A 69,573-nucleotide genomic window follows, 5' to 3' on the forward strand; every position below is an offset into this window, starting at 1 on the left:
ACCAATTCATGGTACAAACAGAACTTGAGATAAATGGATTAATGATCTCCTCCTCAAGCATCTGATGAAGAAGTATCTGCATTCATCAAAAGCCTATGTTATTATACATTACTGAAGGGGAATTGGGATTTACTATCTCTCTGGTGTGCAAACTTGCTAGCGTTTTCCCTGATGGAGGCTACACACATACAAGGGGCAGAGAAGATTACACTCCATGCTGAAGGACACAATGCCTTCAAGAACTGCCTCCTGGTGCTTTGCATGCTGCGTAAGACCTGCTCATGAGCTACTCAAGAATGACTTAGCAAGTCTGCCCCCTATACTTTTAAAATGCTTTTTACAACCCCATGCAAAGAGGGATGAGTGGTTGGAAAGCTCCATGGTGGAGAAGAACCTGGCAGTGCTGGTTGACAGCCAACTTCACATGAGCCAGGGATGTGCCCAGGTGGCCAAGAAGGCCACAGGCATCCTGGCCTGCATCAGGAATGGAGTGGCCAGCAGGAGTAGAGAGGCGATCGTGCCCCTGTACTGGGCACTTGTGAGGCCACAACTTGAGTACTGGAGGCAGTTCTGGGCCCCTCACTACAGGAAGGATGTTGAGTTGTTGGGTCCAGAGGAGCTACCAAGCTGGTGAAAGGTCTGGAGAATAAGCCGTATGAGGAGAGGCTGAGGGAACTGGGATTGTTTTGTTTGAAGAAGAGGAGGCTGAGGGGAGACCTCATTGCTCTCTACAACTACCTGAAAGGAGGTTGCAGGGAGGTGGGAGTTGGGCTTTTCTCCCAAGTGAATAATGACAGGACCAGAGTAAATGGCCTGAAGTTGCACCAGGGAAGGTTTAGACTGGATATTAGAAAGAATTTATTTACCCAAAGAGTGGTTGGACACTGGAACAGGCTGCCCAGGGAGGTGGTGGAGTCACCATCCCTGGAAATGTTTAAAAGAATTAGAGATGTGGTATTTAGTGACATGATTTAAGCATTGAAGGGGTAGATTAGGTTATGGTTGGACTTGATGATCTTCAAGGTCTCTTCCAACCAGGATGATTCTGTGATTCTGTAATTTGGACTGTGAAAAATTGTAAAGCAGCTCTTCTACAGTGACAATCCTATTAGTTTTGAAATATGTTGCTTGGCTGACAGTAAATCAGGGTAACACTTCTAGCACAAAACAAATATCTCAACTGGGATTGTGGCTTTCACTCTACCAAGCATAACAGCGGGGAATGTTCCAGTGAAAGTAAGTTGTGAAGAGGCTGCACCTTCAAGCCTGTGTTTTCAGCTCCATGAATCTATGAAGGACACAAATGGCATGCTATTACGTTATCCAGGGACAGCTTGGCCTTATGAGTAACATGCCATAAATCAAGGGGAATTTGGGGAAACTGAGAGCTGAAAGAAGGGCTAAACAGAGACCAAAGACAGGCACACAAGGAATTTGTGCCATGCTTTTTGACTAAAGGCTAGAGGTCTAGATTCTGACATATCCTTCAGGCTCCAAATCAAAGCCTTCTCATTGCACTAACTCCTGTCAGTTTTGGATTGAAACAGACACTAAGATTGAGGCCACAAAACCCTTCTCCTTGGGGAATAAATCTAAATTTAGACTCTAATCTTCAAATTAACATATGATGCGGATCCACCTTGCTGCATTACTCATGTTCTTTCCAAATATACATCTTCAAGGCATTTCATTTCCTTCAGAGTCAGATGAAGAGGACGGATTCTGCTAGAAATACCCATCATTATACAGAGGTCTGATGGTCCACGGGGTCTGCAAGGCGGGGTCTGACCGTGGATAGGTGGGCTCAAGCAGTGAGCCCTGCCTAGATCTTAGGTTCCCCCTGAGTTTTTGTGGACTGGCAAATAACACCAGTTGTGATTCACTGGAATCTCCCCCCATGGGTGAGCATGCACATTCGTGCAAAATGAGCACTGACACCTGGATATGTTTTATGTGCTTTTTACTTAAGAACTTTAGTGGAACAAGTGGGCAAAATAAAAGCAGGCGTGCACAGGTGTGTGTGTGGTGTAATCTTGGAGAGAACATAAAGATAGAAAGAAGAAGAAGAACTATGATAGATGGAGAGAATTCTATTCAGGGCATCATAGTTTTCCCCTCTGTGGGATCACCGTTGTGTGTGCAAGTGAGGGCCACATACTGTTTTTCTGGGGGAGACTTATTTTGCCAAGACGTAGGATAGAGAGAACAGAAAGTTTTCTCGGTTCTTACAATCCCAGCATGGCAGAGGCAGGCAGCAGACGACAAGCAGTGGGCGGCAGGCAACGGAGAGTGGCTGCGAAACAGCTGCGGGAACTGTGGTAGCTGTATCCCTGGAGGGAGCTCAGGGAATACTAGCTTTTTATATTCCCGTTCTTGGGATCTTGATCAGTGACTGCATCACTATTATCAAGTCCTGATGCCTTTTCTCTCCTCTTTTTCATCTTTCCTCTTCTTCTTTTCTTCTTCTAGCCACAACAGACTTCCAGCAACAGCAACCAACCACGAGCAGCCCCCAGGAACAACCACCACCCAGCGAGCGAGCAGGCAGTCCCTTTATGTTCTTAGGAGCCTGCTCCATGGTCCCTGATTGGTGTGTTTTAAGCTCCTCTTTGTCCCCACCAAGCAATTAAGAGCTGTTGCCCGCCTTACTGTCCAGTGTCTGGGCAGCCTTTGCAGCTGGCACCAATGTCACAGGTTTCTGCCTAGGTGCTTGTCAGCCTCTGGTAGGCTGGTGTCCTTGCTGCTGCTGCCCTTGAGAGGATGACTGGCAGCTCAGGGATGCCATTTTGTCTCTATAGATACAGATCAATTTTAATGAGAGATGTATTTATTTTTATTGTAAGGGCTGGTCCCTTACAAGAGCAAACACAATGAATAAGGAATCAGTTCACCCATCTTTTAAAAAAAACTTTCTACAAAAACGTCAGAATGTGCAAGCAAAAGAGAAGCTGAAGAGAAGGGGATACTAAAGCATCAAGAAATACCTGTATTATACATCAGTGTGTGAGAAACGTCTGTAGTGCCAATGAGCAGGCCCACACAAATCCTCCAGCGAAGCACAGTTTATTTACATTCTTGCAAGAATGGGTAACCTAAGCAAGCAGGCACACCCACAGTCAGGTGAATAACGGTTTGTATTCCCTATTCCCGATGCAAAGTTCTCTCCCCTGTTTCCCCACTGGCTGGGCACTCCAGGCTTTACAGCCCATCTGACGCTTCAAATTATCCTATAAATTTCCTGCCCCTGTTTACACATTCCATTCTAGCAGGTTACTTTTTACCTTTTAAGGTAAAATTTTGACCTTTCTTGCCCCCTTGGCTGCCTTCCTAATTAACAAATCTACTGGTGTCATCCTGCCCTGAGGAGCAACATAGAAGTGGCTTTGTTCGGCCTTATCTTGGGCCATAAATCCTTCTCCATGTTCAGATCCCCCAGATGGAGCCCAATTAAGTCCCTCAGTTTCTTGGGCCATAAACCACTCTTGGTGTAATTGGAATGTGCAGATATCTCGCTTATCTCAAGCAAACTATTATATTCCTAACACTAAAATATATATATGTGATATATTCCTAACACTAAAGTATATATATATATATGTGAACCAAACCCAACACTACATTTCTAACACTAGAGTGCAAAATCAACACTACATTTCATTTCTAACAAGTGTGAAGACTCTGTTGGTGTGTATGCCCAGGGGCTGGGCCAGGCTGAACCTGCTGGCAGCAACAGCAAATTAAAGCTTCTTTGGGTATCATCAATCGGTCTGCTGCAAGTCAGGAGCTGCATTTACGGACCTGAAGCTTTTGAGCCCATGGGCTTAGAAGAAGTTACCTAAAAATGATATAGTCAAGTGATGAGGCTGCAAAAAAGACAAAGCATATTCACAGCCAGCTGCTAAGCCATCCTCCCACGGAGGTCAGACCTCTCTCATGAGGAACCTTCTGTGGATGAGGTACTTTCCATTGGCATCAGATGAAAAAGCTGGGCAGAGAATCTATATGAATCTACAGTTTTAAACTGCTCCTGTAGAGTTGTCTGTGTAGTCCAGGAGTGGCCCTTCAAACCTGTTTGAATTAAGAAAGGAAATCAATCCCATCTCTCTGGTATCTCAGGAGGCTGGGTTTGCATGAAACATTAACTCTGAAACCTAAATGCTAATTTAAATGCAATGTTTTTAAGGGTGTCATTCCTAATGAGCTTTGCAGAAATAGCAAACTGTTTGGTGGGGACAGTCAGAGCAAACTGTGGTGATGCCATTACATCCTCAACTAATTACTCAGAAGGAAACTGCACACAAGGGAAAATTTAAAAGCAGAGGAACAATCTGCAATAACAAATACAGCCTCATACAGGGAAACAAAATGAGCCATGTTTATTAGGAGCAGGAGTGATGTGTCTGTTTTGCAGTGCTTGTGATGGGCTGACCTCAGCCAGCAGCCAAACACCCAGGACGGGGAGACAACAGGTGGAAGGTGAAAAGACTCATGGGCCAAGTTGAAGAAGGAAAGCAAAAAGAGGACTTCAGTCACTACCTCCCATCAGCAGGCAGGTGTCCAGACACTGCCTAGGAAGTGGGCTCTTAGCACACATAACCATTGCTTGAGAAGACAAATTCCATGACCATGAAAGTACTCCTTTCCACCTCCTTTCCCTGAGCCTGTAGTGCTCAGTATAACCTGGCATGGAACATGGCTTTGGTCAGCTGCTCTAGCTGTGTCCCTTCCCCATCTCCTGCCCACCCCCAGCCTGCTCTCTGGAGGAAGGAGCAGACAAAGCCTTGCCACTGAGCCAGACTATTTAGCCATAGCCAAAACACCAGCACATTATCAACGCTGTTTTAGCCACAAATGCCAGGCAGAGCATGATACAGGCTTTTAGGAAGAAAGTTAATTCCATCCTAGCCAGACTCAGTACAATGCTCTGCAATAAAATTATTCCTAATGGTTAAAGCCAAAGTAGGCTTGAATGCAAAGGATCTTCTAAACAACCTATTGAAATTTTAAGAAATTAAAATTTCAAGCTTTGACTCGTGTTTCACATCATTAGCAGGTCAGATTTGCCAATCATCTGTGTTGTCACCCTTTGTGAGAAAGGGGCAACAAACTGTGCACCAAGAATTTCCCATGTGCTTCATAGACTAAGAGACTTGTTTGGGTTGGAAGGGACCTTAAAGATCATCTAGTCCAACCCCCCTGCCATGGGCAGGGACACCTCCCACTAGATCAGGTTGCTCCAAGCCCCATCCAACCTGCCCTTCAACACTTCCAGGGATGGGGCAGCCACAGCTTCTCTGGGCAACCTGTTCCAGTGGCTCACTACCCCTCACAGTGAAGAGGGACAATAGATGCACCTCTGCCAGTAACATATGAAAGAACTGAGAGAAGGGCTGAGCAGAGCAAGAAAAGAGCTGAGCTGGAGAGGTGAAAGGCAGTGCTGGGGTGAAGATCCTGGTGGTTTATGAGGAAGAAGGGGAAGAAGGTGCCCAAACAGAAGTTTCCCTGCAGCCCATGGCAAGATGGCAGCTGTGCCCCTGCATCCATGGAAGAATGTGGTGGAACATTCCCTGAAGGTGCCAGGACGGGTGAGCTTGGATTTGCTGCCAGTGTACTTGGATTTTGTGGCCAGTGGATTTGCTGCCCATGGCCTGGGATGGTGCAGCCGTGGAAGCCCCCGGGCAGGGGAGGTGCCTGTTCCCAAAGCCCCGTGACTCTGCGGGCAGCGCTGGAGCAGCTCCGGGGCTGGTGGGAAGGGCTGATGGAGCAGAGGTTGGTGGAGGACTCTGCCATGGAGGGACCCGTGGGGAGCAGGGCAGGACTGTGAGGAATCTTCTTCCTGAGGAGGAAGGAGCAGAAGGAACCACCAGCCTGTGAACTGACTCCAAACCCCATCCCCCTGTGCTGCTGGGGGAAGGAGGGAGAGAAACTGGGAACAAAGGGATTTGGGAAGAAGGGAGGGGTGGGGTAACGTGTGTGAGCCCTGCTCTGGGGGTGTCTGTGTCCTGTGGGCATTGATTAGTGTGAAATTAAATTATTATTTTTCCCCAAGTTGAATCTGTATTGCCTGGGACCTTAATCGGTGAAGAACCCTCCTTGTCCTTTTTTTTGACCCATGAGCTTCTAGTTGGGTTTGTCCTCCCCATCCCAGGCTGTGTGGCTGACTGAACAGCCACGGTGCTGGTTCTCTGTTGTCACGTTCGGCCCAGACCATGACAGGATCTTTTCCTATTCTAGCACGCCACAAAAACATGGGACAGCCTGACACACAATCCAGAAATAAAAAAGCAGCATCCAAGAGGCAATCAGGCTTAAGGTATCCAGAGATTCTGCTGGCCAACGACCGCAAGACATAGGCCAAAATGAGCATTCACACTCTGCCAAAGATTATCAGGATATAAAGAGAAAAATGTTAAAAATATCTGTAGTCAGATATAGTTTCTTGTTTGGCTCCAAAAGACAAAGAATAATCTTTTCTTTACAGGGGTAAAATTTGCAAATTTGAGCTTGCTTTTACTGGAAATGTCCTGGATAGCTCAGAAGAAGAAGCCCTACATGATTTAGAAAGTGAAGCTCATATAACACCTCACCTCCCTGTCTTCCTTTTAAACAGATCATCAGTTTCTAGTTTTTATGTAATTTCTTAAAAATAAATAAATAAATAAACAAACAAATAAATAATAAAAAGAGCAGCTTTCTCCTGTGCACAAAGATTGATTCATTAGATGTTTCTTTTCTCTGGGCATTGAGTAGCCTTTTGCTGAACAGAGTTGGAGTGCATGCAACTTCATTAGAAGAGCATCATTGTCAACATCTCCCTAGGATATTTTCTGTGAATTGTGAGGCTTAAGGAAAAGCAAATTCCTGGTGTTGAATGTTTTCTATCATGGAAAGGATTCACTGTTTTGCTCAGCAGCCTGAGTGCTTTACAGGTAGGAAAGAGTCTCTATCTCAAAAATAAACACAGTACTTTGCTTTCATCCATGCCAAATGAATGGATGTGAATAAAATAAAAATATGCAAGTTTTCCATTCACATCATCACCCTCAAGTTTGACAAACCTCACCCCTTTGGAACTTACTGCAGATACACAATTCTGTCCAGTAATTGGCAAGTTTCTTAATTTTTTGCTGAAGGCAGTTATCACAATTACCATTTTTCAAAGCTGCAGAATGGTTAAAAATGCCTTGGAAATTGCTGAATCAACTCCTACATAGGAACAGAATGGATTCATACAGTGAATGATGGCTGGGATAAAAATACTAAAGAGTTCTAGATGGGCTTTAATTTTCACTTAGGTTGTCAAAATGGTTTGCTGATGACACCAAGCCGGGAGGATTGGCTGATGCACCTGAAGGCTGTGCAACCATTCAGCCAGATTTGTACAGGCTGGAGAGCTGGGCAAAGAGGAACCTCATGAGGTTAAACAAGAGCAAGTGTGGTGTCGTGCACCTGGGAAGGAACGATAAAATGCACCAGTACTGGTTAGGAGGCGATCTGCTAGAGAGCAGCTCCATGGAGAAGGACCTTGGAGTCCTAGCGGAATGAGTTATCCATGGGACAACAATGTGCCCTTGTGGCCAAGAAGGCCAGTGGAATCTTGGGGTGCATGAGGAGTGTGTCCAACAGGTCTAGGGAGGTTCTCCTCCCCCTCCACTCAGCCCTGGTGAGACCTCACTTGGAGTATTGTGTCCAGTTCTGGGCTCCCCAGTTCAAGAGGGACAGGGATCTACTGGAGAGAGTCCAACAGAGGCTCTGAGGATGATGAAGGGACTGGAACACCTGCCCTATGAGGAGAGGCTGAGAGACCTGGGGCTGTTCAGTCTGGAGAGGAGAAGACTGAGGGGGGATCTAATGAATGTCTATCAATACATGAGGGCAGCAAGAAGGCAGGGACAAGCTCTTGTCACTTGTGCCCTGTGATAGGACAAGGGGCAATGGATTCACACTTGAGCCCAGGAAGTTCCACCTGAACATGAGGAAGAACTTCTTTCCTGTGAGGATGACAGAGCCCTGGGACAGGCTGCCCAGAGAGGTGGTGGAATCTCCTTCTCTGGAGACTTTCAAGACCTGTCTGGATGCCTTTCTGAGTGACCTGCCCTAGTTTTGGTCCTGCTCTGGCAGGAGGGTTGACCTGTTGATCTTCGGAGGTCCCTTCCAACTCCTGACATTCTGTGATTCTGTGATACTGCCATGGAACCTAAGGGATGCATAAGGGAGGGAAGAAGATCATCCTAAGGTCTCATCCTCCACTGCTTGAGCATTATTTTCCTTATTATGAAATAAAATACGGCAAGATGTAAAGAACTAGTGCAAATTTGATTATTTTCGCATGAGTTTGACTTTGATCAAGATATTTAAGTACCAGCATGCTAATTAATGAAGACAAAACAGTATAAAATCACAATGGATCCAGCTTGAGCAAACAGCAGCATGAGGAATGCTGAGGTCATAAGAATTAAAAGATAATTGAAGAGGCATTTACTTATGCCTTCATCATGGACTGAAAATGTCATTAAACAAATCATCAACCCCCTATAAATAACTCTGTCATTAGTTTTCAGGAATGTTGCCAGGTCTTTGAGACTCAACTCTGCTCAACTGTTTGCTTTTCTTACTTAGCAGAACAAAGACCAAAATATTTGTTATATTATTTATTTTAGAGACTGCTGTATTATGAAAGAATAATATTTTCAGCATGGACAGCTTAGAGAATATCAATAAAACTTTAATACAATGAAAAATTAACTAATTTTGAAAAAATAAAATGAACACAAACAATAAACAATGAGAAAAAAAGCACACAGGGTCAGGTTCTAATATGGAGTAAAACTCAGGTGAACATGGGGAGAACCACTGGCTTGTACAATTAAACCCAGAGCTTGGTACAGACTTTGATTCTGCCTTCAAAATGTTACTTCATTACTTACTTTATAGCACTAAAACAGTTTACTCTGGGATGTAGCCTCTCTTTGAAAGCCATGGTACATGTAGCTCAGTTAATACTGACTTCTGCCTATACAGCACAGCCATATCTGTCTTGACTGATCTTGATCTTGACTCTGCAAGAGTCCATGTCCTTAATTGGTGTCAGCAACACCAAAGCTGTGTGGTGTGGTCAACATGCTGGAGGGAAGGGAGGCCATCCAGAAGGACCTTGACAGGCTTGAGAGGTGAGCTCCTGTCACCCTCAAGGACAAGTTTAAAGTTCTGCACCTGGGTCAGGGCAACCGCAAGCACAATTCCAGGCTGGGCAACAAATACGTTGAGAACAGCTCTGAGGAGAAGGACCTGGGGCTGCTGGGTGATGAAAAGCAGAACATGAGCTGGCAACGTGTGCTTGCAGCCCAGAAACCAACTGTGTCTTGGGACACATCACCAGCACCGTGACCAGCAGATCAATGGAGAGGATTGTCTCCCTATGCTCTGCTGAGAACTGCCTGCAGTGCTGGGCCTAGTTCTGAGGTCCCAACACAAGAAGGACATGGAGCTTCTGGAGAGAGTCGAGGAGGTGACAGAAATTATCCTCTGCTCTAGAGAGGCTGAGAGTTGGGGTGTTCAGCCTGGAGAAGTGAAGGCTCTGAGACCTTAGAGCATCTTCTAGTGCCTGAAGGGGCTCCAGGAAAGCTGGGGAGGGGCTTTTGACAGAGGCATGTAGTGACAGAACAAGGGGGAATGGCTTAAAACTGGAAGAGGGGAGATTTGGGTTGGACATTAGGAGGAAATTCTTTGCTGTGAGGGTGGTGAGACCCTGGCCCAGGTTGCCCAGGGAAGCTGTGGCTGCCCCATCCCTGGCAGTGTTGAAGGGCAGGTTGGATGGGGCTTGGAGCAACCTGGGCTGGTGGGAGGTGTCCCTGCCCATGCAGGGGGTTTGGATCTGGATGATCTTTGAGGTCCCTTCCAAGCCAAACCAGTCTGGGATTCGATGAGTCTAGGAATTGTGAAAAAGAAACACGGGGATAACGAACCTCAGGAGCAGGATTCGCTTGGCTGTTCCTACAGCTAACGGGTATTCGGCTGAATGTATTTAAGTTGCAGGGCAATCCCTCCCCATGCAGAACAGCTGCTGAGGAGCCAGACGCGGTAGCGGGTCCTTCCTGCTGCTTCTCTCCGCACGGGCTCCGCCAGCCGGCAGCGCTGCCCGGGAGCTCCGGGGCACATTCGGCCCGCTCTGCGGGGCCCTCCGGGCAAGGCCAGGGGGTGGTGGCTGCCAGGGCCGGGGCCGGGGCCGCTGCCAGCCCGTGCCATGGAGCCCGCGAGCAGCGGGCGGGCAGGACGAGGCCGCGCCCGGCCCCGCCCGGCCCCGCCCGGCCCCGCCCGGCCCCGCCCGGCCCCGCCCGGCCCCGCCCGGCCCCGCCCGGCCCCGCCCGGCCCCTCGGCGGGCCTGGGGCGGAGCTGCCGCGGGGCCCCAGGGCGCATGCGCGGAGGCCCCGCCCAGCGCCGGGGGGAGGGGTTGGAGCGGGAGGCGGGCGGCGCCGCGGGGGCCGCTCCGGAGCCCGCCCCGCCATGTCCGAGGCGTATTTCCCTGTGGGCCCTGGGCTGGGCCTGGAGGAGAACTTTCTGTCGCTGGATGACATCTTGATGTCGCAGGAGAAGCTGCCGGGACGCGCCGAGAGCGCCCTGCCCCGCCTGGCGTTCGCGCTGGGCCAGGGGGCCGGCACTGCCGACACCATCCCGGAGGTAACAGGCGGTGGGGGCGGAGGGGCGCTGGACTACAACTCCCAGGAGCCCCCGCGCGGAGCTGCGCGGCAGGGCCGCTGAGGCCTGGCGCGGGGGGCGCTGGGGGCTGTAGGCGCAGGCCCCCGCCCTAGGCCCGGCCGAGCGGAGCGCGGCGGCGGGGACTGGCCTCGCTGCCCTGCAGACCTCTTTTGTGGGTCACTACGAGGAAATCTGTGCTTCTAGCTACATTTTTCTAAGTTTTTTTTTACTTACGTTGTCTACACTTTGCATGCTTTTTTTTTTTTTCCTTCCCGTGTTAAATAATCTGACCAGTATTAGATTAGACAACATCAGTGAAAAAAGTGTGTTTTATATTACAATTATAGGAGACTTTTCGTCTCCTATACGAAATTGACTTTTCGTAATACTGTATTTTTATTAATATAGTTCACTGTCTTGTCTTTGGGGTTGCTTTATGTGCATTTTCATGGTGAGGACAACTTATGTTTTTCCTCATTCTTGCAGGGATCAAAGCTGGAAATACCTCTGTGGCTTGCTAAAGGTCTACATGACAGCAAGAGAAGAATCATTTCTGTGGAACTGCCAAAGATTTACAAGGAAGCCTGGAGGACGGTGTTCAGTGCTGATGCCAATGTGGTTGATCTGCATAAAATGGGGCCATACTACTATGGATTTGGCTCCCAGCTCCTGAATTTTGATAATTCAGAAAATCCTGAGATAGCTCAGACTATCCTGCAGGCAAGTATCTGAACTAAGTCTTTAAATTTGGTTTTATGTTTTTCCATCTCCCTCTTGTTCCTGGCAGCTCAGTGATCTTCAGGAAAAATACACTGTTTTAGTCCAAATGACTTCTGGATTGAATATTGATTTCTAGATCAAGCTATAGGATGACCCTTCTGGCAGCTGCACAGTCAGGAAGTGGAAGCCTCAAGGATCCAGGAGTCTAATTTTAGCTTGAAGCTTCCACACTGTAAATATGGTGTTTCATAAAATCTTGTAGAATAGGACTAGAGGAGACATAAGATTATTTAATTTGGCCTGTGCTGCAAGGCAGAAATAATTCCCCTCTGTTATTTCTATTTTCTGTTTTTAAAGCTCTGTAATGATGAGACTTCACACTGCTCTGGGCAGTCTGTTCTTTGCTGTAGAAGGTTTCCTGTAATGTCTAAGATAAAGCTCCTTCACAGCAGTACAAGCTCTGATCTGTTAGTGTCATAAAAAGTAAACACTGAGAACAGATTATTCTCTTCCTTCCTGCAGTATCCAAGTTAATTTGGGATCTCTTTGTGGGTTGTGCTTTCTAGCCTTGCTGTGTAAGACTGGAAAGGCTGGTGTCTTTCCATTTGATCTGGGAATGCGCAGTGCCCCAGCAGCATGCAGTCTGCTCAGGGCTTGTGCTGATGGAAGCAGGATACCTGGTGAATTTTGGAGGCTGTGGTGCTCTTTGCTCATCATGTGCAGCATCGCTTCTCATGATAGAGCGACACGGGTGCTGTTTGGTTTGCAGTCCATGGGGAGATGGTGCAGGCTGTGTACACAGACAGTCCTTCCTCATCCTGTGCCTGGATGGTTCCCGATTTCTGCCTTCACATAAAACCTTACCTTAGGCCCAGCTGAATGACATCCTGTTCTTTTCCACTGTCTTTCTAATTTCTAATCATTATTAATTAAGAGTTCTGTTCCCCAATGTGCTTGCAGTCATCCCTCCTTCTCTTGCGTGTCGTTTGCTAATTTAATAAGCATAATTTCTGTGCCTTCAGTAAGCTTATTAATTAATATATCAAACAGTCCTCTGTTCTGGATACACCACTGTTGAACTCCACTCAATATTAATTGAATAAATGTATTCTAAATTAATAGCTCTCTTTTTGGCTTTGTCACCAAATTATAGTTTGCATTTATAGTTCTCCCCTCCTGGCAGGAGCTACTGTCATTACCAACCACCTATTGGCAGTTCAGCTGAATTTGCCAAGATGCCCCCATGAGAGATATCTCTCTGCTGCTTCTCCTCCTGTTGTGGGGCTCTGTCATCCTGCCCCAGCAGGCTGGGTTCTCAAAGTTTGTTCTTGGCTTTTACTCTCCCCTCTTATTTTCTTGCAGAAGTTTATGTCAAGTTTATTTGTTCCAGTATGTTTCCAGGAATTGATACTGGTATAATGCCCAGGCTCTTCCTTGCTCCCTCTCCATCTTCCCTTTCTCTCTTAAAAGACAGACACCGGCTTTGCCAGTGTCTAGACTTCTGTTCTCCTTGAGCTTTCAGAGATAACCACTAACAGCTCTGAGATGTTTTCAGCCAGCACTCTTAGGTGGTCTGGGATGACTGCTATTATGCTACTGGCTTTTTTGGTCCTTTTTTTCTTCTCCTCCTTTCTATTCTGTAAGGGAAGGCTGATGCAAAGAAGCATTAAAGCATTGCTGCTTTCTTGGAGTTGTTCACTGAAACCTTGTTCTCTGCGTGGAGGAGACAACCACACCTTTCTTTGTCTTTTCCTGCTGATGGACATCTTAGGAAAAGATGCACACATCACTTATGGACAGAAAAAGCAAAGCAAAGCATGCAGTGTGTGCTTTCTCTTTATTAAAAGCAAAGAAGGGACTTGCACTGACTTAAAAAAAAAACACCACCAAAAAACCTTCCAAATATTCAGGAGCTACAAATGTCAAGTATTACTATTTGGTGACCAAGTCAAAATGAGAATTACTGATTCTATATTTATTCTATAAGTAAATCTCTAAAATACTACAGTTCTGATGATTCTAAAATCAGCCTCCGAAATAACAAAGCAAAGCATTCAAAGAGCTTAACCCTTCCTTTTTATTTTTTTAATTATTCCCAAAAGCAAAGATAAGGAGAGAAATAAAAAGCCTCAAATAAGTTTTGTTGCTTTGCTTTTTAGAATGTTATTTATTAGCTGTAGATTTGGGTTTTTTCTTTCTTTTTTTTTTTTTTCATTGAGTAGGGTTTTTTTTCAGCCTACTGCATGCTTTATGGTTTGCCTTCGTGTGCAGGCTGGTCTCAAGTTGCAGGTTGTGTCCCTGCAGCAGCTGCTGGGGCATGAGATTCGTTCCACCTGCTCTAGAGCCGTGATTGCCTGTGAAGTGAGGTGGAACAGGTCATAGCTGTTACTCCCTGTGCTCTGCTCAAGCCTATCTCTTAGAAGCAGCCCAAAGCTAATTCCGTGCTTGTGTCTCACCCAGTGAATGTATCAGGCACTTGCTCTCACAGCTCAGGTTTGTCTCTCTCCAAGGTTAATGGGTGCTTTGCTGGTTGCAGATCCTCAAGTAGTTGTGGACAAGAGCTTCCACCTTTGGCTTTTCGGTCCTTGAAAGCTCAGGGCTCTGGCATTTGAGCTGAAGAAACTTCTGTGTTACCTGTCAGTAATTATGCTTATCTTCTTTAGACCTTTATTAGCCGTTTTCGTCGTATCATGGACTCCTCTCAGAATGCCTACAACGAGGACACGTCAGCACTGGTGGCTCAGCTGGATGAACTGGAGAGAGCCTTGTTTCGAGCTGGCCAGAAAGGGCTGAATGACTTCCAGTGCTGGGAAAAGGGACAAGCTTCACAAATCACAGCTTCCAGTCTGGTCCAGAATTATGGGAAAAGAAAGTTCACAGATATGGATGGTTAAAAGCCTGAAGGAGATGCAGCTAGAGTGGGGGAAACTGGGGTATTCACAATCTGTGAATGGATGATGAAGATGAATGAGCTTTGAGGAAGGACAGGCTCCATATCTGTTAATGGAAGTTTTTCTCTAATAACATCTTCTGTTAGACCAGTGCAAATGTTAAAGGCAGGGATATAAAAAGATAGATTGCAGCACATCCCTGGATAACTTTACAGCTCACTCATACTACTCCTGAGGATTTCCTGTTAAAGTTTTTGCTTGGTGGCTGAAAGGTTATGGGAGGATTTTCTAAAAGGGTAATTAATATTGATTATTCTTTATCTTCCAAACTGATATATACAATACAGGATCTATTTGAAAAAAAAAAGTGCAATTTACTTCAAAAAGTGTACGTCATCTTGCCCTTCCCATTCCAGCTTCCTGAGAACAGCTGCTTCCATGTTACCCAATCTTTGAAGAGCCCCAATGATATGAAAAAAAGAAAGTGGTACAAACTGCATTGACTTTTTTCCATTTCTTATACATGAGGGTGGAACCAGGTACTCCTTGTGAGGAAGGAATGTTTTTCTTTGCTTACACAGTCTTGGTGCCCCAGATAAAAATACCTTCTCAAACCTATGTGGCAAGCAAGGTGGTCGAGCAGATCTCACATGCTGCCTCATTCTCTCTCTCTTTTGGCCCTTGTGGACTTGATGCTGCAGGTGATGGAGAACATTCTTGTTTAATGCAAGTGGGTGCATCTCTCTGATGGCTGTTAAACTGCTCTGCTTGTTTTACAGAGGAGGCAACAGAGTTAGCCTTGGACTGGATCAGAAGCAGCGACTTTAATGGAAACTCTTTCGCATTACCAGCCTCTGAGCTTCTCTTTTCCCATGAGAAATTCTTCTGGTAACTTTATTTGGTTAACAGAAAGGACAGGGCATATGAACTGAGTTGCCTTCCTTCTGATCCATCTAAATGATCCTAGCAAAATGATCCTATACATGTCATTCTTGCCTGGAGTGACTGGAGTTGGAACTTGCTAACCAGCACAGCAGTCATCCTGTGTGGATGCCCTTAGACCTGGATTAGCTGAAGTCCTATTGGATTGGAGTCAGAAAACAGTTCTCTCTGTAGGGCGTAGTTCCTGTGGTCATCAGGGTGGCTGTCTTTTGGAAGCAGGTATTGGAGAAGTGGACCTTGCAGAGTAGCTGAATGGGGATTGTAACGATACTGAGAGTTTCCTTTTCTGTGGGAACCACTGGGAGGTGACAGCAAGATCCAAATCTGGGAGGAGTTATTGAACTTGCAGATGCACCTGGATATTGGATACTTAAACTGGAAACCTCAAGTACAAAGGGTGCGTGGCCTTTTCTTGACCAGAGGAGTGCAAGCTCTGCCTCTGGAGGTGGTGAGAGGAAGCAGTATGGTGGCTTCACTGGTACCTTGGCACCTCCTTCTCAGCTGCAGAGGCGCAGCTGTCCTGCTGCAGGAGGCTGCTTGCAAGCTGTGCCTGACTAAAGTATTTCAAGTAAATGCAAGATCATGCACTTAATGACACATAACAACTTATGCATTTTCATGCAGTTTTTGCCTGTTACCCGTTTCTGGAATTTTATGTTGAATAAATATTTTGTAAGGGAATGTTGGTAATGTAAAATGCCTGTTTTTAATTGGCCTGCAGCAGAAAAATCAGGCACAGATGGGAAAGTGCAGGTCTCTGCAGAACTGTGGCCATAATAATGCAGTACTGCTTACATCATTCCACTTGTCCTCCAGCCAAGGTGGTTAGGAGCTGCACTTGTGCAGTCAGAGGAATGTAGCAGTTTCTGGCTGACTCATCCCACGTGGGTCAGAGCTGTTGGGAAGAGACTCTGCCAACCACTCACTGAGCTGTTGATTTTATAAACTGCATGTTTATGACACACCAGGTGGATGGGGGTGATTCTGGGGTACCTTGACTTCATTGCAGGCTGGTGGGTGGGGGCTGGCTGCATCCCCTAGTTTGTGCCCTGCTCCTCTCAGTGCTGCAGCATCAGCTTCACGTTGCACGTCAGTGCTTCAGCTGCAAGGGAGGCAAGGTTAAGTCCATGTGGGATGAGAAGCATTTTGTAATTAGAAGGATTATTTTAATGAGGTGGTGGCTTAGAGATCTCATTGGCTAATAACCAAAATCACTAGTTCATTTGTAAGAGCATTTTCCTTCTCTGCTGCTGCATGCAAAATCCAAGCAGGTCATTGCTCATTTGCCAACATTTTGTGCAGCTGCTTTCAGAGCAGGGAGAAAAAAAGCACTGAATTAGTCCTCAGTGTCACTGGCTTTTTGTAAGCAGGCAATGTCACTTCTAGGAATCCTGAATGTTTAGGAATAGACACCAGTAAAGACCCTTAAAAATCTGTTCCTGTAATTTTAAATTAGAACCAGAATAATAGAATGGTTTGAGTTTGAATGCACCTTAAAGATCATTGAGTTCCAACTCCCTGCATGGGCAGAGACACCTCCTACTACATCAGGTTGCTCAGAGCCCCGTCGAACTTGCCCTTGAACACTTCCAAGTATGGAGCTCCCACAGTTTCTCTGGGCAACTTGTTCCAGTGTCTCACCACCATGACACTAAAGAATTTCCTCTTGATCTCTAACCTAAATCACAGTATCTCATTAGTAGATGTGATTTCCCCCCCCCCCCCCCTTCTTTCTTTTTTAATTTGCTGCCTGCAATGCTTTGTTTTCTGTCCAGAAACACACCAAAAGAGTGCTCTGCACTTCTTAGGAACACAAACTGTCCATCATTGCCCTACAAGTTAGAGGACTTTGAGCTTGTGTGTTTTCAAAATGGCACAATGCATTCTCATTACAGAACTATGCAAAAGAGGTCTGAAAAAGACACTGAAATGTAATTTCTTGCTGTGGCACTCAGCTTTTGAACTGGAGCACTACTGATTTTTATGAAAAAGCAGTCCATAGATATGTTTTACAGTAGTGCAGTATTTTACAGTGGTTTTTATGGCAGAAGACACAATCAGTTGAGCTTCCTGTGGTGAATTCCTGTGGGAATGGTCAGTGGAACTGAAAAATTTTAATAACTTAAATTTTACCATAACTTCTTGTAAAACTTCCAGCTCTTTGTGTTTATCTCTTTAATGTATTTTTTTCAAGCATGTGGAGGGTTGATGCCCAGATAAATACAAATAGCTCTGCAACCAGTACAGACACACTTTCTCATCTATCTAAATTACCCTTTCAGAAGACTTTCATGTTTCTTCCTTGGTCTCCTTTGCTCTAAGCAGTGTCTTAGTTTGTCCTCTGGCACTGTTTTATTTTTGGTCAGCAGAGTGAAGTGGCTCATTGTTTCTGCCAGGCTGGAAGCAATAGGTCATGTCATTTGGACTGGCAGCACCCAGGAGGAGCAGCAGCAAGAAATGTTTTGAGAACTGACATACTGCAACACCACTTATTATTTTTATCAGAGAAACTGGCATCTAATTGAGTCGGGAGCACAAGCCTTTCCGATCCCTATTAGTGATTTTCTACCAATTTTTTGGTGGGAGGTATTGCAAGAGCTTTGTTCAAAATTTTAATTTAACCAGTTGCTTAACAGAGATGTGAGGTCATTCAGCAGTGGCAGTGTGAATGCCAGACAGAGCTGCTTCTGTCACCACATGTGCTTTTTATAAAACACATTGTCTGGTAGCACAACACATGGTTTAGGAGTTTGTGGATTTATTTAAGGAAACTCACTGTTCAGCCAGTGCTGCCTCTGCCCGGCACGAAGCAACTTCAGGCTGTTCTGTGCTTCTGTTTCTCTTTCTGCCAAAGGAAGGTAATGCTCCCTTATTAAGAGTGTGCTTTACCCCCGGAATTGGAGGCAGATCTGTTACACCAAATACACTGGCCGGATTTTCCCAGCTCTGCTGCAATTGTTAGAGCTCAGACTCTTACTTGCTAAGTGCTTGTCAGAGCTAAAAGATTCCCAGTTTCAGGAATCACTCTTGGTTTCCTTGATCAGTCCCAGTAAATCCTTACTGCTGAGCTTCTCCAGACTGCCACATAGCTGGTAACGTACAATAATAAGTGCTTTTCCCAGCCTTTGCCCTTCTGTCCTGCCTCAGCAGCCACCTGGCCCTGCAGAGTGTGGCCATGTGTGCAGGTCCAAGCCCATATTTCTCCTCTGTTTTCTTGATGTTACCTGCTCAGAGGTGCCTTCAACTAGAGTTGAGCACAGCCTGAGCACTAAATGCTGAGCAGAATTGGTGGTGGGACTTTGCACAAAAGCTGGTGGAAGGGTAACATTGCCCTGGTTCCATCGTGTCACATGAGGCACATGGGCTTATGTCTCATGGTTTTGCTTTGGGAGCAGAACTGTGGTGGGTGTAACATCCTTTTCTGTGCTTTGTGCTGATGAGGCAAAGTGAGTCAAGTCTGGGGCAGGCAGATCCTGCTCTTGAAAGAAGCTTCCCATGGAAGTGTCTCCTGGGTGAAGGCCATACGAGTACTTGCTGTGCGTTGTGTCTCCTACTGCAGTGCTGTCTACTGGGAGCTGCTGCTTACACCTGGGCCCAGCTGGGTGTTTGGGTGTGCAACAGCCTGATGGCCTTCGTTCTGAAACTAAACCTGATGTGTCAGCAGGACCCTGGGGATGGTGTGAACCCGCTGATGTAATGGGCACATTGCTATGGAGAGCCATCACTGTGGCTGGGCTGGAGCAGGACTTGCATGTTCACAGAATCATAGAATCATAGGGGTTGGAAGGGACCTCGAAAGATCATCTAGTCCAACCCCCCTTCCAGAGCAGGATCACCTAGAGTGTATCACACAGGAATGCATCCAGGTGGGTTTTGAATGTCTCCAGTGAAGGAGACTCCACAACCTCTCTGGGTAGCCTGTTCCAGTGCTCTGTCACGCTCACAGTAAAGAAGTTCTTCCTGATATTCACATGGAACCTCCTATGCTCCAGTTTGCATCCATTGCCCCTTGTCCTATCACTGGTCATCACTGAAAAAAGCTTGGTTCCATCGTCCTGACACTCACCCTTTATGTATTTGTTAACATAGATGAGGTCACCCCTCAGTCTCCTTTTCTCCAAGCTAAAGAGACCCAGCTCCCTCAGCCTTTCCTCATCAGGGAGATGTTCCACTCCCTTAATCATCTTTGTGGCTCTGCGCTGGACTCTTTCGAGCAGTTCCCTGTCCTTCTTGAACTGTGGGCCCCAGAACTGGACACAATACTCCAGATGTGGCCTCACCAAGGCAGAAGAGAGGGGGAGGAGAACCTCTCTTGACCTACTAAATGTTACTGTTGTATAGAATTTTTATCTAGTTTCTCATCTTCTCTGACCCCTTGTCCACAAATCAATCTGATCTCTTCAGCACTTCGGCAATGAATCAGGGTCAATGAAACTGGAAGCTTCACATTGCTCTCTCTGCTCAACCTTACCACCTCAGCCTCTTAGACACACGGTGGGTTGGAGCTTTATACCCTGCTGGTAGAGACACCATCTTTCTCCTTTTCTGCCAGTTTGCAGTAACCTTTTTGCTGCTGGCTGCATATGTAGACATTTCCCAGTAGTTCCTGGGGAAGTTTGGAAGGTTGACCACAGGAAAGTGGCTTGTGCAGGCACTACTGTCAGCAGCCAGGAGAGGGGGCACTGAGCTTGAGACATTGTTTTTGTGCCGGTCCTACCTAACTGCTTCAATTTGTAGGTGGTGAGAGCCCTCTTTGGCCTGTGAGATCAAACTAGGTGTCTTAGTGACTTCCTGTTGTATCTGCCAGGCCGAAACACAGGTCAGCTGAGATTCAAGGTGGAGTTGAGGTTGTGCTACCTCATCCTAGAGTTCAGCCTACAGGAAGGGTGGATGTCACAGCTGGCAGAGGCAATGAAAATGAAGTAGTAGCAGGGATGGGAGCTGCACCAACCACTCCCCTTGGGTCTGCTTGGGCAGGAGATGAGAGGTAGGAAGAGACGATGGGAAGCAAAGGAGGCAAGGAGAGGACCAGTATCTGAAGGCTCTTGGGAAGCCAGGTCAGTATTCAGCATGGCTTTCCCTCATTTGAAGGGATCCTGAGATGCCTCCACTTACCATTGTAAGCAGTTTAACATCTCAGGAAATAAACTGCAGGACCACTTCCACACTGCATATGATGGTGTGGTTTCTCTGAGACCAAAGGCTATTGTGAAGAGAGCTGGAGATGTGTGGGAAGAGGAGGTGGCAGGAGCTGGAGAGGAACCTCAGGGAGTGAAGAAGAACCTATATGGGACTTGAGACAAGGCGTGAAGACAAGAGGAAAGAGGAAGACAGGGAGCTTGCACCTCCCCCAGGCACTGTTTCCATTGAGTGTGCTGGATGGGTTTTGCTTTCTACAGGAAATGGCTCCTGGGAGGCAGTCTCCCACTGCTGGACCACTCTTCTGCCGCTGTGGAAAATCACTAGGGGCTGCACAGCCCCAGAAAGCCAAGGCATTTGTTCTGGTTTTCAAAACACTTCATTAATGTCATTGACAATACTCGCAGGTTCCCGAGATTAGCACGGTTCTATTTTTGAAGAGTTATTTCTCGTGGCAGGCTGCCAAGCAGGGCCAGCAGCCTCAGTATCTGTTCTATCTGGATTGGCAGGACATGTCGTTGTTGTTCCTTAAAGCTGTATCTCCGCAGCTTGTCAGTGCTCCCCTAGCCCTGGGGGTAATGGACCTTCTGCAGGGTTTCCGGGGTTGGTGTGCAGGGATCATGGAGGGACAGAGGTGAAGTTTGCAGTGTGTGCCACCTCAGGGTGCTCTCTGGCTGTGTCTAGGTGTGGAGCTTCAAGCATAGCTGAGAGAGCAAGTGAGGGATGTGGCTACCCCCGGGGCATGTTCCTGGGCGAGGTGGCACCTGCAGCATCCTGCTCTCAGGATCTGGCTTGGTTGGAGTCAAGGAGAAAGCTGCTGGCATTCCCTGGGGAAGGTAAGGTTTCTCTGCTTCTCAGCTAAGCCTCCTTGGAACCGCAGACTGTGGGGCCTGCCTCTCCCCAGCTCCATCTAGAAGGTGGAGGCATGCAGCACCCCAGTACCAAACTCAGTTCATTCTCTCCTCAGTATGTCTTTAATGGCTAGTGCTGTGGAATCAGAGCTGTGCTTGAGTCACAGTACTCAGATGCATTACTAATTGCTCCTACTGCTGTTTCAGGCTCAGGTTCTCATTGACATCTACTCATTAAAAATATTTTAATTTCAATTAGCCTACCCAGTGGAGGGGGACCCCCAAGGGTGAAGATTGCTTTAAAACTTGGAAGCTGTCTTCTGTTCCTGCTGAGATCCTGTAAAATCAGAGTAAAATAGCTTCATCATGAGAGATCCCAGTTTGCGTGGAGATCAGCTTGAGAAACTACTACCCTAAAGACAGTCCCAGCCTTATCCCTTTCAGATTTCTCTGTGCCTACAAACAGGCAGTGGTAAGGAGGTGCCTCCTCAGTCTTGCAATGGTGCTGTTCCATCTCTTGTGATGACACAATGCAAAAAATGTGGTGAAAAGCAAATGAAGGTTGCAAAGCCCAACCTGCACAGTCAGTTTGTGTGGCTTATAAGGCTGGGCCTGTCTCTAGCTGTTTGTTGGTCCCTCAAGGGCTCTGGGTTCTGCCTGGGTAAAGCAGAAGCACGAGGAGGATTATGAGAAACCCTTACAAACAAGGTTTTTGCTGGACATAAAAGGCAATTTTTTCTCTGCCTTCAGACCAAGAAGCTGCCAAGTGCTTGGGATGTAGTGTGGCTTTTTTTCTTAGGCATTAGAGCAAAAGGGGAGTGAGATGACCACAGGACAGCATAGTCCTACAAGCTGGGGAGCTTGGTGGCAATACATGTGGGAGGAGGCAGAAAAGCAGCTACAGAAATTGAGGCACCATCAAAACAATCTTCAAATGTGTCTGTGGGACAGTCCCTACTGTGGGACTGTCCCCTGCAAGGCAGATGGATCTTCACGGGAATCATTTAAGATTAGTTTCTTAGTTTTGCCTCACTTACAAATACAAGATTTGCAGTTTGTTTGGGTTTTTAATTGATACCTGGGGGGGAGCTGGTGGACTCTGTCGCCCCTTTCCTAAGTGTTTTTTGTGCCTGTGGGTGGCTGAACGGTCCCTTTTACTGCTGGGGGCAGCTCTGCCGCTGGGGTTGGGGAGCATAGGGTGTGTGGGCTTGGGTGGCGAGCCCTGGTCATCATGAACAGAACAACTGTTGGAGTCACCCTTTTTGCAAAGGCTTTTGGAGAAGATTCTCCCTTCTGTGCTGGCAGAGACCTGAGGAGCACTGATGGAGTGAAGCAGAGCCCAGCCAGGAGCAGCCTGTGTTCTCCTGGGCAGGGCTGTGCTCTGTTGTATGGGCCCTGGGAGACTGGGCTGGCCCCAGTGAAACCAGCAGGGTTTATTGCAGTCGTGATGGATTTTCTAAGCCCTGCTTCAAGGCTGAGCTGTGATTTTTCCATTCAGTTTGGGCCCTCGGGTGCACAAAGTGGATCTCGCTGCTGGGCTGTGAGTCTGTTCCATGCTGATTCAGGCACAATGGGGTGAACAGATCACTGGGTCCCTGGATGACCAGGTCTTCTGTGGCCACGCTGCTCCCCTGATGAGCACTACTCTTGGAGCATCCTCCATGTGAGGCCTTGGGCATGCAGTGACATTTAACCCAGGGCACCTCTACAAAGCCACTCAGGCACCCGGAGCCCTGGCTGACCAGGCTGTGCCCAACACCCCGGGGCGTTGGCAGGGTGAGCAGGGCAGGGTGCCACAGGGAAAGGAAAATCACTGTGAGTCAGGGCTTGGGAACAGCATCTGCTCCATGACAGGGCCTGATTTAATCTCCTTAGCAATCGCCTCAATTGTAGAATCAGCAGGATGCTAATTAATTGAGAGACACTCAACACAGACATGGAAATCCCTCCTGGCTATAAGTGGAACACTTTTGGGTCTGGCAGGTGCAACTGGTTGCTCTCCTCACCCTGGGGCTAAAGCCCTGCGTGAGGTGTCTTGGTAACAGTTCCCTATGGCTGCCCATCCCAGTCTGCTGGCTGGGGTGTCCACACACCAGGGAGGTGATGCCAGGGAAGCTTCCACGTTGGCCTCCTGCTCCTGACTGGGCTGAAGGAGCCATCAGACAGGCCTGGCTGTGACCAGGGCTCTCACCCTGCCTCTCTCCAGCCCCTCAAGTTCATGGGAGGAAAGGCTGAAGACCTGCCTCTGAGGTGGAGAGGGTTGTGTTGCAAGGGGGTGATGGTAGGAGTTAACCTGCTCTCCTGGGAGAGTGTATGATGGTGCCTTTGGCCAGCCAACCCTCTGTCTCTTTCCCAGCATCTGCCAGGTCCATGGCCAAAATGAATTGAGAGGCGGGCTGAAATCATTTGGATCGATGGATCCCCCCAGAGAGACAGGTATTGATCAGCTGTGGGCCAAGGAGAAGGTCAGGGGCAGAGCTGGTGGGCCGCAGGCAAGGGAAGCTGTGTGTTTGGCTTCTCCTGTGAAGGTTTTGGGGACGAGCAAGGAGGAGGGGCTGTGAGTGGCTGCTGCGGCCCCTCCAGATGCCTTCTGCCTGGATGAGGGCTGGCTGTGCCACAGCCCCTCCTGCAGGTGCTGTTCTGCCCTGCTGCATCTCCCTCCAGAGCCAGTCCCCCTGGCAGGGCCTGGAGAACCCCAAATGTGTTCCTGTGCTCCAGGCTCCTCTCCATGGCTGCGGGAGCCATGGGAGGCTAGGGAGCCCCCAGCCCTTGGGGCAAAGCTGGCTCCACTCCCCCACCCAAGCACAGGGAATTCTCTCCCCGGCTGACTTTGCCCAAGGCTTCACTGTCCCTCCTCTGTGACAGCCCCTCCCTGGCTCTGCCACCTACTGAGGAGCCTGGGCCAGGTCCCCAACTTGGCTCTGTCTTGGATGTGCTGACAAGGTCCTGGGAATTTGGGCAGAGCAAACGGAGCAACCTTGGCTCACCTGGATCAATCTCTGCCTGCACCACCAGAGGAGGGCCAAAGCCCCTTGGGCTGCTGCAGCCGTCTGTGAGACCACCTGAAAGCCCCCTGGGGACATCTGGATTGGAGCAGGGTTAGGTTGGAGCATGGGCAGCCTGCTGCTGTGTCCACTGCAGGCAATGGGTACCTGCCACCTTCCAGAGGGGGTGGTGGGTGCCAATCCCTGCAGGGCTCCCTGCATTTTGTACACAGAGGGGAGAACCCTGATCCAGCCTTGTGCAGGGATCAGCAGCATCTTGCTATCTCAGCCAGGAGGTTGCCAGGCTCATCTGAACTCCTTACCTTTCTGATGTCAGAAGCCAAATACAATCTGCTTTAGAAGCATTTGCCCTTCTAGCCTGAGGGCCTCAGTGCTCCTGGGAAAGTGGTCTGTGTTTCAAGACCCAAGTGCCCTCAGCTGCTGGCATGTCCTGGTGTCACCACAAGGTGACTTTGGTATGTGCTCATGAGCAAGCAGACCAAGCAGGATGGGAACCCCCTCCCCAGCTCCTGGCCGAGAACACGTGGCCCCTGTGTCCCCAAATGCAGTTGGTGGTGACCAGGGAACTGTGGAAACTCAGAGAACAACTGAGTCTTCCCACTCTATCACCATCCCCTTAAACCATGGCATAAGCCTACAGACAGAGCAGCCAGCCCTTGGAAATGGCAGTATCCTGCTCTCCGGGGCGAAGGGAAACGTGGGTGACTTTGCTCCATCGTGGTGGGTGCTGCCTAATGGGAAATGCTGATTAATGGTGCCTTCAAGAATGTGCCAGTCCCTGCTCTACAAGGAGCCAGCCCCGGTGTCTCTCCTCTGCTTCACGCCTCTGCACACAAAGAGCTTCCCCGAGCAGCTCAGCTCGGTTCTGCTGACTGGCTGATGAGGGCCTGGCCTGGCTCTGAGGTGGAGCTGTGGCAGAAGCAGCACTCTGGGGAGGCAGGGAGGGTAGAAGAGGCTGCTGGGCAGAGATGAGCAGGAGGCTGACCAAAGACCTCAGCAGCACAGCAAGTCACAGAGGGGCTGCAGGTGGGCTCTACAGGCGAGGACCTGGGAAGCAGCACCTGCAGAAGAGGTGTCTCCTGGTGGTGGGAGAGGTCTTCATGAATCAGACTCTTTCCCAGAGCCTGTCTGTCTCTCAGTGTCTCTACGTGTTTTGAGGCACCTTTTGTCTAAAGCAATGTTTGCTGGTGCTGAGACATCTTGATGCCATAGTAAGCATCCTTCATTTTGCTTTGAGTGCCTGTCTCTTTTTGTCCCTGATGCAGCTCTGAGTGGTGTTGGGAGGGGACACCCTGCAGTGAGGGTGAAAGTTGGCCCTGCTTTGGAGCCTGCAAAACCCAAGGGAGATGGGTGAACCCTGTTGTATTTTGGTCAAGGTTCTGGTGCTTCTAGAGTTGGTCTGAGGCTTTGAGATGGAGACTTTTGGATGCTCAGCTCCTGCCAAGCTGCAGTGGGATCCCTGGAGCACAGAGCAGCAGAGGAATTCCCTCAGCACTAATGCCTTCAGTGTCCTTTCTGCCTCTCCTGGGATAAGCCGTTCCTGTTGCAGTCAACAGGATGTTTGTATCCATATTCCTTGCTGGATGCATCTGATCCCCCTGCTCAGGAAAGCCACTTGCTGTCCCTCAGCATGGAGGTAGGAGCAGGAGTGAACATTGACTCCCAAGGGATGCTGCATCCTCTGCCCCACTCCGGAGCAGCCACAGCAGGTGCTGGAGCAATGCCTGGGCCCATCAGCCCTGCTGAGCTGGAGCTGGAGCAGGAGCAGGAGGAGGATCTGCCTTTCCATCTTCTGCTTGTTGAGGCATGGGGATATCTCTGTCTGGCTCTCCAGACCCACCAAATGCAATGCCCAAGCTGAGATCAGGGGCGAGCAGCTTCATGACAAGGAGGAGGGAGTTGGAGGCAGCCAGTGTGGCACACACGGTGAGCATGCTGAGCTCCAGGACCAAACACCTCCCTCTGTAAATCAACTTTGCTCTGCCTTACTTGGCCAGCCAGCACAGCTGATGGACCTAGACCTTCAACTCCAGGCAGTGCTGACCATGCAGAGTCAGCTTTGGAAACAGTGAATGGCCAAGTCCCTGGGACTGCCTTAACAGTACAGCTGAGCCATGGGGATTTTTCTTGGCAGGTTGCTGGGCTTTTTTTTTTTTTTTTCCCCAGCTTTTGGGTGAAATTCTCTGTTTTCCCTGAGACAGAGGGGCTGGAAGGGCAGAGAGGAGCATCCTCTGAGGAGCAGCCATCCTGCAGAACTGGTAGGCAGCTCAAGTGGCCAAAGGGGGTGGGACGGACTCAGGGTCTGAATGAACAGAGAAACTTGAACAGGGCCCAGCTCTATTAGAGGGATGTAGGAGAACATCTCGTTAGGGCAGAGCCTGCAGCCAGGATGGAAAATTACTGGTAGCCCCATGTTGGGAGGGCAGGAGGTGGCCGGGGAGAGGGGATGGCAGTTTGCCAGCCTGTGCTTTGTGCAGCAAAGGCAGAGCTGGCAGGACCTGGTGCGGCTCTGCCCTGTGCCTGGGCATCCAGGCCCTGCTCCTGGCATGGGGGTTGTGGGCTGAGCTGCAGGGAGAAGATGACCAGCTCCTGCAGGATTGCATCTTCTGTGGTGTGGGGCTGGCGAGCAGCATGGTTGGCTCCTGCCCACAGCCCCAGCCTTCAGCTCATTCCTGGGCAGGGCCATGTTGCAGCCCACAGTGGTCTTCATGAAGCCCAGCAGTTCTAGGGGGACCCACCCATCCTGAGACCAATCTGGGGGCTCTGGGCAGGGTTTCAGGGGTCTCTTTTCAGGTGTCCAATGTCCAATTGCTCTGCTGTCATCCTGGCCTTGATTATTTTGTGTTGTAAGCCGGTACTGGGGGGGGAAGAAAAGAACAGTTTCCCACATCTTGGAGCCAGCAAGCTGTGTGTCTTTTGCTGCCCTGTGGATTTAAGGCTGAGGCAGGTCATGCTTGTCCCATGGTGGCAGGAAGTGGGATGCAGGATGGGATCCAGAACCAAGAGTCAGTGCTCCAGCCCTGCTGCTTTGAGCCCAGGCCAGCCTGGTAGCCCCTTTGCTATTGCCATGGCTGGGCAGCATGCAGTCCCATGCCTGTGGAGCACCTCTGCCTGGCAGACACCTCTGCTGCAGCACAAGCACATTCCCACAGCCACTGTGGTCACCCTCTCACTGCTTTCTGTGCACTGCTGGTTTCTGAGAGACAGCTTCTGGGCAGTTTTGGAAATAGGCCCTTGGGATATGTCTTGCCAGCTGCTAATTCTCTTTGTTTCTCCTCCTTGACCAAAACAGCCCATCCAAAGTCACATGTGGCCAGCAGCCACATGCTCCAAACAATGTCTGTGTTTAAGGGCAGCAGTAAAAACCATCACACTTGCTCACAACCAAAGCTAAATTTAGCTCTGACTCCTCTGTGCATCGTCAGTGGGCTGCATGTGCCTCAGGGTGGTACCTAACCCCTGTGAACCCCATCAATGGAACTGCATTGACCATGCTGATTCCCTGCCCAGCCACCCCAGGCAGCTGCCACACCTGCTCCATGCTGCTGCTCCTCCTGCCCCCAAATCACAGAATCCCAGAATCATCACAGTTGGAAAAGACCTCTAAGGTCACCGAGTCCAACCATCCACCCAGGAGGAGAAAAAAGCCCAAACCCAATACCCACCATGCCCACTAGAGCATTTAGTGAAGTGCCACATCTACTGGTGCTACATCTACATGGTGACTCCACCACCTCCCTGGGCGGGCTGTTCCAGGGTCTGACTACTCTTGGTAAAGAAATTCTTCCTAATATCTAGTCTAAACTTACCCTGGTGCAACTTCAGGCCATTTCCTCTAGTCCTATCATTATTCACTTGGGAGAAGAAGCCAAGAGTCACCTCCCTACAACCTTCTTTCAAGTGGTTGTAAAGAGCAATGAGGTCTCCCCTCTGCCTCCTCTTCTCCAAACTAAACAATCCTAGCTCCCTCAGCCTCTCCAAATTAGCCCCATGAGTGTTGCAGGATGCACCCTGGAGCTCTTGGCCTTGCAGCAAATCCTGGCCGGCCTCAGAGCTTGAATTCAGAGCTCTGCTTTCATTGTTCATAATCTCTGGGGTTGCTCTCTGCCTGTGGTGGCTACTTGCTCCAGCCATCCCCAGCTGTCCTCCACTGGATGGGTCCTCATGGCACTACCAACACCAACATTGTGTGAAGGGTGGCCAAGGGTTGCAGAGGTACCTGCAGCAGGGTTGGGGGTCCCAGCTCACCTCTGCCAAGCCAAGACAGCACCATAGTCCTTGCAACAGGAGCCCTGGGGAGGAATGGGGCCAGGCTGGAGCATTTTTGTTAGTTTTATGGCCTTTACCCTCTTTTTCATTGGATCTTTCTAGGTTTCTTCCAGAGATATGGGAAATGAGAGGTCCCAGGGCCTCATGCCCTGCCACCTCCCCTCTGCCAGCAGTGGCATTGCTGGGTTCAGCAGCTCTGGCCCCTCTGCCTCTCCATGTGCAGGTGTGACTGCTGAGGCATCTCCAGTCCCAGGGATCCTGGCCAGAAGGGAAGCCCACTGCTCTCAGCCTGGTCTTGTTCAGGAGACGTGGCTCTTGGAGAGGGACGGGGTCTCTACTGGGAGCTGAGCTTCCAACGGAGTTTTGCTCTGGAGCTCCAGCAGCAACCCCATCTCAGCTCCCTTGTTCCCCTCCAGCTGCCCTGCTCGGCTTGACACCAGGCTGAGAGCTGCCATCAGGCTGCTGGTGGATAAGACTTGTGAGCCCAGTGGCCCTTGTGTGGGCCAAGCTGCTCCATGCCTCAGCTTCCCTTACCAGTAAGTCCCACAAGGAGACCTCCAATATGGAGATACATGAAACCTTCACAAGGACGTTTCTGGCTTTTGGTGGTGTTCAGGCAGGCAGGCAGTGTAAAACCCCATCCCCAGCCCTGCACACAATCCTGGGCTTCAGGGAGGGTCTGCAGCCTGTCACTACATGGGGTCAGCCAGATCCATCCCAGAACTGAGAACTGCAGGTCCTTGGCTGCCCCTGTACTCTGGCTACAGAGCTGGCTCCAGACAGGGAACAGAAAGGAGCTACCATTTTTGCATCGGTGGTGAAAGCCCATCCCGTGCTCGCTGTGCCTCTGCTGGTGTTGGTGGTGCCGTGGGAGATGCCTCTGCTGGTGGAGGGATAAACCCGTGCATGGGGGGACTGCAAAATTACACTGGCCTGGATGTGTCCTTGGGCAACACCCCAGACAGCCTGGGTGGAGGGGTCCAGCTCCCCACGGGGCAGGATGGAGAGTGGCTGGGGACAAGGGGTGGCACATGGGGCTCTGGCCCACGGTGGCAGGGCAGGGGCTGGGCTCTGGCCAGCAGGACTACTTAGAACCTGGCTTACCCTGCAGCACCCAGCTTCTGGCTGCTGCCCTGCTGGGGCATATGCTTGGCGTGCTGTGGCACAGATGAGATGGCTCCCAGACAGCTCAGGCTTTGCAGGAGCCTGCCCAGGAGTCCCCATGCTGCCAGAGGCTGATGGCTGGTGGCCAGCACTGGAGGGGACCCAGCCCACAGCGGTGTGTTGGGGCAGCTCACTGCAGGCTGCAGTCAGAGCTCCACTTGTACCCTCAGACCCACTTGCTTTGGTGAACTGAGGTGCAGGGTGTGAGCCTGATGGCCAGCCTGAGCCTGTGTCCATCACCACCCAACTGCTCTGAAATGTGTGGCAGTACAAATGAGGTGGGAGTCTCACCCCAGTTCCAGGACACCATTGCAAAGCACAGCTGGGAGAGATCAACGTGTTTGGCTGTGGGAGCACTTAACGCTCTCTGGGCGGGCTCTGGGTGCCAAGGAACATTCACTGTGCTTGACATATCCCCAACATGATCCCCCCTCTTTGGTGCAAGGGATGGGAAATCCCTCAAACATCTGCAACCCAACTTCAACATCATTACCAACATCTCTGGGCAGAGGGAAGCACTGATCTCACAGCAGCACCTGGAAACGAGCATCAAGGGACTATGATTTAATGCTGGAAGATGACACAAGTCTGCAAGCATGATCCTCAAACCAGACAGGTCCTGGGGAGTCCCTGTACGAAGCTGTGACCTCCCTGATGCCATCTCCAGAGCCAGACCTCTGTTCGACCTGCTTAGTGTTGTGTGGCTGAGCTAAAAACACAGGGACAGCCACATGGAAAATACCACATTGACCTGCATTGTAAATGCAATAAAAAATAACGTGGAAAATCTGTGCTGTAAAACTCCCTGGCTTCCCTTTAATCATGCAATTCAGGGTGCAGACAGCTCCATGTGCAGGTGATTTATGATCCCAACCCATGGGATGACACCCCAGTACCTCCAGCTTAGAGCCTGGAGAGGTTGTGCTCTTTCCAAGGCTAATTAAATGTGCAATTATTTTAGCCATATGGCCCTGCTCCTTTGGCAAGGTAGCCATCTAAAAGCTATTCTTTGCTAAAGTTGGACTTCATGAGAAGAAGATTAATCCCCAGTGTGGAAGATCATTTTCTCCCATAGAAATCCCTAGTAATTGGAGGAGGAGGGAGCTTGTAATTGCACAATGTCTGGAAGATCTGGATTCAACCCTATCTCATCCCTGACCAGTTCAGAGAAAACCCCTTGGCTGCTGGACCCAAAGAAAAGGGTGGAAGGCAGCCCTGAGGCAGGGAAGGTCTGACCCTGTCGAAGTGCTGGGTGCTGCACTGGCTCCCAGTTGAGGGATTAAAGGGTCCCTGTGCTCCCTGATATCCCGGGTGCTTCTCCCTTTGAGGTGAGAAGACAGACACAGCCTGGATGCAGAGCTCCTAGTGACTCAGCTAGAGAGGCTGAAATCTGGTTGTCATCCAAAAAGCCTGGGACAAGCTGTTAAAACAGATGTACCAGGGATGGAGATGAATGTCTGTCTCAGTGGACATTCCTCCAGCCCCCTAGAAGGTGTTTGCAGGACGAGCTGCCTGTGGCTGCTCTCGAGCCCCCCATGGCCCAGCAGTGAAAGGTGCCATGACGCACAGGGGGACATTTGCTACTGTGATTGGGGTGACAATGCTGACATCTGGGATACCAGGTTCAACTCAGGTGCTGAGGCAGCCTGTGGGCACCTGCTACCATCCTGGGAATTCAGGGTTGGGAGCAAACTTGGGTGTCTGGATGACGGTAGGGTTATCAAGACCCTGGTTCATCCACCTTGAGGTGGCAGCAACACTCCCAAGGGTCATGGCTGCAGATACAGGGACTGCTAAGAAATCTCTGTGCAGGGCCAGCCTAGGAGTGGTTCCCAGAACCTCCAGGGCAAAGCTTGTTTCTGCGATCCCAGCACTCAAATCCTGACCCTCCTGAAGGATCTTTCATGGACCTCTCTTGGCTTAGTAGAACGTGAACCTCACACATCCTACAAGAAACCTTGGCCTTCCCACGCTGACAAGTAAATAGTGCAGAAATGCAAATGGAGTAGTACCAGGCCCTGACCCACACACACTGCCTTTGCAGTGCCCAGGGCCCTCTGTCCTCACTGGACCAGCAGTTGCAATTCAGGACACAGTCTTGCTTCATACACTGCCACCTTCGGAGCCTGTGGCTCCTTTTGAAACCTGGACACCATGGCAAGGGTGGCTCCTGATGATGCTGGATCACAGCCAGGGCAGAGGGAGGCACCACAGCATCCACACCTCACTCAGATGAGAGTCCTGCATCTTTGCCGCTATGGGACTGGCCCCCAACCCCCCCAACTCCAGGACAGTCAGGTTTTGCCTGACCCAAACACCCACCCCACAACCTCCTGCTCTACCCCAAACAGCTGCCATGTTACATCCCCAGCATTAGTACATGGGGGGTCATCACCACCCCAGCCACAGCCTCCAAGTCCCCCGCCCCCGCATAGCTCCATCCTCCGTGTGACACCCCCCTCTCCCCGTCGTCCCATTCTCCCCCATCGCTCCATTCCGGTCCTCCAGCCCGGCCCGGAACCATTGTCCTCCCGGCGCCCACCCGTTCCCGGCCCCCTTCCCGGCCCTGTTCTCGTCCCCTCCCCTCCGGCCCGGCGATGGGAGGACCCGGCGGGGCCGTTCCCAGCCTCGCCCCGGCACCGCCCCTCGCATCGGCTCCGGCACCGGCTCCGTTCGCGCCTCTCTCCGGGGCCTGCCACCCCCTGTGCACCCCTCCCGGTCCCGGAATGAAGGTTCTCCGGCACAAGATCGAGCTACTGACAGGTACGGCCCGGCTCCCCCCCCGACCCCACCGCCCCGAGCGGGGGGCGAAGCTGGGAGGAGCCGGGCGCTGGGGTGATGTGTTGGGGTCGGGGGAAAGAGCCTCCAGCCCTTCCCCCCAGAGATGCGGATGTTGCTCCCCGCCCGCCGCCTACCTCCTCCTCCCCCAGGTGGGGGTAACGATGCTTTTTGGGGTACGGGAGGTGATGCCTCGGGAGGTGCCAGGGCTGCAGCGGGGCAAGCCCAGTCTGGCAGTGTTGGGGGGGAAGAGGGGGAAGGAGTCGAGAGCCTCCTGGCAGAGGGGTCCGCTCAGAAGCCAGCCGGGGGCGGGGAGGGAAGTGGGGGTGCTGTGGTGGCACCAGTTTTCGCAGCCTGGTGAGTCTCATACTGGGGCTCCCCAGCTGAAGCACATCATTAGGCTACTTTGTGGGGGCTGCTGTGGTGCCGACCTGTGCCCCCGTTGGGGGCAGAGGGAGCTGTGGGTGTTCATCCTGCCCTGTCAAGGTGGGAGGTGGCCCAGGCAGTGTCACCCTGGGGTTTTCCTCCACCCCACTGTGGCTCCTCAGTGATCGTGCTTGGGAAGCAACACTGTGGGCATGACTCGGTGTCTCAGGCTGCAGGTACCCTCCCTCCCTGTCCCCACTGCTCTGGAGGTTGCCTTGGCTTTGCTGCCTGGCAGGGCCAGCCCTTGTTCTTCTGGACTTGCCTCCTTGTCAGTCCTCGCTCATTCTATGCCAATGTCCCGTGGGTGCCACATCTGTGCCAGGGCAGGATGTAGGTGGCCAGTGGGGGCACTCCATGAGTCCGGTGTGTTGTCCAGGGGACCCCATCCTGCTGAGCAGATGTGCTGCCTGGTACTAAACCCTTCCAGGCAGTCTCATCATGATGATGATAACAGTAATAATAGTGTATTTCCTTGCCACAAGCTGGTTCTCCTCCAATAGCCATCCTGGCTGCAGATCCCTGGGGAAGGGAAGCCAACGTGGCTGTTTCCATCCCTGACCATACATGTAGTGCCAGGGCCATGCAGGGTGAACAGCACTTGCAGACTGAGCACTAATATTGCACTGGATTTAGGACTGATTTGGGGTGAGGGAGAAGGCATGTCCCAGCTGTGCCCAGGAAATGGTGGCACCGTGCTGGGAAGGCAGAGCAGGAGCCGGGATGGGTGCACTTGGGGTGGCATCCTTGTGGTGGGTACTGTCAGGGAGCACTGGGGCCAGCTGGAGGGAAAAGGGCTCATTGCCAGTCACATTGCCCCAGGGTGTGATCTGAACCAAGTTATTTTGGTTGGAGACACAGAGCTGGGGCTTTCTTCCCTGACCTCTGCAGTGATGGTGGCCCAGCCAGACTGGGGGACACTGCCCAACAGCCCCATGGCTGTGCTGGCAGAAGCAGAGACAAAGGGACCTGTGGGGTGGCCTGGGAAGCAGAGCACCCACAGGAAGCTGGCAGCATGGCTGTGATCTAGCCTTCAGGCCATGGCACTGTTTGGACTCCCCAGAGTACCAATCCCTCCTCAGTTCCCGTGTTCAGCACCACTTTTGGTGACCAACTATCCTGCGCTGAGGATGCTGGTTGGCAGAGGGCTCTGTCACATCCCTCGTGAGTCAGCTTTCCCCCCACCACGCCAGCAAGGTCACGGGCCTTTCCTCATTGCTCGGCCACCCTTCCTCCCTTATTAGCTGGAGGCTTTAATTAATAAAGGCATCCACCATGGGCTAAGTGCTGCTCCCAGCCACCCCAGGGCTCATGGCCACACGGTGGGCTGGCGCAGTCAGCGTGGGACAGTCCTGCTCTCTTCGAGACCCAGCTACTGGTGAGGCTGACTTTCCTCCTATTTTTGAACCCCGGAATCCTGCCCCAGGGGGCTGGTGGGTTTGCTGAGTAGGTGGCTCTGCAGGCTGCACTGTCACAGCTGTGCTGGGGGGCTGCAGGCAAGGGCTGTCCCCCTGCCCAAAGCCATTTCCCTGCCAGCAGCCTGGCCTGCAGCAGTGTACCCCAGATGTGTGCCTCTCCATGGGGCTGTTGGCACCTCTCCTCACCTGGGTTTTGTGTGTCCCCTGGTCTGGTGGGATCCTCTGTGCAGGGGGTGACATGGAGACCCCCAGTGCTGGGTGGCCTGGGACTGCTGGGAGGCTTTGCTGTGGTGTTTCTCTGTCCAAACCATTCCAGTCTGCTGGATGGCTTCCAGGGAGCAAAGCAAAGGTGTCTGCAGAAGGCAGGCAGGTGGCACAGCCTGCTCTGTTTGTGAATGGAGAACCCACTGTGATGAGAAAAAGGTGGCTTTCGAGGGGGGTTACATCCAGCTCCCACATTCCTGGTGGTCTTTCCACATCATCAGCCTGGGCTGACCCACGTTAGAAGGTGGACAAAGAGTGGAGCAAGCTTGGCCAGGGCTGTGTCTGCTGCAGTGCAAGTGCAGCCTTATCTCACCCCAGGATCCCTGGGGAGACTGCAAAGGGTTGGTGGCCAGTAGAGGGGTGTGGGACCAGCACTGGCCAGTTTGGAGCAGCAACAATTGTCCAAAGGCTTGGCCTTGGGGAAGGGGTAGGAATAGAGACTGGGAAGGCAAATGCCGGAGGTCCTGCTCCTGCCTGAGTGTAGATAATCCCCTTTGCTGGGACTTGCCAGTTAACCACCTGATGTATCCCAGGGGAGCATGGATTGTCCTCTTTGTCCCCCATGTCTGTCACCGTTGGTGCGCAGCCAGCTGCTGGGAGTAGAGGCATCCCCCTGCTCTCCCTCTGCTTTCCAAGCTGGACTTGTCCCTGAGGATGTTTCTGGAGATACCTGGGCTGGGAGATACCAAGTACCAGTGCCCCGGTCAGCAGCATCCAGTCTGACACTTCTGCTGAGCAGCTCCGTGGTGAAGCCTGTCCCTGTGCACCCTGGGGCTGAGCTCCTGGGTGGCCAGCATCAGCTTGGCAGGCAAGGAGAGGAGCTGGAGAGCAAAACCTTCACATTTGTGTTTCTTCCATTGTTTTTATACAAAGTTCAGGCTGTCTCTCTGCTCCCCTGCTGCTCGAAGCATCTCTCTGCCTCCCAGCATGGCTGAGGAACATCTCCCCTTTTTCTGGCCATGGAGGGAGAGCTCGCTCTGTCCCACCCATGTCTACTGCAGCCTAAAACCAGCCAAAATGGTGGATTTTCTCTCTTGGATGGGTGCTGGAAGATGGGGTGGGAATTGGCATGTTCTTGCCCTGAGCTGACTCTTTACAGGAGCAAGCAGCATGGACAGACCAGGTTTGTCTCCCAGTTTGTCTAAGATTGTGCTCTGGAAACAGGTCTGTCCTTAAATGGGAGAACTGGACCTGGGTGGGAGCTGGGAGCTGAGCTACTCCACACACTGCCTGCCCCGTGCCTGCTGGGCTGGCAGCAGCACCCAGAGGAGCTGAAGCACCAAGTCCCCATGGCAGATGGGGAAAGCTGATCTGGGTCCTGTCCCTGTGGGCAGAGAGACCCAGGAGGCTCGGGGAGGCTGGGCAGGGGGGCTGCAGCAGGTCCTGACATTGCCCTGGCCCTGGTCAGGGCTGCTGCTGCAGGAGATGACCATGGCCGGGCTGCACGAGCTGCGCTTCACTGAGGAGAAGCCACTGCTGCGGGGCCAGGAGGCCGAGCTGGTGGGTGAGGGGAGCATCTGGTGCTGGGTCCTGGGGGGGCAAGCTGAGGGGGGCTGGGGACATGCATGTGCATCCATGTGTTGGTATTCAGTGCATGTGTCTGTACAGATGTGCTGGTTTTGGGTACACGTGTGTGCACACGTAGAATCATGGAACCATAGAATGTTATGGGATGGAAAGGATCTTAGAGGTAATTTAGTCCAGCTGCCCCCCCCCCCCCGCAGTGCACAGGAGTGTGCAGGTGTGTGTGTGCAAACACACTGGTATCAATGCACATGTATGGGGGGTCATGGGTTCTGGCTTGGTGTGACAATGTATGTGTGCAAAGGTGTTGCACATACATGCTAATACACACGTGTGGGCCTCATGTCCCCTACAGCCAGCACTGCCCAGGAACAGGTACTGCTGGAGATGAGTGTGAGGAGGGTGCTGTGAAGCAAGGGCTGGCCGGGTTTCTTGGTCTCTGATGGCTCCTTCTCTCCCCAGGAGAACTCCGATGTCTTCCTCTTCACTGTGGACTCAGACTGGAAGGTAGGACAGGCTCTGGGGTGCTCTGGGCTGCAGTGTGCACTGGGGCAGCCTGTGAGTACTGAGGGGACTGTTGCTGTCTCCCCGTCCATGGGGTGCTGTGCCTGGGTGGTGTCTGTGCACGGGCTGCACATCCCCTGTGGTCCCCAGCAGGAGGGGACAGGGGTCCCTGCCAATCCTGCTCCGTGCTGGCACTTCGATGTGGCTCCTGGCACTTAGTGACAGGCCAGGGACAAAACCTCTTTAAAACAGGCGATTTCTTCTCAGGAGGGCCGAGCTGCTTCCCAGCCCCTCTGCCATTGCCATGGCAATGATTTCCCAGCAGTGCCAGCTCCCTGCTTACACAAGGACATTTGAAAGCCTCTTTCTTTTGTGGAGGGCTGGAACATTGCCCCCCACACCCCTACCTCTTGCGGAGAGCAGGGCCCCTCCACTCCTCTGGCTGGCACCTGCCTGCCTTTTACCTCCATTTCATCTCCCTAGAGGAGCCCCAGGACGTGGCCTCGGGGCTCGTGGGACCTCAGCTCCTGCCCAGCTCACATGTTAGTCTCAGACTTCTGCCTGAGCTCAGCCTGTTCTGGGCTCCATGCAGAAACCAGAGTGCTGGTAGATGGGCAGGGAGGGTGGTGAGGCTGCCAGACCCCAGCTTGCTCCCTGTCCCTTTTCCCAAAGCATCCCCCTACCAGGGAACACCAGACACCCACTTCAGATTGTACATTCCTGGGGCTGCCAGGAGGTTGGGCTCAGGTGGTACTTGTTGAGCCTTGCCAGATCCAGCACTGAAACAGAAGCACCTGAAAGGATAAAATAATTCTGGATTTCATTCATCCTGGGGGAGGGGGCAGGGGAGTCCAGGTCCCGAATTTGGCAGACCCAGTGGTGCCCAGGCTTTTTAAGGCTGGCTCACTTGCTTTTCATCACCTGGGCAGGGTGCAGCTGGGTGGGGAGCAAAGGCTTTCATCAGGATGCTATGGTTCCCACTGTAGGAGATTTTTGGTGGTTCTCTTGGAGGCCACAAAATTATTCAAAATTGCTGTGGTGGAAAAGAAATGTCACCTTTCCAAAGCTGATGAGGTGCTGGGGTGGGGAGCAGAAAGGTGTGTGGGTCTGAGCTGCTCCTTGATCTGCTTGCTTAGGGTTCCTGTTGACCACTGCAGAGGCATGAAAAATTCCTGGTGTGACCAAAGTGAGGGTGAGGAGGTGGCAGTACAGGGCTGCCTGGAGCGCTCAGCAGCACCAGTATTGCTCTTGCTCAGCTGTGCTGGGGCAGGGTGCAGCTGGCATGTGGGGGGATGTTCCAGAGAAATGACTCTCCTAGGACAGTCTCTGCGTGCCAGTATTTCAGGGCTTGGCCCACGGTGGCACTGAGCTGTACCCCTAGACAGCTAGAGCTGGTCCAGATGGCAGATGCCACAGCCATGAGCCTGCATGCCCTGTGTACCTGAAAAAATGAACTAGGCAAGGATCAAGGTGGCATTTCCCAAGCCAGGCCCTGCACCCTTTTGGTTCCCCTCCAAGAGCCTCAGGGTGAAGATGGGATGAGTTTCCCAGGCCATGCTGGAGCGACCCACCTCCTTTCTTCCACCCCAGCTGGTTCTCTGCAGAGGGTGGGGTTGCCTGCCTCTCCTTGGGGGTACTTACCTCCTTTTCTAGTTCACTTCCTTGGAGTGATTCAACCCAGCCCCCAGCCTAGCTCTTTGCTATCCCTCAGCTCTACCCCAGAGCCCCTCACTGCTCCCTGACTGAGCCACTCTGGCCCAGCTGGGGCAGCAGGGACCCCCACTGCCACCTCCAGGCAAAGTAAAGCCCTCGGGGCTGCTGGCATAGGCTAGGGTGAGGGAGTGCAGGGGGGCAGGTGCCTCTGCCACGGGGCCTGGGCATCCTGGCCCTGCTGGATGTCTGGGCCACCCGCCAGGCAGATGGACTCGTAGCTGATGGTGGTGCCATTCAATGCCATTCAAGCAGAGTCAGCCTTGCTCAGTTCCCCCATCTTCCTGCTGCCCTTTTGCATTCATGCCTTATTTCATCTTGACTTTTACACCCCTTCTCCCCTCTATTTTGCCACCTTCTGTCTTTTTTTGCCTGCTCATGCCTGCTGCATCTCTTTTCCCTGGAGGCCATGGCTGCTTGTGCTCTTTGGCTCTGCAGGCAACAGGACTGAGGAAAACAAAAATGGCACCTGGGCCCACAAATGGCTTTGGACCTGTGCCAGGAACCACCTGGGAACTTCCAGGGGCTCTTCACCAGCTCTGGGTGACCATTTGTCTGGGTCAGGCTTTCCCCAGGGAAAAGTGGCTCAGCCTTGTTATTAGACATCAGAGACTCCACAGGAACAAGCCCGCTGTGTGACGCTAAAGACATGGGGCTTTGCCATGCTGGGCAGCCCGTGCGTGTGCTGGTGGTGGCAGCTGGATCCCCTCTGCCCATAGCTGTGGCACATGCCAGGGCAGGGTGGCAGCAAGCTGTGGAGCTGATGCGAGGGGAGGATGGGCTCCAGCTGGAGCATCCCTGTGGAGGGTAGGGGTGTGGGAGGGTCCCCACAAGGTGCTGCTGTGGTCTGGCACTGGCGCGTGGCTCTCCAGTCTCTTTGGGCAGGTGCTGGGGGGATTGTGGGACCCTTGTCTCCATCTGTGATTGCCCAGCTTCATGCTGCTGCAGCTCAGGTGCCAGCTGGGCAGCGGTGCTGGGCTGGGCAGGGACAGGCAGAGAGGGGGGTATGGCAGAGCCTGCTGGGGGCCTGGGAATTGTGGCCATCTGTGGGGTTGAGATGCTCTTGTGAAACCTCATTTGAATCAGAGCAGAAACCTGTGCACATGGGAATACACCTGTGTGCATACATGCACAGCACGTGTTGGCTGGGGACAGGCTTTGGCCTCTTGGTGCTACTGGGCTTGTCTTTCCTCCTGCCTCAGTTACCTGCCGCCGGTGACCTCCAGGTTGGGCCTAAATCCCACACGTCCCTGCATGGCAGCATCCCGCAGCAGGAGGGATGGCTGTGTTGCTGGGAAAGGTAGCACAGGTATCTGGGCAGTGCTCATGTGTGTATACATGTGTGCCTCCTCATGTATATGTGCACAGATTGCTTGTATGTGCAGGTTGTTGTGCATCCATGAGCATGAGGGATGACCATGGCGCACATGCTAAGCACATGGGAGAAGGATGCAGCAATTGTGCTCCATAAGCACATAGCAATGCACATACATGCACAGTAACATGTACCCATGCAGACACACAAGGCCAGCACTGGGAGTACGTGCAAGTGTTCTGTGGGGTGCATGTGCTTCAGCCTGGGTCACTGTATTTATTTTTCCAAAGTTTGCATGCACAGATATGTGGGGGGACATGGTTTTGCCTGGTCCTTGTGTTGGTATGTGTCCCTGTGCACATATGTGCATAGACACGCTCATATGGGGAGCACGTGCGTTACGTCCTCCTGTATGCTTAGCACGTACCCATGGCTGTTTATGGGGGTGTGTGAGCTGCCTGGTACATGTGCATTGCTGCAGGGCCTTGGTCTGAGTGGCTGCAGGCTGGAGAATGATCCTGCGTGTTCACGTGGGGCAGGAGCCACACATGTGCGTGATGTGTGCATGTACATGGTGTGTGTGATGTGTGCGTGTGACGTGTGTGTGATGTTTGTGTATATGTGTGTGATGTGTGTATGCACACGTGTATGATGTGTGTGCTGGGCTCTGCCGGGTGGGTGCCGGGTGTCCTGCCAGGGGTCCGGGTGCGCCCCTGCCCTTGCCCCCCCTGCCGGCCCTGCCGAATGAGGGAAGATGGAGAAGGTGCCGCTCGGTGCCAGGCGTTTCCTTCACAAACAGGGGTTTTGGGGCCAATTGGAGCATGAATAACACCCGCGGCAGCCAATGGCTGCGGCCGGCTCCACGGCAGCGCTGGAGCCGACCCGACGGGGCTGCGCGGGTGGGAGGGGGCGGGGGCGGGCCCGGCGAGGGCCCGGGGCTCGGATATAAAGGGGGGCGCGGGGCTGGGCCGGATTAGAGCTCGGCTGTGTCCTAGGCAGGTGTCGCAGCTCCTGTTGCCCGCTCCAGTCCGCGCATCCTCCTGCTCCGGTCCCTCGCCATGCCGGAGTGCTGGGATGGGGTAGGTACCACCGGCCTGCTTGCTGCCCGCGCTCCCTAAGCAGCTGCCCCCCAGGACCCCCAGGCTCTCTCAGCCTGAACTTTCGCCCCCCGGGAGCGTTTGCCGTGGTGGGGGGCTCTGCTGCTGGTGGTCCCTCCTTTCCTGCAGCCCCACTGCCGCATCCCTGACGTGCTGCGCGAGTTTTGGGGACGCGTTGCCCTTGAGCGTGTCCTCCCCAGCCCCGCCGAGATGCTGCGCCGAGGCCGAGGGGGAGCAGGCGCGGGGGGGGAGGAGCTGGGATGGGGGGGACGTTTCCTCTTCCACACCAACGGGCTGAAGAGGGAGAAGGTCTCTTGCTGTTTCCGAGCCATCCATCCCTCGGATGCTCTCTGGCCTCTGCAGTGATGGCAACACCCGATGGGCGGGGGGAGATGGGGGAGGGGAGTAGGGGGTAAGGGCACTGCAGTGGGGAAGGCTGGGCTCTCTCAGGCACCTATGGGTGCTGCGACCCCCGCGCCCCTCCTCACGGGGGCTACCGGTTGTCAGTACCGCCCCCCCGCCTGCATCCCTAGCAGCAAGCATCCCTGCAGCAAAGGGCAGGGCTGTGGCAGCAGCGATGCTGCAGAGGCTGCAGCACAGGCAGGAATGAGGGATGTGCCCGCCTTGGGGTGGGGAGGGGAGCAGTGCTATGAAAGGAGCCCCCCCACCTTGGACGTGTGATTTTGGGGTGGGATGGCAGGCTAAGCTGTTGAGGCTATGGTGGGGACCATGGGGATAGCGAAGAACAGCCCTGTGCCCAGGATCAGACCACATGGGTGCCTACTGATCTGTGACCTTGGGCTGGGCCTATCCCCTGCCTCAGTTTCCCCATCAGTTGTTGGGGGGGAGTGTCCCCACTCATTGCCTGCTGCCTGATGGATCTCCAGGGAGTGGAGGGACAACTTTGGATGAGGGCTAGGGTCGGGGTACTCTTGGGGACCTGAGCATTGGCTCCATAGAGCCCTTGAGCTGCCCTTGGGCACAGTGTCCCCCTGGGGACAACAGATCTCAGTGAGAGAGAGGCACTCACAGAGGCCCTCTATTGTGGTGACCCTGTCCTCAGGCAGTGCCTTCCACCTGAGGCCTGTGTCCTTCAGCAGCCTTGGTGGCTTGTAACCCATGGGACCATCCACATAACTGCTCCCCTCCTGCCAGCCCATCCATGGGGATGCCAGTATCCCCAGTGAGGACTGTGCTGGGTGGGGACCCTGCCAGATCCCAGCTTTGAGGTCACTGTCAGTGTGCTGGCTGGCAGGCATGGGTGTCTGGAGGGAAACCCTGGTCCCTTGTCCCCAGGTGATGCCTTGGCCAGCTCCTGGGCTCACAGGCTCATTTTCCCTTGTTGGCTGAGGATGATGGCTGTGAAAATGGGACTGGAGCCCTCCCCGCCAAAGAAACTGGGGCATGAGGCAGTCCTGGTCTCTGTATGGGGGTACAGCCATTTTGGACCAAGGACTTTGAAAATAATTTTAGCATTCATGTTGGGATCAGGCTGTAGGGTTTTCTGGGGTGTGTCTGGGGTTTGATCTCTGCTGGTTTGTCCCAGGCACAGTGAATCCAGGCTAACTAGGCTACGCTGTGATCCCCCACCTGGCTTCCAAAAATCCCTCAGTCTCAGGCCTTTGAGGATCTCCTGTCCCATCGTTTGGTCTACCTCTTCTGTCCCATGATCCTCCTTTCCCAAGCCCTCTTAGATAATCCCATTTCATTCTATCCCAAACCTCTATCCCTTGATCCCATCCTGTCATCCCATCCCATGATACACCCATCCAATCCAAAATCCTAATATCCTGTCCTAAGTCATTCCTTCCCAGGGAGGTAGGTGGAGGCTGGGAGCATTTCTCTCTGGTTTGTTCTGCCTTCTGCCAGCAACAGAATGCCCAGAGCTGGGGCTTTTCCTGGGATGGCTACTCCTGTTTCCTTTTTGCTCCCTTGGGACCCAGCTGCCCTAGTAACAGTGGTGAGGAGTGGGATGGTGGAGCAGGAGAGGATGTATTGGGCGTGCAGGTATCACCCCATCTTTCCTGTTCCCCCAGGAACATGACATTGAGACCCCCTACGGGCTGCTGCATGTGGTTATCCGGGGCTCACCCAAGGGGAATCGCCCGGCCATCCTGACATACCACGATGTGGGCCTCAACCGTGAGTGCTGGTCCCTGAGCCATGGTGGTGGGGTCAGCTCGGAGCAAGCCTGGGGCTGCTGTGGGCTGCCCAGGACATTGGCCAAAGCCCCTGACTCACCTCCTTTTCCTCCTCCTGTGGGCAGTCTCCAGGCTATGCTGGGTCTCCCCAAGCATCTGGAAGCAGCAGGAGAGTTAGGATTCTCACCTGAATCCGAAGCCTGGGCTGGGCACAGCCAGGAGTGCTCGGCCACCCTGGTGCTGGCTGGCTGCCCACCTGTGCCAGGCAGGGAAGGGATGGAGGGTCAGTCCCTGCTTCCAGCACCAGCCTGTTGGTATTCAGAGTATGGGCCTGGTGGGTGCTGGAGGGGACAGGGAATAACAGGGAAGGAAGAACCCCAGGGGTGGGGAAGGAGGACCCCAAGCTAGGGCTCTGGATGTGGGTATGTTGTGTGCTCTTGTCAGCCTGAAGCCTTGGATCCACGCCCCAGGGCCCTGCCCCCAGCCGAGCAGGGGTGCTGATGAGCAGGGAGGAGCTTCCCCGCCTCTGCTGGCTTGGAGGCTGAGTCACCAGCGCTTCGGGAGCTGCCTCACCATCGCAGCGGCACTGCTGTCCAGGGATGCATCATGTTGGTTGTGATGGACCTTCCAGCTTGCCTCCCTCAGCTTCTGGGAGTGATGTCCCAGCATTGGCACTGGGACACCCTCCAAGCCCCAGCAAAGCCTCCTGCTTTAAAATGGATGGTTTGCCCACACAGTGCTGAGGCTGTTTGACAGTTTCCAAGCAGGGAGATTTGCAGCAGTTTCTCAAATCCTGTGTTTGCTTGAGCCCTTTCTAGGAATTTTGAATAGGGCTGATAATACCCTGGGCTGCTAATCCTGCTGGCTGGTCCTGCACATCTAGGTTTTGCATCCCCCAGTCCCACCCTTCCCAGCAGATGAGGATCACCTCAAATTTCTCATCCTCCTGGCTGTGCTCATCCATCCCCATGCCTTCTAATGCCAGCAGAGATGTAGCCCCTGCTAGCAGTGGTTGTGGGGATGAGAAGCCTGGAGGGAAGGGGATTGGGAGGGCTTTGGTGCCATATCACCTTCAGGTTAAAGGGCAGGTGATCTCTCCATGCTCCCCTGGTCCACCAGGCTTCTGTGCCAGTGTTTGTTCTCTGATCCTTGCCTGCTCTTTGACAGACAAGCTGTGCTTCAACACCTTCTTCAACTATGAGGACATGCAGGAGATCACAAAGCACTTTGTGGTGTGCCACGTGGATGCGCCGGGCCAGCAGGCAGGAGCCTCACAGTTCCCTCAGGGGTAGGTGCTGGTGTCAGGGGCTCGCTGTGCCCACTGGGATGTCACCTCCTTCCCTGCCTGCTGGGTTGTTACTGCCTGGGCAGTTGTACCCTGCCTGAGGGTCTCTCTGAACCATGTCAAAGCCCATGGCAGCCAACTGGTGCAGGGTGGGCAGTGGGTGGTTTGTGGGTGGGTGGCATTTCCCTGCCTGCTTTGGGCAGCCCAGCTCCTCTGTCCCAGCCTTCCCATCACCACTGTCCTATGCCTTCTTATGCTGCAGGTACCAGTACCCATCCATGGACCAGCTGGCTGCCATGTTACCCAGTGTGGTGCAGCACTTTGGGTGAGTCAGCCTCTCTTCCATGGCTGAGGGTGCTGGGCAGGGAGCAAAGGTTTGAAGCTGGGGGTGTTGTCCTTGCATGTCTTCTCATGCCCCATGCTGTGGCTGGTGGGGCCCACTGCCTCCCAAACACCCCTCTCTGCTTTCCAGGTTCAAGTATGTGATTGGGATCGGTGTTGGGGCAGGAGCCTACGTGCTGGCCAAGTTTGCGGTGAGCTTGGGGCTGAGATGGGCTGACCCTGAGGTGGACCTGTTATCAGCTGGGGGCATGGGGAAGAGCAAGAGCTGACAGCCCCTTGACAGGCTGTGCCACTCTCAAGGCTCCTGGAGGGCAAGGGGCTGGGATGGCAGTGCCATGGCCATGGTGGCTGGAAGTCTTGCCACAGGAGTCCGCTCACTCCCAGGACAGGGCCCTGTGCAGTGGGCAGTGGTGCTGGTGGGGGCTGCCCTGGGTCCCTCTGAGCATCACCCCTCCTGCTCACTGCAGCTCATCTTCCCTGACCTGGTCGAAGGTCTGGTCCTCATGAACATCGACCCCAATGGCAAAGGCTGGATTGACTGGGCAGCTGCCAAGGTGGGCTCCCCCCCTACTTGCTCTGGGCCCTGCTGGCTCCCTGGGGCAGGATCCAGTCATGGCAGGGCTGTAACTCCCTGTGCTCCCTCCACAGCTCTCTGGCCTCACCAGTACGCTGCCAGACACTGTCCTGTCCCACCTTTTCAGCCAGGTGAGTATCCCACTTTCCCCAAGTCTCACTGCCCAGTGAGTCACCTGGAATAAGCCCTGCTCTGCCTGCTGGCCCTGTGGTGCTGCCAGAGCTGCCCCGTGCCCAGGGATGGAGTTAGCCAAGCCCTGTCTGTTTTCCTCCTGCCTGCTCTGGGACTGAGCCACAACCAGCAGGCAAGATGTGCCTGTGTCCTGTCTGGCTGTGTTGCCTGTGTCCTGGCTGTGCCCAGCCACATTTCCCAGCATTCCCCCACTCTGCCCCCTTGGCTGGCACAGCACGGGCAGGCCTGGGGTTGTGGGGTGCTCCGTAGCACCTGGCAGTGCCCGCCCTGATCACCGTTCCCTGCGGCACAGGAAGAACTGATGAACAACACAGAGCTGGTGCAGAGTTACCGGCAGCAGATCGGGAGTGTGGTGAACCAGTTCAATCTCCAACTCTTCCTCAACATGTACAACAGGTGAGCACCCCTGGGCCAGGGCCAGGGGCTGCAGTGCTGGGGATGGCCCCAAGTGTGCCTTGGGATCCCTGACCCCTGTTGGGTGCTGCTGTCACTCTCCAGTGCATACTGGCAGTAGTGCAGAGTTGCCAGCTCGTGCTGGCTGGGGATGTCAGTGTGGACAGGCCTGGGGACAGGGGCAGAGATGCTGCCCCATGTGTCCAGGGTGGTGGGAGCCTTGCTGCCCCATGGGGTGCTGCATCCCATGGTGTGGCCTCCACTCCAGCACAGTAGAGATGGCTGTGGGGTCTGTCCTCTGTCCACAGGGTGCTGGGGCAGCAGGGCTGGGTGTTGCTTCCTGGAGCTGGTCCTGACCCAGCTCTTGCACTGTGGCATTGGTGGCAGCACCTGCCCCTGGGCTCACAGTGGCCCTCTTCTCCTCCACCAGCCGCAGGGACTTGGACATCAACCGGCCTGGGACTGTGCCCAATGCCAAGACTCTGCGGTAAGAGTCACATTGGCATGTCACAGGGGTCTCAGTGCAGGGGAATCCACCCAAGACAAGCTCTGACAGTGGTCCTTCCTCCTCTCACTTGTAGCTGCCCTGTGATGCTGGTGGTTGGAGACAACGCGCCTGCTGAAGAGGGGGTGGTGAGTGACAGGGTAGAGCCTGCTGGGTGGCACGTGGATGGTGCCATGTGTCGTCATGCTCCTGTTCAGGCACATGTGCGCTCCCATGTGCAGGAGCCTGCTCATGTGCAAACCTGCTTGCTTGTGTGGGCACACATGCATGTGTGTGGTTGCCACACTTGGGAAACATCCCTTTCCTCATGTGCTCAGATGTGGCCACAATGTGCACACTCATATGTGTGGCACACAGGTCCACTCCTGGCTTGGCCACATGCACCCAAACAGCTGCCAGCACACACATGTTCCTGCACATATCCATGTGGCTGCCCACACTTGCACTGACAAGTTCTGAGCAGGCGGCCACACTTATACACAGTGTGACTGCAAGCACACCCATCCCCCAGCATATGTACTTCTGTGCACTCACATGAACACACCTCTGTGCTTGTTCACACCTGTGTGACATGCAGGATGCCTTACCAGCCCCCTTCCCTTCCCAGCCTCTTTGCTTGCTCAGATGCTGCCTGGCAGGAGGAAGATCCCTTCTGTCCTGTGGCAGGAGATGGGGGTTCTGTGGGCCCAGGGCTCACCTAGTGCCCTGTCTCCAGCTGGCTGGGCTTGGGATGAGCCAGCTGGGGTGCTATGAGCCACTGGTGGTACCCATTGGCAACTTCTGGTAGGATCAGGGCATCCTAGGGTGCTAATACCATCCCTCTTGCCCACAGGTGGAGTGTAACTCCAAGTTGGATCCCACCAACACCACCTTCCTGAAGGTAGGTGGGTGGCAGGGTGCAGTGAGGCGGTTTCCTACTGCCCATGAGCTGTGCTGTTGCCCTTTTCCCTAGGGCTGCACGGCGTCCCCATCTTCCCATTCCAGGTCTCTCCTGGCCAGGTGGCTGGGGGTTTGTGGGGAGAGCAGGGTGGGCCTAGTAGTAGTATCCTGCCAGGGGACAGGGTGGGTGGCAAAGGTACCCTTCCAAACTAAGCAGGGCTTTCTCTCTGCAGATGGCTGACTCTGGTGGGCTTCCCCAGGTCACACAGGTGAGCTTCCCCAATTTCCCCCAGTATTAAGTGCGTATGCTGGGCCCTGCAACATAGTTGGAAAAGACTTTTGGGATCACTGAGTCCAATGATCAGCCCTACTCTACAAAGTTCTCCACTAAACCATATCCACAAACACCACATCCAAATGGCCCATAAACACATCCAGGGATGGTGATTCAACATGCACTGGTGCTGTCCAGGGCTGGCAGAGGGTGGGCTGAGGTGGGCAGAGGGTTAATGCGCAGGGGCTGCCAGAGGTGGCTGGGACTGAACTGGGGTGTCTTGACCTGGCGCAACCTCAGCTCCATCGCTCTCTCCCTCCAGCCTGGCAAGCTGACTGAAGCCTTCAAGTACTTCCTGCAAGGAATGGGCTACAGTGAGTGCTGGGGGGCAGGGGGCTGCCTGCGCATGAGCCTGTGTGCCTGGGGGGGTGTGTGTGCTGAGCTGTTGTAGAGAGGGAGCCTGCCACCCCCTGCCTGTCCTGATGGAGCTGCATGTGTGTGTGTGGCATTGGATGTGCAGTGTACATGATGGCTGTCTGGGTGTTGGTAGGGGCGTGGAGTGTGCAGGCTGGGTGTGCATGCAGTTGTGTGTGAGGACTCTGTGTGTGCATATGTGTGCAGGCAGGGACTCTGTGTGTGCATCGACACTTGTGTGTGGGGGGGTGTGTGCATGCAGATGTGCAAAGTCCACAAGTACAAGTGTGTCTAGGTCCATGAGCATATGTGTGTTTGTCACCCCTTGTGTGTGCCCCCACACCAATGCATCTGTTTGCAGGCCCCATGCACATGCCCGTGGGTGTGTGCAGATCTGTGTGTGCAGGTCTGCGTGCACACATGCAGGTCTGTGTGCACAGGTGGGGCTGGGCAGGGGTCCTGGCTTCATGAAGCAGCCCGCTGGGCTGATGCTCTCTCTCTACCCTCCCTGCCCTCCTCTTGCTTGCCCCTTCCAGTCACCCACCTGAAGGACCGGAGGCTGAGTGGAGGCACAGGTACCACTTGGTGCTGCTTGGCCCGTGCTCGCTGCTGCGTGGTGCCCGCCTGGCCTGTGCCCTCCAGCTGCCTGGGCACCTTTGGGAGCAGCCCAGGTGTGGGGCTGGCTCTTCCCAGCCTGATGCCCTCTGCTCTCCCTGCTTTGCCTGAGATGGCACTAAGAGCCAGGGGCTGAGAAAAAGCACTCCGGGAAGTCCTTGGCTGTGGGCACAGTCTTGGCAGTGTGTCAACTGAGTCCTCTGACAGCCAGGAGCTGTGCCTGATGGGCCTCCTGACTGGAGGGGGGTGTCACCTTCCTGCACACCCTGGGGAGCTGAGAGAACTTGCATCCCTGCTCACCCCTGAAGCCTGATGGCCAGGGGTACCCATGCCCAGGGTCATGCACTCGAGGGCTGTGCCCAGGGTGTCCCATCCCTGCCCCAGTGTCCCCTGCCAGCCTGGAGCTGCTCGTGCTGTCACAGCAACGCATGCTGCAACCTTGTGTCTGGGGTCACTTTCACGGGGGAGTGGGACCTGCTGCTTTGCTTGCATGAGGCAATGTCAGCTCAGGTCCTGCTGGCCTCTAGAGGAAACTGAGCACCCCAGCCCTCTTTCTGTGCCTGTGCAGTGCCCTCTGCCAGCATGACCCGCCTGGCACGCTCCCGAACAGCCTCCCTGACCAGCGCCAGCTCCGTGGATGGCACCCGCCCCCGTGCCTGCACCCACTCGGAGAGCACTGAGGCCATGGGGCAGATCAACCACACCATGGAGGTATCTTGCTGAGGTCCACACCTGTTTCCAGCGTCTCTTCCAGAGCCACATCCCATCTGTCAGCATCCCGCCAGCACCCACCTGCCCCGTGGATGTCCTCCACCACGGCCCTTGCTCTTTTAGGGTTGATTTGGGTCATCTTTGCTGTTGGCCTCATCCCCTCGTCTGGTACTGGAGAAAGAGAGGAGCTTTGCTTCACTCACTGCCTCTGGGCTCCAGCTCCTGACTTTACCCAGAAGTCACACATGGTTCTGCATTGGTTCTCACCCTCCCTAGCAGTGGCTTGGCCCTGGCTTGGGAGGGTGGGTGGCATGGGCATGGATCTAGGGTGGGGAGCAGGGGCTGGGTGGTGGGATAGGTTAGGACAGCAGAACATGGAGAAGACACAGGAGAGAGGTTGGTCCTTCAAGGTCATCTTGACAGCCGGTCCAGCCAGAGGGAAGATGGGACAGAGTGTCACTCACTGGGAGGTCACCATGTCCTTCCTGGGGCTGCAGCTCCCATTTATCTCCATTACCCTTTCCTTGAGAGAGCTTGCCCTGGATCCCCCAGCCCGCCCAGGTTCTGCTTCTCCACAGCTGACTGAGCAGTGTGAGAAACGACACCCCAACTGTCCCCTTCCTCTGGTCATGTACCCTGAGGGCTGTCCCAGAGCAGGGGGAAAGGGCTCAGCCCTGCTTCATTAGCCATTGAGGCAGGAGGGTGGCATAGGGTACCCATGCCCTCACCTGTTGTGGCACTTTCTTGGTCCCTTGTTGCAAGAAGGACACCCACCACCAAAACCATGCTGAGGTATGTGTCATGGCTTGTTTGACCTCTGTCCCTCAGTGGTTCCATTCCCAGCTCTTGGGATGAGGCCACCAGGGCTCAGAGGCCACTGGGTTTGGACACGTCACATAGCAACTCCCCCTCCAGTTCTGTCACAGCCTGGGAGTGTCACTGCAGTGGAGACATTAGCAATAAGATGAGGCATTGCCCCTCTACAATGCTGGGGAGCCCTCGCCACCCTCTGCCCTGCAGGGTGCTGGCAGTCTGGGGTGACCCATGGGACATAGGGAGCACCCTGATGCCTGGCTTTGCCCACAGAGCTGGTGAGACCCACCATGGCCCCCCACATCCATACCTCTAACCCCAGCATCTCTCAAGGGCTTGGCTCCCCCTGAGCCACAAGGCCTCATCTGGCCCCCAGCTTTGGGTGGGTCCAGCCCCTGGTGCTCAGCATGGAGAGGCACATCATGGCACAACCCTGCCCTCAGCACCCAGTCTCTGCTGCCATCCCTGGTCCACCCCAAGGACAGCAGCATGCAGCTCCTGCTGCATTCAGGTAATGGAGCCACCAGCTCTGGGTGTTCAGGTCTGTATGTGTAGTCTGGGGGACGTGAGCAGGGACCTGTAGGGGATCCCCTGGCTGCTCCCCTGCAGGTGAGCATAACCAACCTACTGGAGCTCCCTCAAAAGCACTCGCCCTGAGATGGTGTTCCTGCTCTGCAGTGAATGGCACAGGGACCTCAGGGCTCTCAGCAGGTGTACAAGGGCCTTTGGGTGCCCCACTCAGCCCCTCCCACATTGAATGGCCACCCTGAAACACCAATGTCCCCATTTGTCCCCTACTTTGTTCTGCTGTGTGCTGCTTTCTCAGTGTGACTCTGAAAGCTACGTAGCTCCTTTCTACTGTAGATACCGCTGCAATCTTGTTTTCTCAGTGTCCTTCCAGATGATATATATATAAATACCTATATATAATATATATAAGGGTTTGTCTGGTCCCTGACCTTTTTCAGTTCATTCCCCCTTGCATCCTTGTCCAAGCAGTGCCATGCTCACCTTCAGTTCCTCACCTTGGTTTTGTTGGTCAGTTTGGTTTTCCCTGGTGGTTTGTTCTTTTGACTTTGGTTGGCTTTCCCTTTTTCCTGGCCACAGTGAAATTTAACGTTTTCCTGTTTGAGCACAACCTGGTTCTGTCCTGAAGGCCGCAGCACACACCGGATGGTGAAACATAAACCAGATTAAACTAACCTGTTGCTGTAGAGAGGATTTACTGTGTTGGAGAAAACCCAACAAGCTAATAAAGATGTTAAGAACCTGCTGTGCTCTTTTCACTGTGCTACACGGAAATGGGTCCTGAGCCCATCATGGGCCAGTGGGCAGAGATCTGGCAGGCAGGGAGGACAAGGGGAACACCTTGGCCACCAACCCCACCAGGGGCTGCAGCACTGGGAAAGGAGAACCAGGGTGCCTATGGAGAAGGAAGTGCCCAGGACCTCAGGGTGCACGTGCAGGGGAGCTGTGGGCTGCTTTGGCATTGGGGAAGCCACAGGCAGAGTACCCTATATGTTGGGAGTAGATGGAGAATGCAAAGCTGCCAATTGTGGCCAAACAAGATTGAATCCAAGGGGTGCTCACAGCCTTCCCAAGGACCTGCCTCTCCTATTCCTCTCCTTTGGGAAGGGGAACCTTGAATTTCCCCCCCGACCCCTTTCCATGTGGCTCCTCGACCATGGGGCTACTTCACATCCCCACCCACCTCCCTTGTGGGTGCTGCAAGCCTGGGGCACCCCTATGCCCTGCTTTCTCCTGGCTCCCTCAGGGTCCTGTTCCCCTGGTACCACCTTGGAGCCCACCTGTGTGGGCTGAGGCTGCCCCAGGTGCCCATCACCTGCCTCCCCCTGCCCTCCCCATCCTGCTGCTCGGCTTGCTGTGATGGATATGGGGTCCAGCCATCAGCAGAAGCAGCTGCTCTGCCATGGTCCTGAGAGACATACTGTGGGAACTGCTGATGGAGGTTATCTCGGCCACAAAGTTTGTACCTCATCTCCCGTTCCCTTCAGATGGTCTATTAACTGACTTGTGGTACATTGGAATTGTTCTGCATAATCTTTTTCAGGAACAAGTACAATGTAGAATCTTTTATAGATGCCCTCTCCACCAGTTATTTATAAAATATTGGTTCAAGCAGGAGTTCTGCAAAGATCCACACTTCCAAGTCAAGCATGAATTGTCTCTTACCTTTTTCTTCATTCTCATTGCTGCTTCTTGAAGACCCTCCCTTTCCTCCCACAGGAGTTCCCTGAGCCTGTGGGCTGTCTGCATGGGTGGCAGCTTTGCTCCTCAGGACACTGGGGCTTGGGGACACAGGAGGCTGCATTGCCATGTGGACATCTGTCCTTTGTAGGTAGTGGTGGGGGAGCACAGGTGACAAGCTGAGGCTGGACACCTCATGTTAAGGCAGCTGCAATGACAGGCAGCTCGTTCAGCATTGGGTGGCTTCACCATCTGCTTCTAGCTGCCCCTGAAATAACTTGGCTGTCCCTGCAAGCAAGGAAGTGCCCAAAGGCATCACAGTGGAGAAATCCCCCAAACCCTCTGTAGGGACTGACCAACCATGCTGAGGTGCCTCTCTGAAGAGTCTGCAGGATAATGAAGGCAGCATGGCGAATAAACGAGGAACGAGAGATGTGCTTGCAGTTGCAGGGCTAGGATACATGCTGACGTGGTGGGATGGCTCCCATGACTGCAGTGACACAGGCTCTTCAGGCAGTACCACAACGGCAGATGAGGAGGTGGGGGGGGGTTGCCCTTTATGTGAGAGAGCAGCTGGAGCATGTGGAACTCTGCCTGGGATGGAAGTGGAGCTGACACAGTTTATGGGTTAGGATAAGGGAGAGGATAGGCAAAGGTGAAGGGTATAGCGGGTGTTGCTAAAGGCCGCCTGACCAGGAAGAACAAGAGGATCAGGCCTTTTACAGCAGACAGGAGCAGCTTCACATTCTCAGGCCCTGGACCCCATGGGGAATATCAATCACCTTGGTATCTGCTGAAGGGTCAACACATCTGAACATAAACAATCCAGAAGGTTCCTGCAGTGCAGTGGTGATAACATTCTTCTCCATGGGACAGAGAAGCCAACGAGGCAGGCAGCATTTGGGCAGGGCTACTCTCCTGGGCTCTTCTGCTGAGGCTCACCCTGACCCCATGCAAGGCCCCAGCAGCCCCAGAGCTGCTCTCAGAGCCACGAGGGCTTCCCCAGCTAAGCTGTCAGGCAGGACCAGAAGTTTTACCCCTAGCTTCTGGTGGGGGCTGAGGCTGGTGGTGTGTGTCTTGGAGACATTGCCCAAGACCAACCTGGTCTCCTCTGCAGCCCTTTCTCTGGGGAGCTGCATTGGTGTGACAGTTGCAGCTAGTGTGATTGGTGTGGCTGCTGGTAAATGCTGGTGAGAGGCTGTTGCTGAAGTCCTCCTCCCTACCAGGAGTCTATCCAGGTGCAAGAGCTCTCCATCCACCTCTTCAAAAACTTGGAGAAATAAGTGGGAAGAAATGCCCTGAAATTGAAAAAAAAGGCTCTAAAATTGGTAGAAAATGTGCCAAAATTGGGAGAGAAGGCCCAAAAATAGAGGAAAAGCCACAAAACTGGGAAGAAAGATCCCAAAATTGGGATAAAGGCCCCAAAATTTGGAGAAAAGGCCCAAAAATGGAGGAAAAAAGGCCCTAAAGTTGAGAAAAAGCCACAAAACTGGGAAAAAAGGCTGCAAAATTGGGAAAGAAGGCCCCAAAATTGGGAAAAAAAAAAGAAGTCTGAGGAAAGGCCCCCAAAATTGGGATAATGGCCCCAAAATTGGCAGAAAATGCCTAAAAATTGAGGAAAAGAGGTCCCAAAGTTGAGAAAAAGCCACACAACTAAAAAAGGTCAGTGAGGCAGCAGCAGCAGTGGCAGCTGCAACTGAGCTAAGGCCAAGGAGTAGGTTGGACTGTGCTGTGCATTGGGGTTCCTGAGCTCAGAAACTCCCCCTCACAGCCTGGAGAAGGTGTCAGAGCCTGCCTTAGCTGGAGGATGCTCAGGCCACCTTGCAAGATGCAGCTGCCAGGTTCATCAGCGAGCCACAGCCCCCGGGCTCCCCCTCAGGGTCCCTCTTCTGGCAGCCTGCCCCCAGTTCTCACAGCTGCCCTGGCAACTGAGGCCAGCCCTGGGGCTCTGTGCCTCCCCCTGCCCATGCAGGTGGGCTTGGCATTGCAGGGTGGCACCTGAGGGACCAAAGATCAGAAAAACTGAGGGAGATTTGCAAGGGTGAGTAGGAGCAGTGCTGTGGGTGCTGGGGCTGGCACAACAGGGACAGGGCCTGGGCACGGCTGTCCGGTCTTGCCCTGCTCCAGGGAAAAGCTTCAGGGGTAGAGGAGCATGTCAGGGGGTATTTGGGATATTCCTGAGCAGCAGCTTCCAGCTGATGTTTGTTTCACCTGCTCCTCACAGAATCACAGAAATTGTCAGAGCTGGAAAGGACCTCTAGAGACCATGTAGTCCAAAAATTGGGACAAAAATTTGGCAAAGGCCACCTGGTTAGTTAACACCAGAGGATCCACCAATCGGGCCATTCCTGCTCAGTCAGACTTTCTACATACTGCAGATGGGGATAAAGTCCCTGTGGTATGTGAAGGAAACCTACTGGGTAAAAGTGTTTGGGTCTATCCTGCTTCAGGCAAAGGCAAACCTGTCCGGGGTGTTGCTTTTGCTCCGGGACATGGACATACCTGGTGTGTGATGATGGAGGATGGTGAAGTACAACGTGTATCTCAAGGTAACCTGACTCTGGGGGAGGATCCTTAATTTGACAGCTGGTAAAATATAGAGCCTGTAAGTAATATATGGTATGGAATAAGGGGTGGAATGTCCTGATTTGAGCCAGGATTAAGCCAATTTTCCTTTTACTGATTTTTTTGCCTTCAGTAAGCTCTCTTTTAACTAGCAGCAAGTGTTCCAGCGAGTGGACTAACACTGGAATGTTTATGTTACTGCCAGGACTTGAAGGTCACTTCGCTCTACCCAGTGAATCTGCAGCTCAGATGGTACTGGGAGCAGAAGAGTTGTATCTGCAGCCCTCCCCGTAGGGAGAAGTGAACTAGATGGACAGCAAAACTGACCAAAATATTCCATTCCATATATCTACATAAGCCCTGCGTAAGGTCAGGGATCACAGAAGACAACTTCCTTCCTGCTGCTTCTCCCTTCTCTCCCGTCCGTGGCCGGTGTCCCGGAAGGACTCTGTCTGCCCATCCCCATTGATCCCCAAGCTTGTGCATCCCTGCCCCTCATCACTCTCCCCTTAGCTCGTGCCTGCTCTGCTCTCTCTGCAGCAGCTCCAGGACATTTCAGAGCTGCTCACCCCTCAGGGGATGCTGGGGGAATTGCTGGGGGTTTGAGGGCAAAGAGGGTTTGCCCTCTTTCCCTGAGGCAAGAGGGTTTTGCATATTCCTGAACACATTTGTATATATTGTACATATTTTCTTTTATCATTAGCGTTAATTAAAACTGTCTGGTTTAGTTTTCAATCCAGAAAATCTCCCTTTACTCTCTCTCCTTCCCTGCCTGGGTGGGAAAGGGGATCGAGAGCATTATTGTTGCTGGTTTAATTGCCCATATTGAGTAAAATCATGACAATTTTTAAAGGCCAGTTAGATAAATTGATTCATAAAACAACCACCTTCAAGAGTTCCTGGGCAGAAAACTTGCACTTTGGATAAGATGCTGTGGTGGGTTGAGCTTGGCTGAACATCAGGTTATCCTCAGGCTGCTCTATCACTCCCCTCAACAACTGGACAGGGAAGAGCCTTTCATTGGAAAGGCTTGTGGGTCAAGATAAGGACAGGGGGATCACTCATCGGTTAGTGTCATGGGTGAAACAGACTTGACCTGGGGACATTAATTTTAATTTATTACCAATCAAAGGTCAGAAAAGACAGTGAGAAATAAAATGTCAAAACACCTTTTCCCAACCCTTCCTTCTTCCCAGGCTCAACTTGACTCCCAGTTCCTCCACGTCCTCAACCCAAGCAGTGCAGGGGGACAGGGTGGCCAGTTCGTTATGCACTGTCTCTGCCAGTCCTTCGTCCTATCTCCCTATTCCAGCGTGGGGTCCCACCCATGGGATACAGTCCTCCACAAGCTTCTAAATTGTGGGTCCTTTCCATGGAGTGCAGTCCTTCAGGAACAGACTGCTCCAGCATGTGTCCCCTGTGGGATCACAAGTCCTGCCAGCAAACCTGCTCTGGCATGGACTCCTCTCCATGGGGTCACAGGACCTGCTGTGGTGGCTGTCCATGGGGCCACAGCATCTTAGAGTACACCCACCTGCTCCGGTGTGGGGTCCTCCATGGGCTGCAGGTGGATATCTATCCCACTCTGGACCTTCACAGGCTGCAGGGGGACAGCCTGTCTTACCATGGTCCTCACCAGGGGAATCTCTGCTCTGGTGGCTGGAGTACCTCTTGCCTTCTTCACTGACATTGATATCCACAAGGCTGTTTCCCCTCACATATTCCCACTCCTCTCTCTGGCTGCTGTTGCACAGCAGTTTTTTTTCCCCATGTGGGAAACTGTTCTTTTCTTCCCCCCTGTCTGAAATATCTTATCCCAGCAGTGGTGCCACCATTACTGATGGGCTGGGCCAGCAGCAGGTCTGTCTTGGAGCCAGCTGGCATTGGCACTGTCGGACGTGGTGGAAGTTTCTGGCAGCTTCTCACAGAACCTACCCTTATATCCCTCACTGCCAAAACATTGCCAGACAAACCCAATACAGTATTAGTACAAAGCAAGTTTGTCAGGTGGAGGTGCTTTATTACATGAACTGATGTAGATAACAGCAGAAGAGCCTTTTGAGACAAGGTCTTTTTCAAAATGTTTATAAAGCTGTAGACTTCAAAAGTCATATACATGTTGGGGAGAGCGGAAGAGACCATTTTCAGAGGATATTTGAAGGAGAAAAACCTGTCTGCACTCTTTCTATTGACAGAATATTACACAAAGTATGTGAGTGAAGTCAGTGCAGAACCCCCACTCATGCCAGTGACACCAGGAAACATCACGTCTTATAATGCACTTTAATGGAAAGAAACCCAGGTCCCTTTGTTCCTTCACATCCTTCAGATGAAGTGAAGAAATAATGATCTTTCCTTCAGATACCCATTACTATTACTCCCTTATTTTTTCCCCTTTATTTTGCAAGCTTATTTCTTTCAATCACACACACACACAAAAAACCAGATTTTGGCATGGGAGGGAAGGAGAAGAAAGGAGTGAAATGGAGGAAGTGGGGGAAAGGGAATAAATACTGTGTCCTATAACTAACAGCTGCCATACACAACTTTTTCTACTGAAAGAGTTAGCATTTTAGGGGTTATTAAATGTCAATCAGGTCATCAAGGCCACTGTTTCACAATATAAACCAGCCACTGTACTTGAAATTCAATTCATAAGCAAATCAAATTAATGACCTCTGGATTGATCTCACATTGTGGCATCACAGAACCTGTTATGTCCCAAGAACAGCAGTGACTTCAGCAAAATCTCCAAGGAAGATTGAGTAAAGTGCAGTTTGTCATTAGAAGGGGGTGTACTGGGTTCTACTGATGCCACTGACATTTACATTCTATTCATAGGAATAAGATGTAATTTGATGAGCTACAGCCTTAAAATAAAAGATACCAAAGACCTTGGTCTGGCCTTTTTGGTCCCGAATAGGCAAGTAATAACACCCTTAGCATTAAAACACACACCTCCTTAGGAAGTTCTTGAATTTCTTCACAAAGTTGCTATAAATCTTCATCCATTTCTTCCATCACTATAGGGTATGCAGTACCTCTCAGGATACAAGCTTGGTGTCTAATGAGATATTAAAATTTACAGTCAGAACTGAATATTTTCTAGCAGCCAGTGAAATCTTTTATTCTGATCACATGAAAAATGTTGATCTTGTCATACGAAGATTATCTGAAAGGTTAGCTGAGTGAATATTTTTAGCATAACAACATGAAAGCTAACTATAAATGCAAAAGCACTAGGTCTTGATTAATACTTGTATTGCAGTTTAATGTCCAAGTAGTTTAAGGCTACAACATTTACAATCTGGCCACATGCGCTCTCTGTTGATGTTTAAAATAACCTAATCCAAAGTCTACTGTCCACAGAGAACATTCATCAATCTCTGCAATTTAGATGTTTTCTAAATGAAGGATACAGACACATCCTCACCTCTAGGATATTTCCTTGGGCTTGCATTCCAAGACATTGCTGCAGAAGAGATCAATTATCTTTTCTTTCAGAAGATCTGCGGTTGCATGTTAGTGCAAGTCCATTTTAGAGAGAACTGTGGGAAGAACCCCTGGCTGTTTGCCAACTGTGTCTTCATCAGTTATCTTACATAGTAAGACTTACACAGTATCTACCATAATTAATTATTTTAATACATTCAAATAAATGACTTCTTAAAATCCCTGAATATTTGTGACACATCAGAAGAAATAAATCACATAGTTTCTTGAAAATGGAAGGACTTTTTCAGCTGGCACTGAAGCCACTGACTAGAAGGAGGAAAGAAACAGCAGGGGGGTCAGAAGCATGTGTAGGGCAGAGCTGGAAGCAGACACCCAGGGTGGGATTCATTTCACTTTGGTTCAGAGAATCAAAATGAAGAGGTCTGAGTAAGTCACCCAGGAATCTGTTCCTGTTGGCAGTGAGAAAAAGACTGCATGAATTGTAGCTTTGAAGTCTCTGTTTTGGGTATCTACTTCAGAAGAAGGTTCCTGGACTCAGCAGGGCCCATTTCTTTACTTTGACCATAAAGGAGGGTGAAGGTCTTTGCCTTGAGCTGCCTCACAACTGTATTGCTCCTAGATGCCTCTTCCCACTGAGGTGTGTTGACATCTCAGGCTAGCAAGCAGACAGCACCAACTTCTGTTCATAGGTGAGGGCATGCACACAATCACAAGCAAAGGGCACTTTAGCTTAGGAAATTTTAAGAAAAAAACATGTTTGTGTGACTATCCCCAGAGCCCTGTACATGGGCAGTTTCTGGAGAGAGGACCACATAATGGGAGACACCCGAGTCCATCTCAGGGCCTGCAGCACCCGGATTTATTGGTTCTGTGACATTCACTGCTGCAGAAGCCTTGAATTGGCTGGCATGCTGTGGTTCAGAACACGTCTGCCCACCCCTGGACACTCCACTGCACAAGGGAAGCAGTGGTGAGAACCGTTACTACAGGTAGAGACATTAACAATGAATGCCTACTCATCATATGCTGGCAGCTCTCCTGGGCTCTCCACAAAGCTGGGAAAATTGCCACTGCCAGAGTTTATTGGTAATGAACTTGGGGCAACAACCCACCCCCAGCATGCCCAAGGAGAAGGGCAAAACAGGCAACAACAAAGCTTAGTATCCTGAACAATTAAAGCAGGAAAGTCTTGCTCCCCTGGTGTCGCGTTACAAAAGAGCTAAACTAATTTGGCAAAAACTAAACCACCTGGTGTTCCAGCCCATCCTCAGATATAAGAGAGTGTGTGTGTGGGGTGGTCTCAGTTTCTGAGTGATGCCCAAACCAGCATTAGGGGTCTGGTTGCACTCATCACCTCTGTTGGACTACCATGGGTCCAGATGCACAGCTAACCTCACACCCCTGCCCAACCCCCCCCACCTGAACTGGCACGGCTACACTCCAGGGTTTGGTTGCATTCAGGGACAACACTCTCAACTGGGTCAAAGAACAGTGTGATTTATTGAAGCAACAGATACACAGGTTTTTTGGACAACACTTTCAACTGGGTCAAAGAACAGTGTGATTTATTGAAGCAACAGATACACAGGTTTTTTATATTGCCAGAGAAAAACGAGCTGACTACAAAGCACGGGCTAATACCAAGAATATGAGTAATACAGCCTGGCTACTAAATCTTAAAGTGACAAGAAAGAAGGAGAAAAAAAAACAACCACACACACACAAAAAAAGCCCCCACAAACAAACAGAAAAAATGAAGGGGAAAGGGAAAAGGAAGTTCTAAGGAGGTTTCTAAGTTTCCTGGGGTATACTTGGCATAAACAAGTGTTCGAGTCTTATGCAAAGGCGTCCCCACGGGGGGCAGAGAGGCTCAGCCCATTAGCTGATCCCAGGAGTCAAGGGTAATCCTGGCAAAGGCCTGGCAATGGGATCTTTCCTAGCATCCTTCCCCTCTTAGGCCATTTTTGCAGGGTTGTTATCTTACAGGTGGAGCTTGTGGGACTTGAGTCATACAGACCTTTGTCATGATTGCTGAGAAGTTCTCTCGCTTTGCTTTTAAAGGTATAGACTAAAACAAAGACATTGAACTCAACGGGAAACAAGTCATTGTTAAGCAGATACTCTTTACTGATGGTGTCAGGGCAGCACTGGGGGTACCTCCACCATAAGTGCTCCAACGACTTAGCAAAACATCCCAACTAATAGACACCAAAAGCATGCATATTCAGTTTTACACCAATGAGTTCCCAGAATTCTTTGACATAGTCATTTTATTTCCTGGAACTAGTTTAATATTTGCCTCGTAATTATGCATGCTCGAGGGTCTCCTGTGGAGGTCTTTGTTGATTCTAGTCCTTGGTCTTCTCCTTCCTGTCTCCCTCTCCTGCAGGTAGATTGCCCAGGTTAGTCAGAGTCAACATGACCATATGATAGAGTGTTATCTGTTGGCATGACAGCTCTTAGAGGACTTGATGTTATCACAACCTGCAGGATGCTTTGTTTCACAAAGCACATTGTTTTAAAAGTAACCCATTCAGCTAACTTAGTACAACAAATTCATCATTTTAGTAAATTTATATTAGGCTTAATTCTGTATTTCTATTAAATCTACTAATGAGGTTCTACAACTATCAGTCTCCCTTGCTCTTTAAACTTTGTAAAATCTCATCATATTTCATTACCTTAGGCAAAACCCAAATTCTTAGTCAGTTTTTTCAGCTTATACCATAAAAGGCAACTAATGACTTGTCAGCATAATCACAGACACCAACAGTATCAAAAGTGGGTGAACTAAAACTTTCAAGGTTCTTTCTGCAGAGGGTGAGTATCCTGGAAAGATATCCCACCACTCAAACTACAGTTCACCTGAAATGCCAGCTCTCTCTGCAAACCCTCAATTCTGGTATCTTCCAATGGAGAACCCCTCTCTCCTCGCCCCACCCCATCTTTGCCCCCTGCCCCAATACAAACTGGGGCTTGCTGCCCCAACCCCCCAGCCCTGCATCCTGCCTCAGTACTGCAAAGCTTTGCCTCGGCAGGTCTCACTCCTGCTCCCTTGTTGATCTGAGGAAACCAGACGGCCTCCCTTGGTAAAAAGGACTAACACATAAGGAGTAAACAGGATGGCATTGTGTAGCACAGATAAGGCTTGGAATGTATAGATAAGACTTAGAATGTATCGATAAGGCTTGGATTGTGAGGGAGGGTATTGTGTAAGAGGATGTTCCCCCAGAAACTTGCTGAGAAGGCTCCCACGTGGAGCAGACCCCAGAAAGGAATGCCAGAGGTGAAAAGTGCACAGCGATGAAGACATACGGCCTTCAACCCAGAGACCCCCGCCCGCGACCACTGCGCAGACGCAGCAAGGAGGAGCCCGGAGGGGGCAACTATGATACTGATTTCCGGGAACTAATTGTAATAACCCCTCCCCGTCCTCGGACACCTAATGTATATGCAACAACATGGATTAATATGTATTACTTTGTGTCATATAATGAGCTTGCCAGCAGCTGCAGGGTGTGCACGCGTGGGGAGGAGCGATCCCCCGTGCACGCAGCGCTGGATAAACATACCTTCTTGATAACCTTACTGGTTGTAAAGTCGTTATTCCGCACGTCGTTGTCAACCGTTGCATTTTGGGGTTGGACTAAGATGACCTTTACAGGTCTCTTCCAACCCAAACTGTTCTGTGATTCCATGATTTTCTGTGTGACAAACATACAGTGGAGGCTGTAGGGAAGTAAAATGCTTTGTGACTGTTTCTGCAACTCCTGCTCAGGTTTTAGCTGACATAGCTCATGCTGAGACCTGATGCATACTGGGAGCTTGTGCTGGTTTGGAGGGTTTTTTGGTAGTGGGGGCAGGGCCTCACGGGTGGCACCGGTAGGAGGCTGAGAAGCTCCCGAGCTCCAAACCCAGTCAAGGAGCCATTAAAGAGAGACAATGGATGCCCTCTGTCATTAGCATACGAAAGAACTGAGATAAGAGCTGAGCTGAGCGAGCACTTAAGGAAGAAGAGCTGAGCTGGAGAGGCAGTGATGAGCTTGGTGAGGAAGAAGGGTAAGAAGGTGCCTAAGCAGAAGTTTCGCTGAAACCCGTGGCGCGATGGCAGCTGTGCCCCTGCATTCATGGAGGAACATGGTGGAATATTCCCTGAAGGTGCCAGGAGGGGTGAACTTGGATTTTGCTGCCAGTGGGCTTGTATTATGCCGCTGTGAAAGCCCCTGGCACCAGGAGACGTGCATGTTCCCGAAGCACCATGACTTTGTGGGCAACCCAGGCTGGAGCAGCTCCGGACCTGGTGGGAAGGACTCATGGAGGAGAGGTTCGTGAGGGACTCTCTCCCATGGGAGGGACCCCATGGGGAAGCAGGGGAGGACTAAGGAATCCTTTTTCCTGAGGAAAAGGGATTCTAAGTTTAGAATGAGTGTCCCCTGACTGGTTAACTTGGTTCCTGGTAATCTGTGCTTTTGTTTACCAGACTATGGTTTGTGTCTTTCTGATTTGATTAAGATTTGTCGTGTCATGGTAATTTGGGTCTTTTGGTCTGACTTTGTTTATTGGACTACGGTTGTTGCTTCTGTGTATTGATTGAGATCTGACTAAAATGGGAGACAGTCTAAAGGTGATATTCTGAAAAAAGTCTCATTGTTTTACATGTCTCTGGTAACTGTTAAAAATTGTTGTTTTACTTATGTCTGATATTGTCTTTTTGTTTCACTTATGTCTTGTATTTGTGTTATTAAAATGGGTAATGTATCCTCAGCAGGAGGTGATGCTACCAAATGTTCACCATTAGGATGTATTCTGGAACGTGGAATAAGTTTAGGAATAGCCCCTTACCTGGAAAAAATTGATAATTGGTGTCCACTGTTATTTATAGCAATATTATATTGCAGTTAATGTAGTTTTAAACAAGAGGGAGATTATGTGCCATGTGTGGAAATGGTACGAGAATGAAATGTGACTTGTTAGTAAGAAAAGTTGTTGTAAGTTGGTGAAAGGGAATGAGAATACAGAGGATGTGCAGTTGTTAGTACCCTCAGCTCTCCCTCTGCACCCTGGTAATACGAGGGGGAGTGAGAGGGGGGTGAGTGGGCGTTTGGAGGATACGGATTCCAGTCCGGTGACTGGGAGAGTGAGGGGGCAGTGTCCTGCTCTTCATGCCCCTTTAAGACAAGCATTCAAGGTGGAGCGACGGCTTGTTGATGTGCATGTCCCTTTTAAAGCATCGGACCTGCTGAACTGGAAACAGTTTGTAGGGCTAATTTGGAGAAGGTTTTGGAGCTACTCAAAACAGTCATGATAACCCCACCTGGGGGAATATCCAAGCATTTTAGAAATCGTCGTCAGTAATGAGGAAAAGCAAATAGTTGGAAAAGCTAAAGAAGTGGAATGTAAATATCCACAAGATGACATTAACCATGTTATGCCCAGGGAGAACCCAGACTGGAATCCTAAGTCTGGGAGGGACCTGGACAGACTGAAGTGATGTCAGCAATTAATTTTTTATGGGGTCCAGAATGGGACCCTCAAATCAACAAGCTTGTGTATGAGTTAAACAGGGGTCTGACACAGCATTTTCAATCTCTTTTAAGAGACTGTGTAAGCCTGCTAGAAATGGATATATTTGGACCCTGAAGCTAACTGTAAAATGTTTAAATGCTGGTCAGCCCTGGATAGCAGAATGCATGGCCAGCAAAAAGCAGAGGCCAGGGCAGAGTGAGACGTGTGAGATCATTGTCTATGAGGTTCTGCCAAAATCGAGCCTGGCTGGGGTTAAATCAGTGTGTATATTGTAAACAAGAAGGGCACTGGAAAGAGGGATTGTCCCGAATCCCTGGCAGAGGAGGTGCCTGTAGGTCTAAATTAGATCCAGTCTCCAAAATAGTGACAATAGATTGAGATAGGGATTCAGATTGACTGGGGGAGAAATTAAATTCTCTAGCAGAACCATAAAGCTGGGGAAGGACAGGGTTAATTTGTAGTGGATAGAGAAGCTACTTATGCTGTTCTAAATTCTTTCGAGTGACCTTAGGGGGGGAAGGCATCTCCACTGCATGGGATGGCAGGGAAGGTGCCTGAATCCTCTCTCCCACCACATTTCTGGGAGCAGTTCTTTCTAACTCCCTGCTAATGTCTGTTGCCTGGAGCTGCCCCTACTGGGAGCTAGTTCTTATCCCCAAGTGTCTCCTCCCTGCCAGATCCCATGGGGCATCCACAGAGCCCATCCAGCCTACTCTGTGCTCAGACCCCTCCTGGCAGCAGGGCACAGGCTGGGGGCATCTCTGTGAGTGCAGGTGCTCAGAAGCAGCACAGACAAGTCCTAAGGAGAACTTGTGCCTTTGTGTCTTCTCCAGAATGGAGAAATAAATCTCCCACTATCCAAGAGGAGAAAAAACAAGGCACAGGCCCTTTCCCTTTTAGTTAAATGCTACCTTTATGTCCTTCAAAAGTCTTCTCGGAATGTTCAGATATCATGCCCTGTCTCTCTGAAAGTGCAGGAGGGAATCCTGTTCTGGAATACCTCTAGTTCCTCCTCTACACTAGGGAAACTGAGTTTCCTGAAAGATCCAGTGCCCTCAGCCTTGCTGTGCTGTGCGGAAGAGCTGCTCCTGTGTAGAACTGTCTCTGCAGTGCTGCCTGCTGGCCATGAGCTCCCTCCACCCCAGAAGCCTGGCCCAACTCAGCAGCAGAGGATTAGCATCTTAATGGCCCCCCCAGTAGGTTTGGAGCTGAGTCAAATAACCTTAAAGATCAAGATGAAGTTGAAGAAACCTTGCAAGAATCAAAGTCATATGCAAACTCTAAAGATTCAGAGAGCATTAATGGGTCCCACTGAGGGCCATTCTGACAAAGCCCATTCAGGGTCTGCTGCTGAGTAAACCTGGATCAAGGAATCATCAAATATCTTGAGTTGGTAGGGATCCATAAGGATTATCAAGTCCAATTCCCTGTTCCTCACATAATGCTGCATCACCCAACACCAAAAATTATGAATAAGAGCATTGTCCAGATGTTCCTTGAGCTCTGAGGGGCTTGGTGCCATCAACAGCTCCCTGGGAAGTTTGTTCCAGGGACCAGTCACCCTCTCAATGAAGAACTTCCTCCTAATGTCCAACCTGAACTTCCCCTAATGTAGTATCATCCCATTTCCACCATGTCAACAGACAGAGGAGACCAGCACCTCCTCCTCTGCTGCTCTCCTTGAGGAAGCTGTACGCTTCTATGAGATCACCCTTCAGTGATGAGGTCACCCTTCAGCCTTCTCTTCTCCAAGATGAATAGGCCAAGTGGCCTCAGATGCCTAAGTCTTGCTCCCCAGACATTTCACCATCTTGGTCACACTCTCATAGGATGTGAGAGACAACCAAATCTGCACCCAGGATGTGCTATATTAAGCCAAAGGGCTAAGCCCTGGCCACCAGCCCCTGGGAGGAGAGATCCTGTACTTTGTGGCTTGCTCAGGGCTCTTTGTGGGGCAGTGCGATGTGGAGATGTGCAATGCCAAGTGCACGACAGCTCCAAGGCTCCTAGGTATGGGCAAGGAGGCAATGAAGCCCTAGTGCTGTAATGATAAGGTGTCTTAAGCATTGGTGGCAGAGGCAATAGTCAAGGAGACAAATACCTTGGCGTTGATGGGGACTTTCAGCCTTTCCATATCCCTCTGTCCTCTCCACCACAGGATGTCCTATGGTGTTGCATCACCTGTGTCTCTGCCTGCAGGCTGTAGACATCCACTGTGCAACCCCACCTTCCCCTCCTCAGAGCATTTTCCTTCCCTTACTGAACTGTCCATGAAGGGTAAAGGATATCCTTGAACAACCAAGATAACACCATCATCCTAGCCCTTCTAAAACATCTTTGAAACCCTTCAAACATCTGCTGTCATGGATAAGTAACCATAGCAGGACCAACACCGAGGATGGGATGTCTGCATCAGTAGACTTTTGATGGATGAAGATGCTTCAGAAATACAGTTGCTTTGCAAAGTTTTACTATGAATAGCATAACTGATTAGTCAAATTGTGTCATACCTCAATACTGAATATTTGAAGGGAATAAGAATACAAGACCAGGAGGCCAAGAAGGTCACTAACATATTGGCTTTTATCAGCAATGGTGTGGCCAGTATGACCAGGGCAACAACCATCCCCCTGTGCTGGGCACTGGTGAGGCTGCACCTTGAATCCTGGGATCAGTTCTGGGCCCTTTATGACAAGAACATGGAGTGGCCGGAGTGTGTCCAGAGAAGGGCAACGGTGCTGGGGAAGGATCTGGAGCACAAGTCTGAGCAGGAGCAGCTGAGGGAGCTGGGGGTGTCCAGCCTGGAGACAAGGAGGCTGAGGAGACCTTCTGGCTCTGCAACTGCCTGAGAGGAGGTTGGAGTGAGGAAAGGTTGGTTTCTTCTCCCAAGGAACAAGTAACAGAAGATGAGGAAATGGCCTGAAATTGTACTAGAGGAGGTTTAGATTGGATATAAGAACAATTTATTAATGGAAAGGGTGTGGATGGGGTGCTGAGAGACATGGTTTAGTGGTGGTCTTGGCAGTACTGGGTTAACAGTTGGACTCGACAATCTCAAAGGTCTTTTCCAATAAAAAAATTATGTGATTCTGTTATTCTAAGAAGTATAAATATGTATGTGTGTAAAACCACATTTGGTGTGTGCTAATTTGGCTGGGACACCTCATGCACATGAATAAATATTTACCCTTGTAATTCTATACTGTGTGTCCTCATGCCACTCTTCACTTGCCAAGGGCCAGTTGCAATTTTTGGTTACAGTTTGATGATCCAACTGGGACACAGGTGACTTGCCTGACCCAAGGTCTCACTGTTGGAAATGAACTCAGAAATTTAGAATTATCTATTTAGAATGTTGATATAAATATTAAATTGGATTATATATTTGATTAAAATTTGAATATATATTTAGCATTTTGTGTAGGATGTACTCTGTATAGATACACAAGTTAAAATTGCAGTCAGAGAGGCACACAATTGGTGCCACAGCCAACACTGAGCAAGGACATCCTCCAATAACCAGGCCTTGAAGAAGGCAAATAATCAAGAGGTTTTAAGAGTGTCTCATCTAAATCACCAACTTGGCAGGGAAGACTTGAGGTCTGTACAGATAATTGGACCTAAGGAATACAGGAGGTGATAAGAACCAAAATTTGTCCTCTAAACCAGTATTGGGCAGTTGGAGCTGTAGAACTTGCAATGTTGTGTCCTTTAGGTGAACGTAACTCATTATAATGTCATAATAATACTAAAAAACACACCCCAGCTTAAAAAGACCTCTGCCCAGGTGAAGACCTCTTCCCCTGAGCATGTGTGATAGCAGAAAAAGTGATGTAACTATATATCAATCACTAACCAATCACTATAAGGAGGATGGACTTGGAAGCTTACTAACTTTATAGTTTTGTATATAAATATGTCATTGAAAATCTTGTGTGCTTGATTTGTGGAAAGGCACCAAGTCTTCCCTGTATGTACAAGCCTGCAATAAATAACAATACCCCCTTCCTAGATGTAGTTTCTTTATCTGTGTAACATCACCACCTCCTGGGACTCCGAAGATTTACTGGTAAGTGAGGACTCTTGTATAGCTAACATCCGTACCTTACTATTTGCTTTTGCTGAGAAGGCTTCTCCACTCAAATTACACTTTTTGTAAGAGAATTGTAAAATATCTCAGTTGCATTATCCAACAAGGGGAGTGTTGTTTATCTGAGGGCTGTATTAAAGCCATAAAAAATCTTTCTTGACCAGCTACTTTAAAAAAATGTATTTTCAGGATCCACCCCTGGTTAACTGTTTCTGGGGAAATGACAAAACCCCTGATGTGCACTACTGCTGAGAATGCTGGAGAGCCCCTTTGTGGACAACAGACATGGTGAAGTCATGTGAGCTTTTGATGCCAACATTAACGAAGTGCACCTGCTCTGGGATTGCCAGGCTATGCTCAGCCATTTGCCTTGTTTGTACATGAAGTAAGTTAAACATTACCAGCCCAAACCAGTCCAGTCTGGTAGCTCAAGGATGATTTACTTGTGTCCCTGGGACAGTAACCACAGCACTTCTAGTTGAATGGAATGAAAACATGGTGCTTGGATCCCCTCTAGTGGCACAAGAACCACATGGAATCGAAATACTGCTGGCTCAGAACCTTACCCAGGTACCACCACAGCGACTGCATTGATACCTGCTGATTCTCTCAGTGGCAGAAAATCATAAAGGTTAACTGATATAATACACTGAACCCTGCTACTCTGATTCCTCCACCTGAGGAAGAAATTGCCCACCACAATTGTATGGGAACAACCTGTGAAGCCAAAAATAGTCAGAAATATTTAAGATGTGCCATTTCCAGATCCTGATCTTGAACTACATGTAGATGAGTCCTCATATTATCTGAGCAATAACTGGGTTACAGGTTTTTCTGTAACTGCTGAACCTAAAGCAGTGGAGGCTTTCCACTCTGTTGGGAGTTGAGGGCACAACCAGCAGAACTTAATTCCTTGACAAAGACTTGCCAAGTGTCCAAAGAAAAGGCTGTAAATATTTATACTGATTCTTGGTATGCATTTGGGATGTGCCACATCCCTGCACAGTTGCAGAAGCATTGTGGGTTATAACTTCTAGAGGGAGTAAGTACTGAACTGTTAAAAACTCTACCATTGACAAAGAAACTAGCTACCACTCATCAGTGTCCCAAACAGGGAAAGACAGCAGACAAGATGTATATGCACAAACCAAGATTTATTGTAAATAGTAAAAGGGTCTTAAAGTTAGAACTAAAAAGGCATAAATAGATTATATGAGTGTTTGGACATTGGGGTAGCAAAACAAGGTATTAGGGTAATAAAAGAAGAAGGTACCTTACAATAAACCTTACCTTAACAATAAAATACACAACTAATAGTTGACAACTATTACATAAAGGTTAACCATGTGAATGTCAGCAACTTACTTATTAATAGGCCTTATACTGGATTTAAAACAATGATTAAAATAATACCTAGGCAATGTGAGAATACAATGATTACAATCTCTTCAAAGGATTCTAAAGTCTTAAAGTTTCATCACTTAAAAGTTAAAGCTTTTCTTAAGATTCAAAGCTAGCCAATGATGATATTAATATATATATATATAACTTACCCTTTATTTGGCTAGGGCTGAGTGGTCCTTGTCTCTCAGCCTGTTGAGCAGTAACCGCTCGAGCAGGCATCCCCACTGGATGGAAGAAGGTCCAGCAACCTCCTAGGGAAAGTGTACAGGAGTCTCCTTGATCAAAGATGGGACCAGGCTTTTATAGAACAAACTGACTGACTGCTGCCATTTAATTACTTAGCCATACCTCCAGAATCCTTTATTGGAGAACAAAAGAAAAGCAGAGGAAAAAACAATAAACCCTTTTTTTCTCACCAAGCAAACTCTTTATTTTTATCTGTCTGTTCTTGTTTTGTCTCCATTTGATCTAGCTGTG

General features: G+C 51.2%; 2 protein-coding genes and 1 long non-coding RNA gene across 6 annotated transcripts; all 3 read left to right on the plus strand.

Annotated features, from left to right (window-relative positions):
* The first annotated feature begins 10,447 nt into the window (after positions 1-10,447).
* GINS3 (GINS complex subunit 3) lies at positions 10,448-15,929 on the plus strand. Its single transcript, XM_051629901.1, has 3 exons — positions 10,448-10,677; positions 11,182-11,415; positions 14,079-15,929. Exons 1-3 carry the CDS (start codon positions 10,504-10,506, stop codon positions 14,307-14,309), a joined length of 639 nt encoding a protein of 212 aa, XP_051485861.1. The 5' UTR covers positions 10,448-10,503; the 3' UTR covers positions 14,310-15,929.
* Positions 15,930-21,143: 5,214 nt separating this feature from the next.
* On the plus strand, positions 21,144-30,477 carry LOC127389429 (uncharacterized). Its single transcript, XR_007890632.1, has 2 exons — positions 21,144-21,223; positions 30,186-30,477. It is a non-coding gene; the product is annotated as an uncharacterized LOC127389429 (long non-coding RNA).
* Positions 30,478-32,321: 1,844 nt separating this feature from the next.
* NDRG4 (NDRG family member 4) lies at positions 32,322-51,120 on the plus strand. 4 transcript variants are annotated; one of them, XM_051629897.1, is made up of 17 exons: positions 32,322-32,439; positions 35,968-36,059; positions 36,546-36,590; positions 42,746-42,851; positions 44,018-44,138; positions 44,398-44,460; positions 44,608-44,668; positions 44,945-45,031; positions 45,126-45,182; positions 45,536-45,639; positions 46,067-46,123; positions 46,218-46,269; positions 46,974-47,021; positions 47,254-47,289; positions 47,617-47,668; positions 48,245-48,283; positions 48,892-51,120. In XM_051629897.1, exons 1-17 carry the CDS (start codon positions 32,403-32,405, stop codon positions 49,044-49,046), a joined length of 1,212 nt encoding a protein of 403 aa, XP_051485857.1. In that variant the 5' UTR covers positions 32,322-32,402; the 3' UTR covers positions 49,047-51,120. The 4 variants fall into 4 exon arrangements, with proteins under 4 accessions (XP_051485857.1, XP_051485858.1, XP_051485859.1 ...); XM_051629898.1 differs by lacking the exon at positions 48,245-48,283; XM_051629899.1 differs by lacking the exons at positions 32,322-32,439; positions 35,968-36,059; positions 36,546-36,590 and adding an exon at positions 40,570-40,691.
* The last annotated feature ends 18,453 nt before the right edge of the window (positions 51,121-69,573 follow it).

The sequence above is a fragment of the Apus apus genome, chromosome 11 (genome assembly GCF_020740795.1).
Source record: "Apus apus isolate bApuApu2 chromosome 11, bApuApu2.pri.cur, whole genome shotgun sequence".
NCBI lineage: Eukaryota > Metazoa > Chordata > Aves > Apodiformes > Apodidae > Apus > Apus apus.

Excerpts from the sequence above, each read along its gene's own strand:
- GINS3 (XM_051629901.1), top strand. The coding sequence starts at position 10,504 with ATGTCCGAGGCGTATTTCCCTGTGGGCCCTGGGCTGGGCCTGGAGGAG. Across the intron at positions 10,678-11,181 it reads CTGCCGACACCATCCCGGAG|GGATCAAAGCTGGAAATACC; the intron begins GTAACAGGCGGT and ends TCATTCTTGCAG. Across the intron at positions 11,416-14,078 it reads TAGCTCAGACTATCCTGCAG|ACCTTTATTAGCCGTTTTCG; the intron begins GCAAGTATCTGA and ends TATCTTCTTTAG.
- NDRG4 (XM_051629897.1), top strand. The coding sequence starts at position 32,403 with ATGAAGGTTCTCCGGCACAAGATCGAGCTACTGACAG. Across the intron at positions 44,139-44,397 it reads GCCTCACAGTTCCCTCAGGG|GTACCAGTACCCATCCATGG; the intron begins GTAGGTGCTGGT and ends CTTATGCTGCAG. Across the intron at positions 45,183-45,535 it reads TGTCCCACCTTTTCAGCCAG|GAAGAACTGATGAACAACAC; the intron begins GTGAGTATCCCA and ends CCTGCGGCACAG.